The sequence below is a fragment of the Erpetoichthys calabaricus genome, chromosome 2 (genome assembly GCF_900747795.2).
Source record: "Erpetoichthys calabaricus chromosome 2, fErpCal1.3, whole genome shotgun sequence".
In the NCBI taxonomy this organism is placed as follows: Eukaryota; Metazoa; Chordata; class Cladistia; order Polypteriformes; family Polypteridae; genus Erpetoichthys; species Erpetoichthys calabaricus.
In genome coordinates this window covers 107,334,165-107,406,253 of record NC_041395.2, presented here as the reverse complement: position 1 = coordinate 107,406,253, position 72,089 = coordinate 107,334,165, and the positions used below count along the sequence as shown (strand labels likewise).

The following is a 72,089-nucleotide window of genomic DNA, read 5'->3' as shown; positions in this document are numbered from 1 at the left end:
AAAAAAGGAGTCAATGGTATAAAAAAATTAAAATCGTACTCAAATTTCACATTATTCCTATTGTTTAGCTGTTTTACTTCAACAGAATAAATTGTGTTTTGCAATGACTATCAACAAAAGCCAAGTGACTTGGAAAAACAAAAAAAGCTGGAACTGACCTAACGCAAGAATGTATTATTCATAGACAAATATGTATATAGCAATTGGCTCCAGCAGACCCCCGTGACCCTGTAGTTAGGATATAGCGGCTTGGATAATGAATGGATGGATGGATGTATATAGCATGTTCAAGAATAAGCAGTTCCAGTGACTTAATATTATTATTTGACTAACACCTTTATCCAAAGTGACTTGAAACATTTGAGATATAACTAGTTACATTTCTTTTTTCAGTCGGAGCACAGGCAGGGGAAGTTACTTTCTCAAGGTCACAGTGTCAGTAGCAGGATTTGAACCCACAATCTTAATATTTGAAATCCAAAGCCTTTACCACTATAACACACTGCCTACCAATAATATTTGCACCCGGTTTAAATATATATATATATATATATATATATATATATATATATATATATATATATATATATATATATTCTGACACACCTGATTGACACACGGCCGCTAACACAGGCGGTTCGTTAAAACAAATACCAAAGGAATTAACATGTACTGTATTCATAAAACGATAACGTCCACTTAGCAAGAGTGGAGTGCTACATAAAGTAGGCTAATTTACGTTTTGTTTTTTTTTACATTTCACAACAAGCCATCCAAATTGCACTGATCATTACTAAATGCATCGCCCATTATTGCTGCGACAGCGTTAGGTTTTTGATGGAAAGTTGCCTCTGAGAGTGCTTATTCAAAATGGGTTCAATAAAAATATCACTGCGTGACTGACTGAAATGGGAGTAACATTTGACGTATTTTGCAAATCAAATTTTAGTAAAGGAAATGCGTTGATTATTTAACCGGCTCACCCAGTGATTTTACGTCTTGTTACCGTCTCATGGACTTCCGGCAGTAATCGTCGTGACGTCATCAAGGCCGTGACTCGTTTCCTGTGTAAGATGGCGTCGTGCTTGTTAAGATTTGCTCGTCAGGGACTGAGTAGGACTGGCCATGGTGAGTTAGGATGTTTATTTTGCATCAAGTAATTTTAGCAGATGTTGGTTTTACTTAGAGAAGGGCAGACAATGCCTTTATTCGTCCGGGTTCAGTAGAGCCCAAGGATTACCTGGTAGTCTGTAGTACTGACACGGGACACGAATGACCTTTCGCCACTATAAAAAAATTTTTATACTTATTTTATACTATCCTACTGTATGAACGTGATTTAGATAGCCGACTCTTTACAGTATATGCCTCAATGTAGAGACGGTATGCAAATAAGGTATTTAATGAGCATGCAGGCAGCATTCAGCTTTCTCCAGTAAGGTTTTACGACACTGCTGACCTTTTCATTGTACAGATGCTCTTCATTATTTCAGACCTAACTGCTCAAAATTAAAAGCATCAACGACGCTAAATGTAGTTTAATTTTCTGTAGCTAGTGATTTGCTTGCGGACCTGTTTTAATTCATGTACCTTTAGTGGTAACATGCAGGTACAATCGTTTTAATGTTGTAAACTGATATGTGTACTTGATAAATTACACTTAAGGGTGATATTCCGTATATTAAATTACACTTAAGGGTGATATTCCGTATATTAGTTGCATTTTATTTTTATCCGCAGTGTGAATGCGCTTATGGAATTAACTACAAAACTTAACGATGATTTGGGCTTAAATAAGACTCTAAAGGGCATAAATTGTCCTGGGCAATTTGTGTCTTTAAACTTGTTTAATAATTCCACAGAGAAGTACCTCATATTTTCATCCCTTGGAGTTTTTCCGACTCCCTGTGGGTGCAACCGGCTGAAGTCACTATAAAACTGCTGCACAGAATGAAGTTAACAAGTCTACTATATTTTACTGGAACTACGGTCCACAGTTCCCCTATTTCCGAAAAGAGAATATTCCGTTATATTTCATGTAAGCTTTGCCGGGCGTAACTGCAACATTAATTCATGTATCACATTTTCAAATAAAACTTGTAGCTCAGAGTTCATTAAAAGAAGTTAAATAATTACAAAGAAAAATAATAAATGTACCGGTATACATACTACTGTATATAGTTTTAGGACTCTTCCACCTCTATTACATATTTAAGTAAAATTTAAATGACTATTTGCTAAACACAGTTTTTATGTCTCAAATTGTTATATGGGAAAATATGGTGTGATCCCAAAGTTAGAAGGCCAGGGATGAGAGGAAAAAATCCATCTGGTGGATGATGTAGAACATAAACCTTTAAAGATTGCAAGGCCAAAAGAATTTCCAGTCCCCTACTGGGCCTCCTACAAAACCTAAAGGTGGTAAAGTCCAAAAAGATTAGAAACAGTGGTTTTGAACAATCATTTGAGCATCCTAATGCATTCCATCTTCAAAGGCCACAGAGTACTCTGATTACGTGGCACAAGGCATCATCACAGAAAGTGGAAAATTCTATTACAATGGGGGGGGGGGGGGGGGGGTAATTGGGGAAGGTCAAATAGCCAAATTAAAGAAGTGGAAATTTGGAAGCTTTTAAAATGCTTCGTGATATTAGCCTGGTGTACAGAGAAATAGATTTTTGGTGGATACAGTTGCAATCAGAAATATTCAATCCCACAAAGATTGTATGGAATTACCAATTACATTTTTAATTTTTTTTTTTTTTCAAAGAGCTAGATTTTGTTTTGGATGACTTCTTTGACAGTTAAGTTATATGTAAAATCATCAAAGAAAGTGTATGGTCTAGTATTCATGAGTAACAGGATATTTTATTAATTCCTATAAGCATGTCAGTTATTCAACCTCCCTATAATATTGCTATTTTTAAGACCTCCTGCAAGTTTTTATGACCTAAAGTGGAGCTAAAACATAATTTAGCCTTTGGGAATTCAATAATGATCCTTGATTGGCTTTAACTGTGATGTATATATATACCCCACCCATAAAGTTGAATTGCAATCCTGGGTAAGACTAAGAAGTTTTCACAAAAGCTGAGAGGGGAAATTATTTCATTGCACTTGAAGGGCATTGGGTTTAAGATCTCCCAAAATTGAACATTTGAAGAGGCGCTATTGGGGGCATTATAAGGAAGTTTAAAAACTTATGGCACATCTGCAAACCTGCCTGGCTGAGGGAGAAAGCCGAGCCCTTCATCAAGAGCCCTTAACAACTTAGTCAGGACAACTAAGAAAACCCCCCGTATTACTGCAAAACCCCGGCGAGATGAGCTGGTGAAGGCCTAGACAAGTGCTTCAGTGGAAACTATAACACTGAATAAACAAGGACTTCATGGCCGCACTCCAAGCTATACTCCACTCTTGACCACATAGAACATCAAAAGTCAACTAGAATATGCTAGGAGGAATTTGGATAGGCTTGCAGAGTTTTGGGAAACAGTTTTGTGGATTGATTAAACTAAATTGGAACTATTTGGACACATGGACCAGGGGTATGTCTGGCATGAGAAACACCAGGTTTATGACCAAACAAATACCAGTTAACCAAAGCTTGGTTGAGAAAGAGATTCTGGAATGTCCTGGAGTGCCCTTCTCAGTCCCCAGATTTAAATCCCATTGAAAATCTTTGGTGGGATTTAAAGAAGGCAGTTGCAGCACGGATATAATCAAACGCCTATTAGCTGGAGGCCTTTGCTCGTAATGAATGGGCAAAGATACCAACAGAGAGATGTGAGGAGCCTGTCAGCACTTACTGAAAAGTTAGCAGAAGTTATGAAGCTAAAGGATGCTCCACAATGTACTGAAGCTGGGGGTTGAATAATAGTGCACATGCACATTTATGAAAAGAGTTACCTTTATTATTTGAACTCAAACTTAAGTCAATTTATAATCTCAAAATAACACTAAAATGTGTCAAATGTTTTTTGTTAATTAGGGTTTTTGTCATATTTTCATTAACCTTGATTCATATCGCTATAATATCTTTTGCAGTGAGGGAGTGGAATATTTCTGATTGCAATTGTACGTGCAAAAGGCCTCCTCGCTAATTCTTGTATGGTTTACTCTTGGAATAATAAGCAAAGATGTTTTTGAGCATTTGATATTAAATTGAGGGTGTAAGGGGTGAGACAGTCAAAAATATAAGAAGGGGTAAGATTATTGAGAGCATTAGGTTTAATTAAGAACATTTTAATATTCGTTCTGAAGGGCACAGGCAACAAGTGTAACAATACTAAGACCAGTGAAACGTTCTCAGATTTATTTTGTTCTAGCCGGGTACAATAATAAAAGCAATATTGACATACAGTCTGATCTGCTGAATTGGATAAGATGAACTGCAACATTTAATTGGCACTCTGAAGAGTTGTATTGTTTTGGGCCATGTGCATTTTCATTTGTTTGTAGCAAGTCTGTTTGAAACTGTATGATTTGCTCCCGTTCCCTACTCAGTGTAGGTACACTATGCAAACTCACTGGCAAAATTGGTATACTCTCACATTCAACCAGCAATGATGTTCAATGGGCACTATAAAAGGTTGAACTGTACTGGGTCTTTTTTGTTTTGAAGTTTAATGATACGTATCAGTGAATACCTTTTCTAAAATACTATCTCTTTGTTACTGCAGAGCTGCATAAATAAGCAACTAGCAGAAAAGTAGCTAAGCTTAGCCTCTTTAACATAAAGCAGCTGATTTCTCCTAATATTCTGGCAAAGAGCAACTAATTCTGTCATATGCTACTGACCTGTGAACTAGGAAAATTATGTTAATTTTTATAGTATAGATGCTAGATTCAGTTAATCTTAAACACTAGGTTTTTTAAGTTTAGTATGAACAAAATGAAAAAAATGTAATGCAAGTATAATTTAGCATTTTAAGTTTGACATTTTTCTCCAGTAACAAACACACATTTTGATGTGTTTAAAATACACAAATTGTTGAAATGTGAACCATTATTTAAACTGGGAAAGTATGAGTGGGTTCATTTGAATGTATTCATGTTGTAATATTTTGCTTAATGCACAATTTTAATATTCAGAAACTACCTAAACACATGCAGCATACAATATAGTCATTTGTATGTGTATTTACAATGTTTAATAATTCATTTATTTTAGGTATTTGCCAAAGATGCACTTTATTCTGGCAGTTTAAGAAATTTGTTCTTTAATAATTTTTACCGATTGCCTCAAATAGAAAGTAGTTAACCTGTTTTTGTCCTTTTTTTTTCTCTTCTCATATTAGTTTCTAGATGTTCTAAAGTACTGTTCCAGTCCCGATATGAGTGCACTGCAGCAGCAGAAACCAGGAGTTAGTACTTTCTTCTTTATTTTATCTATGGGTTTTATATTTTAAAAATGAGTTTTGACATTTATAATCACATGTCAGCCTTCCAGTATAATGCTGTGTGGTGGCATCTCAGTATTTTCATACTATTGAAAGTTTAGCCTTAAAGGCAGCGATCTAGATATAGGATACAGCAATGTGAGAAGTTAAATTTTTCCGGTTGTGCTTTTGTTTTATATCGCTTGCATGTCGCATTCCTTGCAAAATTTAGAAAAATTGCTAATAGTCTAATCCTAACCTTCACAGTTGAGATGCCCTTTACAGAGGTGCTTTGTGAGAGACAAAAGCAGTGAATGACAGAGGCTTTTTTCCAGGCAAGGCTATGTAATTTATTTAAGGATTTGAATGCAGCAAAATCTCATTTGAGTTTCCACACCTCAATAGCTTTATTATTATGTGTCCCTGAGCCAAGTTACCTCATCTATATCTCTGCTTTTAAGATGACAATATAATCCAGTGTGGTTTATCCAACTTTTTCTGGCAGTGTTACTTTCAAATTTAGTGCTCCTGTGGCTTATTTTGGTTCATAATGCTGTCATCTTGTTTTAGCCACGGTCAGACCCAGGGATGATGTAGCCCACAAACAGTTGTCTGCTTTTGGAGAGTACATAGCAGAGATACTCCCAAAATATGTTCAGCAAGTGCAGGTGAGTACAGATAATTTTAAGTGTACAAAATATCTAATCATTGAATGTGTGTATTCTTAAATACAGTATAGTCGTGGCCAAACGTTTTGAGAATGACACAAGTATTGGTTTTCACAAAGTTTGCTGCTTCAGCATGTTTAGAACCTTTTGTCAGATGTCTCTATGGTATACTGAAGTATAATTACAAGTGTTTCAAAGGCTTTTATTGACATTAATTAATTTTATTGACATTAAGTTTATGCAAAGAATCAATATTTCCAGTGTTGGCCCTTCTTTTTCAAGACCTCTGCAATGTGCCCTGGCATGCTGTCAATCAACTTCTGGGCTAAATCCTAACTGATGGCATGGAGTTTGTCAGGATTTGTGGGTTTTTGTTTGTCCACCCGCCTCTTGAGGATTGACCAAAAGTTCTCAATAGGATTAAGGTCTGGGGAGTTTCCTGGCCATGGACTCAAAATTTGATGTTTTGTTTCCCGGGCCTCTTAGTTATCACTTTTGCTTTATGGCACTGTGCTCCATAATGCTGGAAAAGGCATTGTTCGTCACCAAACTGTTCTTGGATGATTGGGAGAATTTGCTCTTGGAGATGGTTTTACGCATAAACCTAAACGTTTTTTGCCAAGATGTGCAAGACAAAACTTGGCTCATTCAAGTTCCTCTGTTTTAATTAATTAGTCTTTCAGTAGCTGAAAAGTTCTTACACGTGATGGTAAATCTTATCACAATTTTCCAATTAGTCACAGATGTGATTATGAATAACACATGGTTTAATTTTATACTGCTGTCTTTCAGCCTGCAGCTGCTCTAGTATTGTGTGCTTTAATTGGAATTAAAAATAAACAATTCAAGCTTATTTGGCTTTTTTTTTTTTAATTCATTGAACTATTTTTTTGTGTTTTGAGTTTAAAATGTCAGGTTTGTTTTCATTCTGCTCAGTAGTTGTCATGGCTGCAGCTCCACAGGATTGCTCATTGAGCTGATTTTTTTTTTTTTTTTTTTGCTGATTTTTCTATAATGAATATGGCAAGTCCAGTTCAATGTAGCATTTTAATAGTGTTTTGTAAGACTTGGCACCTTCTCGAAGAAAAGTCAGGGTGGTCTACCCATTTAATTGCATAAACAAAAACTGTTCAGAAACAAAAACGGGTGCTAGAGGCACAGCAACAGATACAGAGGCAATTACTTTGAAAAACGTTCTGGAATTGGTACGTTATTGAACAGGTTAGGCTTTAGAGAAACTCCACACACATCATTGCTCTGGTCCAAAAATCAACTCCATCTTTCAGGGATGTCCGCTTTTATACTGTCTCAGTGGGGCTTATCTGTCTCAGTTGCCCTCATTGGTTGTCTTCTTAGCACTGTGAGGGAAACAAAATGAGACCAGACTGTTAGCAACAGGGCCCCCTCTTGTCCTGACAGGGCACTGCATACCTCAGATGTGTCTGGAAGGTTATCCTCCAATGTGCATGTTTGAAAAACTATTTGTAGCTTTTCTTTTTGAAAATGCTTTAATTCTAAAATACTTAGATTATATAGATAGATACCAATTGCTACTTTCTAGTAGCAGTTCCAAATTACCATAGTCATAATTTTAGCAGATGTAGTTTAACTCTTTTGTTTGAAGTAAAACGTTTTTGCTGGTGCAAAAAGTCATTGTTTTTGGTGTTTTCCCCAATATCCAGTTTCTCTAAATAGAAATGGAATATGAACTACATGAGTACCTTATAGGTATGTAATTTGTTTTCACTTGAAAGGATTCTAAATAAAAGTATACATAACTTTATATACTAAATACTTCATGGGTACCATACCTTGTGAATGTATTCGTACGGTTAAAAGTATGCTAAAAATGTTTCAGGACTACAAATGATATTCAAAAATCTTGTTCCGGTCTGCATTTATATTATAAAGATTACTCAGTAATATATTCGGACCTTTTTGCTCTAGTAGTTTTTATATGTTAAGAAATTATTCCCGTGAAGATATTGTTTCCTTGACATTGAGTACTGGTAACTGTTCTTTTTAAACGTTACTGTCTATTTGTGAAATGCATCCTTCTTGTTTACTCTTGACTAAACTATTTTTGGAACCTGCAGTAGTAGGTTCTTGATACATCAGCTGAATCGATCAGCTTATTCTGACAGCAAGCAACAGAAGAGGAATAGCAGTAGTGTGTGTGTTGTTTTTTTTTTTTTGTTTTTTTTTGTTTTTTTTTTTTTGTTTTTTTTCTTTCAGAAGTCTTATTATTAGATGTCTTTCAAGTTAAAAAGTAGCTGTTTTCGTAAGTAATGTTGACTATAGTGCATTATTTTATAATCTCCTCGTATCTAGCTGGCTTGATATCTGCAGACTTTCAGGCATGAAATTATTAGGTATTAAAGATTTTACTTTAAGATTTCTTTTCAATGTGTGGTCTGGTCGCCTTAGGCAGTTTCAAAATGATTGAACTGTGGGACTCTAAACTTTTCATTTCAAAAAGATAAAAAAAATGCTGATGTGCAAGATTCATGCCAAGCAAGGAATTAGTACATCCCATTAATTTTCTCATTCTGTTTCATTTAGTATGGGTGCTGTAAAGTTCTTTTGTAAATCTGCTCTCTGTAAATCATTGACAAAATTATTGTTTCATTTGTTTTCATTGTAACCCTCTTAACTTTTGTATCAGATATATCCTTCAGTTCATACAAGTAAGCTTACCAGTTAAATATTCTTTATTTTGTGTTCAGGTGAGCTGTTTTAATGAGCTGGAAGTAATGATTCACCCTGATGGTATAATACCAGTTCTCACTTTTCTGTGTGACCACACAAATGCTCAGTTTAAAAACTTGACAGACCTAACTGCTGTTGACATCCCATTTCGCCAGAACAGGTTTGAGGTACTTTCTCTTTGCTGACTACTGTAAAATAATGGTTGCTTGTAGAGTCATTTATTTGGAAAAGATGGCTGTTGTCTCTGTTTCATTAAATGTTACAAAAGTAATGTCATTGTGCTAGGGGGAGATTAAGCAAGCAGTCGTTTCTTATCAGTTGCATATTATTTCAAGAACTTGTTACAGATGTATGTACAGCAAGTATGCACTTGAAATGTAGGATAGCAAAGGCTGAGAATTATGATACAAGTATGTGTATATTAGCTTTTGCTGTGTGCAGCCAGGGCCCCAAAATAATACATGCCCATTAAGACTCTGAATAGCAAATGTTTAGTAAAAGCACATGTCTAAAATGCAGTGGATTAAACATACAAATTATTAATTCATTTTCAAACCCACTTAATCAAAGTTAATTGCTTTGGGTGGTCCAGAGCTTGTCCTGGTAGCACTAGAGGGAAGAAGATAGGAAATGGCCTTGGAAGGAGCACCAGTCAATCGCATGTATAGAGATTGTTTGGAATTTGAAAGTTCATGTGAAACTAGTAAATTATGCGTTAACCACAACTGCATTTTTTAGCTGTTCACAACCCAAACTGGTTGCATTTTGTCCTTATTCTATTCAAAAGAGTGTAAAGAAGTAATTGTAATGTTCTCATCTTTAAAGTAAGCAAAAAAAACAACAACAAAAAAACAGTGATTCTTTTCTGTTGTCACACATGGCATTTTCCATTATATTTATATAAAAATTGCATTCCTTTTGCAGGTAAAATTGTCAATAAAGAGCTACTAAAAACGTATTTGTTTTATGTTTGTAGATTGTGTACAACCTTCTTTCTTTGCGTTACAACTCAAGAATTCGTGTGAAGACTTATACTGATGAACTGACTCCAGTGGACTCTTCTGTGTCGGTCTTTCAGGCTTCTAACTGGTATGAAAGAGAGGTAATCTGCAACTCAAGAAGCACTTACCAATGATACATAGACAAATATTGCTATTTTCTTTATACAATAGTTTGAGTAAAATAATAATAATAATAATAATAATACATTTTATTTATATAGCGCCTTTCCCATGCTCAAGGCACTTAAATAAGTCTTGTAGTTAAAACAATTTTAGTGTCTTCTGACTTGTTGCGATTTAACTTTAGTCCTGTTACTAGCTATTGTTGAGAGTATTTCTTTACACTAATTTAGATGCCTCTTTTTTTTTTTTTTTTTTTTTTTAACCTGTTTCTTGTCTGTATTCATGACTTTTGACAGGTATGGGACATGTATGGAGTTTTCTTTGCCAATCATCCTGACCTGAGAAGGATCCTCACAGACTATGGTTTTGAAGGGCATCCTTTCAGAAAAGACTTCCCATTGTCTGGATATGTTGAAGTAAGTTGTGCTAATCTTCTGGAACCTATGTTGTATGTTAAATATGTGTTGGGGGTAAGTAACTAACATGCATTAAGTTGTTTGGATGAGTATAGCTTTCAGCTTTTTTATATGCCACTATCAGCAAAATAGCCAAGTCAAGGTTTAAAGTGTGATTACAACGTTGTATTAGATATTGTATGGATATGTGACCTTGAATGATTTTTGAATTGTGACAGAAAGGCTTAGATTGTTTGCTCCAATTTTTGTGTATATTTTGCAATTGAAAATCGGGGTGTTTGCTGAAAGGCTATTTATAGTCACTAGTAAAGGAGGCATCTGCATTTAGTTGCTGACAGCTTCTACTTTTAGAAAAAGTAGTCTCTCTTTATTGCCATCCAAAATGCTTGGTTTGTTAGGAATTGCCAGTCAGACAAATGTTAACTGCTACCAATAGCTGATAGTGAGCTACTGTTCTGCAGACATACCTGTTGGTGCACAAAGTCCACATGTTCTTCCTGTATTTATTATATTCAGAAGAAACGAAAGAATTTTATATTAGCAAAAAAACCAAAACAAATGTGATTTCAGAATATAAAGAGTTCATAGACCTTCAATCATAATAACCTTTGGCAAGTGATGAGGGCCAGCTTGTATTTATTACTAGTTCTTCCTAAATGGAAAGATTAAATGGTTCTTGGTCAATAATTAAAATAAACATTCAAGTGGCATTCTTTTTGATAATTCTGACTGTACTTGCATTTATCATATTAGGCATGAATACTTTGTACTAGCAAACTTAAAGTACACAAGTCTGAAAGTTACAGAACAGTTGTGAAGGATTAGTATTTAACTATTTTCGGTATTAAAATTAAATGCAGTGATTATCTGTTTTGAAATTGAATAATTTTCTGTAGCCTCAAACTAAATGACATAGTTAAATTTGTATGCCATGGGCAGTGCTTACGAGAAGCACCACAGTGTATCTCCTTGGCATGTGTACAAAGAGTTTTGGCTAAGCTAGCTTACTTTGAAAGCCATGCTGTATGCAAAATGCAGCAGTTAATAGGATTAAAATGGTTGCTACCAATAAAACAGTTTGTCTTAATAGTTAGTTTCTTTTTGATTTCTTTGATTGTGGCAAAACACATTTAGAAAGAATTTATTGATAAATAGGAGGATCTGTATCATTCTGTAGACAATGGGACAGAGTTTTGTGTGTTAGAAGGTGAACTTACTGATGTGGGGATGCAGTAAATATACTAAAGATGAATGTAGCAGTGTGGAGCTGCTAGGCAGTTAAATTGTTGTATTACAGCTGGGGCATTTGGATATAGTCCTGGAGGGCTACATTGGCCGCACGTTTTTATTCTTTGCTAATATGAAATCAGGAAGCACATCTTTACACAGAGAGTTGAACAAACTACTGAGGCATGTAATTGAAGCAGAAACCTTGATAAACCTTTAAGAAGTGTCTGGATGTGGTATAGGGACAGCCTAGCTGCATGGTGGTCTCTTCGGTGTCTAATTTCTAATTTTCTTATATGATAGTACTGTTCATCCAAGACGCATCTTTATCACATGGTAGATTTTTGTTTTTTGGGAACATTTATCATATGTTTTGTGGACCGGAACAGATTTGTACTTCTGGGTCTTTCCACTTTTCTTTGTACATTTTACTAACAGATATGTCATGGTGCATATATGCAGTTTTTAAAGGAACCAATTTAGGATGTGAGCTGGTGGTGCCTTTGTACTGTACATCTCATTATTAACTGGTGAATAAGAAACAATACCTAAATGCAGGTGTTTAAAGTAAACACATAAGGGTTCTACATTGTAATGTGTGTTAACTAAACTTAAGCCAAGAATACTTGTTACTTTATCATCAAATAAATGGATTCTAATTAATAAATTGGTTGAGGCAAAACCTGCAGCCACTATAACTCTGTAGGACCTGATTTGAGGACTTTTGTATTAGTTTCTTGAGAGTCAAGATGAAAGGTTACAGTAAAATTGCATGAAATAGGTTCAGCTAGGGAATTGTTTTTTCTCCTTTGAAAATGTGTGAAGATTTTCAGAATGAATTCTTAAATGCCTTTAATGTACTGATCACTGTTTTAATGCTATTAGAAGGACTGTTTATAGCAGAAATGCATTTAGCAACCATAAGAGAGCTTCAGAAGGTTGATGTTTTATAAGTCCAGTCCTGGTGCAAGTTGTTTATGCCATCTGTTTGTTGTAGCTTTTAGTAAAATGCTCGGTTACAGAGACTGTTCTGTATCTGCCTTTCTTTTGCCTTTAGGTGCGCTACGATGATGAGGTAAAGCGAGTAGTAGCAGAACCAGTGGAACTATCACAGGAGTTCCGCAAGTTTGATCTGAACAGTCCTTGGGAGGCCTTTCCAGCATACAGAGAAACAAAAGACACAGCCAGGTTGGAATCTGGTGACAAAAAACCTGAAGCCAAGTAAAAGTAAATGCTCTTATAGTGCTCTGGTACTGAAATCATCTGTTTTGAGTGACTCTTAGACTCCTATTTATGTAAATAAAATATAAAATTCTAAAAATCAAACTACATGAATAGTTTTTTATTGCTGCATTGGTTTCAATAGAAAAAACAAATTGATATTGAAAGATGTAGTATACCTGGTTCTATCTCTAGGTTAATGTATCCATCCATCCATTATCCAACCCGCTATATCCTAACTACAGGGTCACGGGGGGTCTGCTGGAGCTAATCCCAGCCAACACAGGGCGCAGGGCAGGAAACAAACCCCGGGCAGGGCGCCATCCCACCGCAGGGTGCACACACTAGGGACAATTTAGGATCGCCAGTGCACCTAACCAGCATGTCTTTGGACTGTGGGAGGAAACCCACGCAGACATGGGGAGAACATGCAAACTAGGTTAATATGTATACTTTAAAAGTTAGTTAGATGTAATTAATATATATTTTAAATGCATGCCATGCAATACCCAAAAAACAAGTACGTTAGAAATTCTCAGAAGTTATAAACTTTTGCAGAGTTGGAAACTCCAGACATCCATCCATCCATCCATCCATTTTCCAACCCGCTGAATCCGAACACAGGGTCACGGGGGTCTGCTGGAGCCAATCCCAGCCAACACAGGGCACAAGGCAGGAAACAATCCTGGGCAGGGTGCCAACCCACCGCAGGACACACACAAACACACCCACACACCAAGCACACACTAGGGCCAATTTAGAATCGCCAATATACCTAACCTGCATGTCTTTGGACTGTGGGAGGAAACCGGAGCGCCCGGAGGAAACCCACGCAGACACGGGGAGAACATGCAAACTAGGTTAATATGTATACTTTAAAAGTTAGTTAGATGTAATTAATATATATTTTAAATGCATGCCATGCAATACCCAAAAAACAAGTACGTTAGAAATTCTCAGAAGTTATAAACTTTTGCAGAGTTGGAAACTCCAGACAACTTTCAATAAATTGTAACATAATAGCAGAAAATCCCAAAACACCAAATTTATGATATCCTTGGTATGGTCGTTTTGCTACAGTTGTTAGAATTTCTAACTATTGTAGAGAGTAGCATGTCTGCTTTCTCTTTGACCTCAGTGGCCCTCCTTGCCTTTCTGTGTTTTCTTAGTTTTTCTCTGGTCCTGTCTTGGGTTTGAAGTACTTGCTGTGGAATTACAGAGCTCCGCTACCTCCCATTTCTGCCTTGTTACCTGGGACTATCCCTTAACCTTCATTAGCAGGTAAATAAAAGATCCAGTTTTTCCCCTAGATATAGGGGATATAGAATTCCAGGCTCCCTGATGATGCCTCCTATGATGTCTTCCTACACAGTGTAAAGCTGTTATTCTTCATTAGCACCTCTCTCCGGCCAAATGCTCACGCCACCTTCTTTTGACCAGTTTATTTACAATGTCTTCCTGAATTGACCTCTCTTTGGTGCTGGCCCTTGATGATTATCTTTTGGTGATATTTAGAAGGGCAAGAACACCAGTCTAGTAGACTGTTCCTTTACCCTCATAAGCCAAATTGCTCTTTTATTTTTCACCCCCCCCCCCCAAAAGAGAAGGTTAGGAATCATGGGTTTGGTGTAACAAATTATAACCTAATATTGTAAAGTTGTGAAATCCTGATTTGAAAAATTCTAATTAAATAACTAAGCATTGTAAATATTTCTGTGAACATTAAGTACTGAAAATGTAAATTTTCCACAGGTTTTCACTACCATTCTTTTTCTGGGTTTGTTATTTGTATGTGTGTTAGAAGTGAGTAGGCTTTTAATTTATACAGAAAGGGTGCTTCTTGGGGTGACTGTTACATAAAAGCCTGCAAGTGAAAGTGGACCCCAGCACTATTCCACTTTAGTTACTGTCAAGAATTTTCTCCTCCTACAACACAGTGTTTACTAAAATCCATTTAGAACTGGAAGGAAGCATAATTCAGGCTGCCTATTTATAAACATCTCATTTGAGATGAAGTAGCACCACCAACAGGTCAGAATCTAGAAGAATAACTTTAACATTACAAAAGCAAAGCAGCATGCATTGCATCTGGAGAAGTGTATGGAACTCTTGGCAGTCAAGAGTTTGGCTCCGTCAGGATGTTTCCATTATCTCTTCCTGGATACTTCTCAGGAATGTAGGTCATAAACAGAAACATATGTACGTGGCAAAATATGACCGGGGAATACCATTGATCAAGAGAATGGCAGCCACCAGTGTATTTCTTTCTATATGTCTAGGACTTGGCGTAGTTTTTGGCGGCTTCACGGTGATCAACATGGATACAGGTGAGTGTTACCAAGTGAAAAGGGTATCTTGGATGGACATGGTAGTCAGTGAGGACAGTCTGTAATGTTTTCAGTTCCTTAGACATCCACTTGTTTACTTGGACAGTAGAGTTTCACATCTGCTAACTGTCTTTCTGTAGCTATTTTTTAATGCAACTACATAAACATGTTTTTATGCTTGTAGGTAAACTTGATATTTAAGCACATTATGTGCATACCCAGAAATCTTCAATAGGTAAGCTGAGGCATCAAGAAAACTAGTGCAATTATTTTAGGTTGTAAGATCATTACAAGATATGACACAGTTCATCAAGATTTTATTTTTTGAAAGCTTTGTTTTATGGATTAGGATTCATAAGGAATTGACTATCATTTGTGAAGCATTTTGTGTCATTATAAAACTAAAGCCAAATGAGTTTGTAAATGATCACCTGCTCTTAAAAAGTGAATTTGTACGATTCTGTCCATTCTTCAATAGTCTTGTATATTTTGAAAAATATTGATCATGTTTGCAGTGTTAAAACTGTAGAGGGTGATGGAGAATAAGCACTAAAAAAGTTTAGAGTCTGGAGCCCCACCAGGTTAAGTAGATTTATTTTTTTTTTTAGCCTAGTAAATTAAGTCACTAGGCTTATTTTTCTCCCTAGGGGAAAACTAAGAATTGTAACTTTGTTTTGAACCCAGAGGGACATCAATTGTAATGCTATTCATGCTTAACTGGCTTGTACTGAAAGTGATTTCTCAATATTATAATGGTTGGGAATCTGTATGAATCTAAATTAAATTCTGGCTAATATACATATATGTAACAGACATGGATGGCAGAGAATTCATGCTTAGAAATTTAGTTAGCTCCTAGTATGAGTACTTGTAAGCTTACAATGGCAGGGGACTTAATTGTGTATTTAAATTCAGACTTGCGTTACCAGCAGCTGAAACTATAACCTCTAAAACTGTGGTAGTAATTACACAATTTATTAACGACCATAATGTCTCTGAATCATAGATTTCTATAAAAAATTTTAATACATTTTCTTTCTTTTCATCAGAGCATCATAGTTATTGAAGAATTGGCTATTTTTTTTTTTCCGTAGTAACTTATTTCCCTCTATCAAAAGTTACAAATACAAGTCAGTTACCTCCCAACCTTGCTCCTCATATGTCAGAGCTAAATCATTATTGCCCAAAAGCTCATGTTACAACCGGTAGCTAAACTAACTAATGCTAGATGATGAGGGCTTTATTATTTCCATACAATAATATCCATCTTACTAACTGAAGGTTGTAAACCGGATATGGACGCAGGGCGCTGGGCACATCGAGGCGCACGCGCACTGCTGCCCACCACAGAGCAAAAAAAGAAACGAGAGGATTCGAAGGTTGTATTACAGTACGGAAACCCAAGAGGTCCTTGCGAAAGGAGTCACGGCTCAAACCAACTGTGACAACACGCGTGCCTACAACGCGCTTGCGAAAGGAGTCACGGCCCAAACCAAAGAAAACACAGAAACGAGACTACGACCTGTGAACTACACCTGGGGTAAAGCGTGCACGCCAGGTTGTACAGCCGCCCGGACGCGACTGCCCACACCACCGCATATACCTTCCATGATATGTCTTCACGCAGCGGCTTCCCACCGAGGCGCATATTGCTCTGTGGCGCTCGCCCCACAGTCAGACGCAGCGGCTTCTCGGAGTCAGTAGGTGGCCCCCAAACAACACAACCTGTTCAAGCAGTCGGTGTCAGCGAAGGCAACAGACTCACGTCTCCACAAATCAAAACCGCTTTAGTACAGATATGCTTATTGGATCAAATGACATTTCCCCAGACGCACCCGCCCTCCATGATATGTCATCCATCCACATATCGGACAGCACAGAAACTGATTGCCATTCTAGGATTTCCGATTCGCTGGCGAATCGCGGGGTTACTAGTTTTCATATAGGCCGATACTTACCCAGTGATTCTTAGTAAATGATTTAATGTGGAACAATGAATATAGCTTTAAAAGGATCTTGATTGTTGCATATTTCACAAAAAAATAAATTGCAGACTAGAAGGCATTCAGAGCTGATTGATGAGATATGTAGAAGTGAGCAAAAGAATGGGCAAGATCTTCAAATGAGGCACTCCATAGAAAAAGATTACCTCTTCAGTCAGAATTGAATCTTTTGACTACAAAAGAAACAGCAACATATTTTAAAATATCATCTTAACAGAAAACACACAAAAACAGATTTAAAAAATACTTCCAAGTCTTTATATTCCACACAAAGTAGGGAAGGCAAGGTTCAAGTTAAGGACAAATTTGATAAAATATCAATATCACAACTTTGAGGCTCTGTGCATGATCAGTAAACATGTGAGACTCCTTGAAATTTCAGATACCATTAACTTGTAAAGCAGAATACCTGCAGACCTGGAATGCTATTCAGTGGAATTTTGTAAAGTACATTCACCTCAGTTAATGTCATAATGAAAATAAAGTTCTACTAAAAACATTGCGCCAACTGTCAATTACTGTTTTTCCAAAGAAAAATAACTACTTGTTTCAGTGTGCATCATATAGAAAAGTTTCACTTCTGATTAATATTTTAGCTAAGAAAATAGAGGATGTGCTTCCCTGTGTTATACCAAGTGATCAAACGGTTTATTAAAGACAAACCCTTTGTATCCAACCTTCAGTGCTTGTGAAATATACAGTGCCTAACAATGTGTGGACAAAGACACATTTTTTTTGTTGATTTAATCCTCTGCTTTACAGTTTAAAATTACCAATCAAACAATTCAGACATGATTAAAGTACACATTACAGACTTCAACTTAAGCTTAGTGACTCCATTCACAGTGATTAACGCCATAAGTCATGACCATACCAGTCACCGCCCCTCAACCCAAATATATATACCTGTATACAGTGCCTTCCATAATTTCTGGGACCAAGATTAATTTTTCCTTGATTTACACCTCTGCTGCACAGTTTAAAATTAGAAATCAAAGAATTCAGATGGGATTAAAGTGCGCATTGCATACTTTAAGATTATTTGCATACATTTAGGTCAAACCATGTAGAAATGATAACCTGTTTTATGCATGGTCTCAAACTGTCAGTGCACCATAATGTTTGGGACAATGTACTATATATGTATATTTGGGTTGAGGGGTGATAAATGGGATAGCCATAGCTTATGGTGTACATCACTGACATGCTCTTCACTCTGTTCACTGACCCCTTGCACCCTGTAAATGGAGTCACTGGTCCTGGGGGGATTTCACTGTGACTAGCCTAAAAATGCTTATTAATGTAATTGGTAATACAATTGTGGGGCATAAAGAGATAAGTGATACATTCAAAGAGTACTATATCCCCTTATATTCCTCTCAGAGCAAAGAAGAAGAAACACAAACTAAGTAATTCTATGATAAAATACAAATACCACAGCTCAATATTTCTAAGTGCAGCAGAACTCGAAACACCACTGACGTTTAAAGGCACAGTGTGCTATAAACTTGCTCCAAAGCGGAAAAGCAGCAGGCCATGATGGCTACTCAGTTGAGGTTTATAAAAAAAAATTCAATCTAGTTGGCCCCTTTGTTAACGTTTATAAAAGCTAAAGAAAGCAAAATCTTACCCCAAACATTCTGCAACGCGTTGATAACTTTTTGCAAAGAAAAAAATAAGACTTACTACAATGTGCTTCATATAGACCAATTTCACTCCTGAATATCAATGTTAAGTTACTAGCAAAAGTCCTAGCTAGAAGGATTGAGAAAGTTCTTCCCTCAGTAAAATCGAAAGATCACACTGGATTTATTAAAGGCAGACACTTGGCCTCAAACCTTTGGTGTCTATTTAATGTAATATGCTTTCCCACAAATTCTGATATCTTTAGATACAGAAAAAGCTTTCGATAGAGTTGAATGGGATTATCTATACACCACACTGCACAGGTTCAGTTTTGGCCCTGAAATATCTTCATGGATCAAATTGATCTATACTTGTCCAGATGCCTCGTCCACACAAACTGCAAATACCCTAGCATAAAACAAGGTACTGGAATGGGGTGCCCAATATCACCTCTGCTTTTTGTGTTAGCCATTGAACCATTGGCTAGTCACATCCAGAAGAAACCAGAGATAAAGAGGACTGTCAGGGAAGAACTTGAATATAAAATATGACTATTTGCAGACAATTTGGTGCTCTATGTACCAAACACACAGTCATCTATACCATTAGTCTAGTCTATGAATTATTATTATTATTATTATTATTATAGTCTGAAAGGAGAATTTCATAAGACTTCTGGATTGAAAATTAAAATAAATAAACGTGTGCTCTTCCCAGGGAGCTCCCTAGCACATCATACTAGATTAGATTGCTATTTGTTTCTAATATCAAAACAGTTTAAATATCCAGGGATAACAGTCACAAGTAAATACAAAGATCTCTTCCAATTCAATTTTGTAAAAACCATTGATAAGATTAAACAAGATGTTAACAGAAGGCCCATCCTCCATCTCACCTCACCATGTTAGATTAATTTGGTTAAAAACACCCTCCCTAAGATGTTATATCTATTTCAGAGAATCCCATATACATATGTTGTTTTTTAAATAATTAGATTCAATTATAAAATCATTCATCTGGTATTTAAAATGGCTCACATTTAAAAGATGATTCTAGAAAGATCTAAAGCAGAAGGCATCCTGGCACTACTTAACTTTCAGTTTTACTATTGGGCAGCAAATATACACACAATAAAATCCTCAAAGTTTGCAGAAATTCATGAATCCACATTGGCCTGACTTGCGATGGAAATTAAATCCGACTCTAAATCTTCCTTATTACTGTTGATTAGTGAATTTCACCAAAACATTTTTCACAGCAAATATATTTTAAAGATCCTAAGAAATGGTAGGAAAATGGAATGCAGTTATCCCAGCCTGTGAGCATTGCCATTGGGGAATACACTAAATTAACAACATTTTGCATAAAAATCTTAACATACTACTCAGTTATCCAAAGAATATGCACTCTTAATTCTATATGCACCAAGTATTCCAGATTTAAATCAAGACTCAAGAGTCAAGACTCATTCTGTGTCATTCTGAGGGTTAAGACTAATTGAATACTCTGTGACTTATCTGCACTTGTGTGTGATTTAATAATCCAAGACCCTCTATTAAATACCACCACACTTTCGACCATGAGTATCACTCTTGTTCTTTGGTTATTTTTTCCTTTGCTGTAATTACAGGCTGACTAATCCTTAATGACTTTTAATGTAGTCTTGAATACCCAAGAAGTCCTTCATATTCACCAACTGCAGCTACTGCTTTAAGAATTGCCCCTAATTTTTGTTTCAATATGATGGCAAGGGAGCCTAAAGTGGGGTATAAGGTGGTGAAACCTATACAGATGCAGGAAGAAGACTCACTGTCATGCTGCCTTTAAAATTATTATAGCACTTTCAGGTCATTTTCAGTACACATACAACTAAACTGATATACAGGAACATAACAAGATATCAGCATATTAGCAATAATTATGGGATTTGGCTGCCTTTTTAAAGCAATTCCAGTCATATTCTGGCTCCCAGTGCACTTCCACCCAACACTGATTTCAGCTAACTGAGTTCATCCATCCATCCATCCATTTTCCAACCCGCTGAATCCGAACACAGGGTCACGGGGGTCTGCTGGAGCCAATCCCAGCCAACACAGGGCACAAGGCAGGGAACCAATCCCAGGCAGGGTGCCAACCCACCGCAGCTAACTGAGTTCATGAATAGTGAAATTATTTTTTGACACTTTAGTAGGAATTCTAATCTTAAGAGAAATTATTTTCCATTCGGCTGCTTTGGTATAAAGGGAAATGTAAGAGGGACAAATTTAGAAGTGAGTTCAATTAAAGGAGTCTCAATTAAAAGTGTCGCTGAAAATGTGATACCATCTTGTGTGCTGAAATGCTTTTCCACATTTTAAGATGTTGGGAATAAAAAGCACAATGCATGGACATTCTGAAGATTTAGTCTTTATTTTTTTTTTTTGTTCTTTATTTCGCCTTATACAATTTCTTGTATTAGGAATTTGTTAGTTTTCACATACCCCTTGGGGTCAGAGCGCAGGGTCAGCCATTGTACAGCGCCCCGGAGCAATTACAGGTCAAGGGCCCAGCAGAGTAGGATCTCTTTTGGCAGTGACGGGGATTCGAACCGGCAACCTTCGGGATACCAGCGCAGATCCTTAGCCTCAGAGCCACCACTCCGCCCCATGATGAAGTGAATCAAAAGAAATCGAGTAATTTGCAGGAAATTCTCATGAGGAATTGAGAACAACAAAACCTTTTAAAAGTTGTGGTTCTTAAAGATCAAATGGGCACCTTCATGTGGCCAAAGCATGTTGGACTGTGACCCCCATCACTAGGTGACCTCAGCATGGATCTTAACCTGGCAGATCAATGAACCTTTATGGCTTGTAAATGTCTTTGGGTAAATAAATAAATGAAGGAGCCCCCTTGCTGGGGCGAATTGCTCTGTTCTTTCTCTGTGGAAGTCCACCCTTATTTTGAACAGCACTTTATAGCATCAGAGAATGCTCTAATGCTTTACATATATTTTTTAAAAGTGCAGTACGAGCAGGTAAAGTGACCTGCTTAGGATCACTCAGCGAGTCAAAGGAAAGGATTGAAGTTTATAGTCCAGTGCTTTGACATGTAGACCACTCTCGGTAATAATGGCCACAATTCTGTTCACAGGGCCCACTGAAATCTTCTCTCTCGGGAAAAGCAGAGACATTGAGAGCACCTTGGTGTTTCACAAAGATGCAAGTGACGCCCGCTTGATGTTTGAGGTACTGCTCTGTGTGTATGAGAAGCTGCTGTTGTCCGTGCTCTGCATAGTGCATATTCACCTATCCATCCATTTACTAATCCTGGTTAGTCCAGATTTAGGGTCATGGAGGGGAGGTACCCTAACCCAAAAATAAACCACCTGCCTCCTTATTTTTCTCTGCCTCCCCCTCTACTATCACTGTTTATCACAGAAGGGGGCTCATTTCCATGATTAAGTTATTTTCATTTGCACATACAGAACTATTAACCTCTGGCAACCTGTCTGAAGTTGTGAATATAAATACAGTACTGATGTCAAGCATGGACTTCTTGAAATCACCGTGAAGTTATCAGAATAAGGCTGATCTGATTGCTGATATTAAATCAATGGCCGCATTATAAACAATCCTAGCGTTGCCTCCCGGGTTTGACTCCCCTGCCTGGTCATTGACTTCACTTGACACTGAGCCCATGGCTGGTTCCTTCTTTCTGCTGCTGTTGAGACACAAAACATGTCCAAGTAAGGTAAAATAAAAAAGAAACCACAGAAATGAAATTTTGATGTGAAAAGAAAAAGCATAAAAATATGTGTGAATGTGACAGCTGCCACATCCACCTGCATAAACTGGATTAAAAGGGTACTGAAAATGGATGGATCTTCTAAAGAAAATGTGCTTATGTATGTTCCCTATGATCACAGCCCAAAGTAGTGATGAGTGAAACAACAGAGCTTTGTATTGTGTACAGCTTTGCTAAATTGATTGCAATTGCAAAATTGTAAACACGGTATAAATAATTTTTTATGCTTTTTAAAGTTTTATTTGAGTTGGAAAGAAAGTACTGCGGTGGGTTGGCACCCTGCCCGGGATTGGTTCCTGCCTTGTGCCCTGTGTTGGCTGGGATTGCCTCCGGTAGACCCCCATGACCCTGTGTTCGGATTCAGCGGGTTGGAAAATGGATGGGTGTAAGTAAGGAGTAGTTAGCTGGTGTGGACAGTAGGGGGCGCTCCAGCTCCACAGACACAAGTTAAAAGGGCAAAGAGGTTTTTAATTCGTGTCCACCCTGGGACTGCTTCCGCTCTTCCACCCTCGTAGTCTGCAAGAACTTCCAGGTGAGGTGGAATTCCCAAGACGTAGGAATTCCTCAATCCTGCAGCTCCCTCTGGTGGCCCCCACAGAACCCAAAAGGGCTGTCCTCTGAGACTACAATACCCGGCATGCCCTGCGGGCACCCATGTAGGAATCTGAGACTGGGCCATCTAGCGTCCTGGGGGGTGATAAAGTTCTGTATATATTGTCTTCTGCTGTCCTTCCATCCTGAAGTTTCTTTCACACTGGGTAATGAAGGCAACCTACAGCACAACAGAAAACCTCATTATAGTCTGTGGTTCCTGTTCTGTGTTTTGTGAAAGTTTGACTTGCTGCATATTTTAGGTAAACCACCAAATGAGAAGAGTTCCACTAGCCGTTATATAGCAACTTTCCTGTTTCTTAATTGCTGCAGATCAGGCTGAGTGTTTGCCTGCTCCAAGTGCCATGAAAGAATTTACCAAGTATCTCTTTGGGATGTCTACCACCAAGATTGTCAATTTAGTTGTGGAAGCAAGCATTGTAGTACCAGAAAAACTACAACACACATTTAATGGCTCTTAATGAAAATCTTTACACATGACAGGAAATGACACAGGTGATTTCTTTACTAAAGAAATAAATATTAACACTAAATGAGGGGTAGACACATAAATAATTCATGCTCCCAGAAAGGGAATAAACACATTCCTGTGTCAATGGCGTGAATGTTGCTGGTTGCAAGGTGCTATAGTATCCTCAACCTTAGCCAAGGTCATGCACCATCTAACAGTCCAAAGTTGGCACTGGCGCGTCACAGTAAAAACAGATACAATAATTTTCCGACTGCCAATGTGTTTAATAAACAATTCTAATTTACCATTCCACAATCATTACATGTGCTCAATGACTTCATTCAGGGGTGTCATCAGGATTTGCAAATATCATTGTATTAGCCCCCTCTCTGATTTTCCCACACAGTCGGATTACTTAGAGAAAAAAATCGAAGAGCTTCCCTCTTGAAGTACTGCGATCGTCTGTCCAATATGTAAAATCAAAGATTGCAAGGAGTGGTGTGACCCCTTTTTTTGATCATCTAAGTAATATATATAATCAATGTGTGGTGAGGGAAATTAGTGCTTTGTGCTTCGCAGCAGTCTATCTATCCATCCATTATCCAACCCGCTGAATCAGAACACAGGGTCACGGGGGTCTGCTGGAGCCAATCCCAGCCAACACAGGGCACAAGGCAGGAAACAAACCCCGGGCAGGGTGCCAGCCCACCGCAGGGCACACACACCAAGCACACACTAGGGACAATTTACAATCGCCAAAGCACCTAACCTGCATGTCTTTGGACTGTGGGAGGAAACCGGAGTACCCGGAGGAAACCCACGCAGACACGGGAAGAACATGCAAACTCCATGCAGGGAGGACCCGGGAAGCGAACCCGGGTCTCCTAACTGAGAGGCAGCAGCGATATCACTGCGCCACCCCGCATCTAATACAAAAATCGAAGAGCAGGTTGGTTTATCATTCCTTGAAGTTTTGCGATTGTCTATCCGATATATTAAATTGATGTCCGGGTTGGGAATCCCCCTTGAATTTTTGCGGTCATCTATCCAATTTATAAAATCCATGTGCAAGGCCCTCATTTATAAAACTGTGTTATTTTGACTGTGAAAATACACGTACGCCAAAAAGCAGGAAATTGCGTACACCAAAAATATCTGATGTATAAAACGTGCACATTTCCAAGCAATTCAACCTTTATAAATCACAATCATCTTGTAAATGTGTGTTTGTGAAGGCACCTCAAACCCCGCTCAGTTCCACCCTGAAACAACAATGCTAGTCAACCTCGTACATATGCAATCAGGATGCTACAGACCCTCATTGGCTGGATGAGCACCCTCCCACATGACCCATCCACTAGTGTGAGACAGACGTTCTTGTCTCTAAATTAGAGGAATGCAAAGAAACTTTATTTGGCGGCCTAAGTGTGGGTGTCGGCAACAAGTGCAAATATGTTAAATGGCATCATGTTACTCCTGCTGTAAATGTTGTCAGCTTCTTTCGTACCATGCCTGAAATAAATAAATAAATCTCTCTATTATAATAGAAAATTCCTGGGATGAGACATGACTTTTTCAGATAGATACTTTCATGTCCCATGAGACAAGACTTTTTGTCAAGAGATTTAACCATGCTCGGGGCCGGAAAAAAAAGACAAAGAGTAGATGACAAAGTAGAATGTTGTAAAGAATTCAAAAATGTTGGCGCAATACACATGCAGAGCGGGTTAGAGATAATGAAAGTACTAAAATTCGAAAGTCTCAAAAAATGATAGTAAAGATCGCATTAGCGCAGAAAACTGAAATTATTACTCGGTGAAATAACGTGACCTGTTAGCCTGTTCTCTGAGAAGGGACAACAGGTAGTCTAAACTGACGGAAAAAAAACGTTCTTTAGTGCAAATACTTAGCATTGGTCCATTTAAAGGGAACTAAAATACTGTCTGTGCATCATATTCATTGCATTTGAGCTTTAATATGTTAGTCATGTCAATGTAAAGTATAACAACAGCTCAGTGATAGGAATTATAATGTGTGCGAGTCATCATTTACTTTTAATGTAGGCCTTCAAGAATGTCACTTTTAGGTTGATGTTTGTTCTGCTGTTGTCCCAACTGACAGTTCCTGCTGGGCGGCCTCAAGATTGATGCCAATCACGTCATCTCGCTGCAGGATGAGGAGCTGGCATCTATGGAGCGTGGTCGATCCTTCACTGCACTCATGAATGACTACGTGCCAAAGAGCCAAGCTGCCCTCCAGGATTTGGGGATGGAGGTGAGTCTCGAGGTGTTCCCCCTGAATATGCACAAATTTGAGCAGCTGCTACTGGGAACTGTCTACTCTGCCTACCAGCTACACTTGAGCCACACGGAGGAGGAGAAGCAGGCCTGGGTGGGCATCTTTGTCCAACTGGCGAATGCAACTCTTCTGGACTTAAAAAGGAAATCTCCACACTGAGCTGGAGAATAATGGCAGAATCCTTAGCATTGCGCCATTTATTGTCCTTTAGCTTGCCTATAGCAGGGTTATGAGTTTCTTCCTGGATGTCTGTCAAAAAATTGTCAACTCAGACTGGAGCCTCATTGCAATCATATTAATTTTCTCCTTTCACTAATAGATTAGTGAACTGCCCCTTGGACCAAGATGCAATGTGGTGGATGATTTTGTATCGGGTGCCATTTACCAAAGGGTGTACTCTGTTTATCTTATTTCAATTGTTATTTTGTCTATATTTTTAAGATGCCAAATGTAAAAACACTATATTTACAGAATGTAACAATGTCTTTTTTCAGATGTTTGTTTTTTTGCCTGCCAGAATGGTAAAGATCAAGCGTATGTGAAAAATCACACACTTAAATAGCCAATAGGCAAATAACTAGCTTATACAACAAATACTTGCTTATATGTCAAATATCTATTTTATATAATAAATGTCACACTTTATGTGACCAATTGTATCTCAAATGCGTAAGTTGTCTTGGATAAAGGAGTCAGCCAATTAAATATTAATAATAGGGATGTCATCAGATATCCAGGTTACCTTCAGTCGACACGGCAAATATCAACCTTAAATGTAAAAAAAAGTCTGAATTAGCATAAGCGAACCTAATTTGGGATATTCATAAGAAATGTAACAATTTATTTCATGAGGTAGAAATACATAATAAACAAGAATGGTTTCATCAAATATTTGACATATTAATGTGTTTTTCAATTTAAATGTTTAAAGTCTAAGTATTCTCAATTCTAATAGATTTTGTCAGATTTCACCCTCCAATAGAAGTCTATAGAGCAATAGATCCCTAGTAAAGGATAAAAAAAAAATTCATAATCACAGACATTAATAATTTAAAATGATCCCCCACATGCTTATATTTGAAAATTGTCATTATTAACCTTCTGGGAGTGGCTCTTAGAGGGCTGGGACCACCGGTAAAGAATATCAGAAATATTATATTCATGATCAGCAACCTCAAAATAGCATAAAACGGCACTCCACGTGCCTATATTATTGATTACCATTTTTTCAATTATTTTGTGAAAAGGAATAACTTTGTGCCCTCGTATTTTATCGAGCCCCTGGGGTACATTAATGGGGCATGCACAACTTCAAGTCCATCTGGTCAGTTTTGCTGAAGAAAACTATTGGCTTACTCTTCATCATAAGGGTGTAATTTTCTGCACAGAATATGGCCTAAAATGGCCTAAAATATTAGGAGTTTTCGGGTCTAGAGGGCAAAAATGGAGGGAACCCTAAAAAGCTTGACCGGTTACATAATTAGTCATTGAGGCAAGTTGAACAGTATATATGTGTGAGGGTTTTCTTTACTGGTGAGTCTGGAGGTGCCAGACAAAAGAACTGCAGGGATTTCAAAGCATTCAAAAGTAATTCTTGTAATCACAATACAGGTTAAATCCTGTTATAGTGAATACCAAAGTAATAAAATTTTCAGAATAACGAATACTTTTTGTGGGCCCAGACAAACATTCAAAGAGCATCATGTTAAACAAATCTTGTTTTAACGAAATGTAAATCTCAGTATTATGAAAGTTTTTCCGAACAAAAATGGCCATCAAAGATAATAATGCGATGCAAAAAATACTTAATCCTGCTCCTATACTTTCTGCTCCGTGTCTCGGTAGCCCTGCACCAGGTTGTCTCAAAGAGAGAGACAGTCTGTTGTGAAATTTCCAGTCTCCAGCAGTCTGGGGCAGGCTCAGCGATCCTATCATACACATAGCCGAATTCTGAGTAAGTGCTGCACCGATCATCCTCGTGGGTAGTATCGTGTGTGGACACCATACTGTTCGAGTTTCATAGAACTTCTCAAAGTTTTCTTTGAAACGGTGTCAATTTATGCTGAAAGAAAAACTAACAATCCTGGAAAAAGTAGATTCTGGAATGAAGAAAAATGATGTGGCAAAAGCATTTTGGAATTGCACCTTCATCTTCATCTAACACCTCGTTTTTGTTCTGTATTTACATGCCAATATTTCTATTAAAAAAAGTTACACCTAACGTCGTTTTCATTCTGTGTTCATAACCGTATTTCTTTAAAAAAAATACATCTATTGTCTCGTTTTCATTCTGTATTCATACCGGTATTTCTATTAAAAAAAGTTACATGTAATGTCTCATTTTCAAATATAATATTTTTTGCAGTTTAAGAAGCTCTGTTTTTATATATTTTTATTGATTTTAATGTCACCGAGGCTCTGCCTTCTTCCCATCCCTGCAACTTGTCCTGTCTAACCTCTTCCTGCTATATCATCTGTGAATTTCAAAAATGGTCTTCCCTTGGCACCTTTATCGACCAAAGCAAAGGAACTTTCAAAAAAGTAGCACACGACTGCAAATATTCATGGTTTTGTTGAGCGAGAGGCCTACTCAAGGTCAGAAACTTATGGGCTGCATGTTCCTCGCAGTAAAGCTGAGATCATTTCAACAACAGGTTCCTAGTCACATATTTTTGACATTTAGGTGCAATATTTGACTGGGAGACTTTTGTCATATAAACTGGATATTTGCCATTTTTCACATCGCAATACACACATTTAAATAAAGAAAGCATTTTTACATTCAGCAACCACTAAATGTAGAATGAAATGACACTACAAAAAAGAGTGTGATTTTTTCTTACAAAGAGCATCCCATAATTCTGAACCTTCTTTTCATTTGTCACTGAAACGCCCATGAAAGAATTATTGTCATGTTCCAGGCTAGACGACAGGCATATTGTTTAATAACACCTGTATTTCTGTATATGCTCTTTAATTGCTAACATTCTGCCTTTTGCAATAAACATTTTAAGATCTGCTCGCGTAGGGCCATGTTTCATAGTGGGCATCTCCTGCAGGGATGGATTATTGCTGGCATAGAGCACAACTGAGATTTAGTGGTCACACAATCTGGTTGCATGAGACTGCACTAGTCAGTGGATCCTCAGGATGACCTGCTTACTCAGCTCTAAAACCTGTGTATCTCTCAGCTGCTGTAGACAACCCCACATCAGTCTTAACCAGTCCGATTCCTACAGACTGGCTTGTCCAGGATGCTGTTGTGCTCCCCCTGTTCTTCAGTTGTTGTGTTAAATCTCAAGCTGCTTGGTAGGTGGCTGCTGGCCTTCCAGTGGCCCCAGGACAGAAATTAAAGTGAGGCCATCTGACGGTGATGACCTGGGCGGCTTAAAGTGGGTGAGTGTCATGCCAAAGCAAGAAACACAGCAAACCACTCATTTTCCAGGTTTTTTATTAGAAACAAGACATTAAATTACACAAAGGCAGTATGAGTTGGAATGAGAACGAGGTGGGCATTTTCACTCCACAAGCAATGGAGGATCTAAGGAAATAGTTTCCAGTTTCCTCAAATGTTGTACCACATTTACTGAGTGACATACAGTGTGTCTTCTGCAATATACGAAAACATTATCAATGAGGTATCACGTGCCTGGTAGCTCTACAACAGGGCTAACAAACTGCCAATGAAGCCTTGGGAAGGCTGACACTGTGCCTCCGAGTCACTTATTTTAAATGCAAACAGTATTTACACTCTCCACTGCATCTGGTTCAAGTTTTCAGCAAGTATCTCGATACTTTTTAAACCCCTCACATGAGAACAGACTTTAGAAGGCCTGAACCACCAAAATGATGCTGTTTTGGAGAAAACAAGCAAATGAGCTGTTTGTGTGAAGGATTTGAGCAAATCCCAAGTGTGTAAACTCTTTGCAGATGACCAAGTGTAACAATGCTGGTGGAATGTTTGGGTAAGTGAGACCATGCATTCAGGGGCCATGTACTCCCAAAAACTGGACTTGTCATCTGGCTCCACTTTCTCCGCTCAGTTTCCTTTTTTAGGTTTCTTCACAAGCTGCTGCACTTATTCTTTACTGGACACTCTGGTGTGCTCTGCAGGCAGAAATGTCACTTAGAGATTTTCCATTTTTATTACCGATAGGATATCCTCCTTTGCCAGGTTGGACAGCACTTAAATGGTGTTTGGCAGCATCAAATCTCTATCAATGCAGCACATACAGTGCAAACAGAGACATAACAAATTTTCATTTAAGTCAGTTGAATTAGATTAAATAAACTGAAATCAGAAAGAAAGTTAACATAACGAGGAAATTGGGTAAAGTGCAATTAGTCTGGAAAAATTGGCACCGGACCTCTGCTTTATACCATCACATCTTTCCAAAACTACCCATCCATTTATGAAAAAAATAATTTTAATTACTGTGTGGTGGGAAGAATTGTCAACCTACTCCAGGACTGCTCAGTCATGGTCAGAAAGGCCACAGAGATTGCAAGTCGTCATTTCAGCCAAGTCATGCTTTAAATTGTGCTTCTTTTTCTGTTAGACATTGTTGTTATTTCACAGTTTATGCCTTTATTGTACTAATCCAAATATGTAACATATGGGATTACTCATATTTTATCAGAATTTAGCTGTCTTGTTTGAAACTTTGAAGAAAACAGGATGATGGTAGAGTTACAGTTCATCATGACTGACTGATATTCTCCATCTTCCCTGAACATTAGCTCATTCCAACAATCTGTAGGATGCTGTCCTGCCATCATTCCCATTCTCACTCCTGCCAGTGAGAATGGATACATTGGCATAGGTGCAATATTCCTTTAATGATATTTAATTATTAAAAATACATTGGGGAAATAGTATGTACAATTCTGTATTTTGGACTTGTAAAAATATATAGTTTTTTATTGCTTTGCCTATGACTTTATGTTTTGTGTTGCTACAGGGGCAAGATAAGTTCCACCTTAGTGATCTATCTATCTATGTATCTATCTATCTATCTATCTATCTATCTATCTATCTATCTATCTATCTATCTATCTATCTATCTATCTATCTATCTATCTATCTATCTATCTATCTATCTATCTATCTATCTTATAGTGCCTTATCTATCTATCTATCTATCTATCTATCTATCTATCTATCTATCTATCTATCTATCTATCTATCTATCTATCTATCTATCTATCTATCTATCTATCTTATAGTGCCTTATCTATCTATCTATCTATCTATCTATCTATCTATCTATCTATCTATCTATCTATCTATCTATCTATCTTATAGTGCCTTATCTATCTATCTATCTATCTATCTATCTATCTATCTATCTATCTATCTATCTATCTATCTATCTATCTATCTATCTATCTATCTTATAGTACCTTTCAGCACTATCAGTCTATCAGGTTTTCATAATTTGATCATATTTGCGCTGAGGAGCCTTGCTTGTTTAGGCTGCTGCTGCCACTTATACCACAAGTGACACTGACAGTGAAGTACAGTAGCTACCTCTGGCCCGTATTCATTGTTATTTGCCCCCTGCGTCTATTGGCTGCCCATTTTTGGATACCTTTATAATTAATACCTCTAATTAATGTCTTGCTTGATAATCCAAATTTCTTCTGTTCTTGTCCTGTAATCATAAAGACAATATATGACATTTTGTGTCATTAATATGAGATTATAATTCGTTAATGTCTTTTTGTTTCCATTTTCAACTTCATATTTTTTTTGCTATGCATTTTGCCCTCTTAATTGTAATTAAATTATGGCTGTTGACAAAAGTAGGACCAGTGCAAATGACAATGAATGAATACTAAAGAGAGGCAACAACTTTCATGCTGTGTCCAATTGTTTGATTGTTAGTAAGTCACCTTTTAAATATTTGAGACAATCTGAAATGAATGAGAGCAATGTTTAGGCCTACTTATTAAATTCCTCTAGAAGTGACTAAACCCAGATGCAAATTAGGGAGGCATGATAGTACAGTGATTAGCACTTTTGCCTCATGGGTTAAAGTTCTACACCTATCTGGATCGCCTGTTGTCATCATGTCTGGATGGTTTTTGTTCCTGGTATTCTGTTGTTCCTCTTATATCACAAAAGACATGCATGTAAGTAATTAGAGTTTTAAAAATTGGTTTCATGTCTGAGTGGGCCCTGTGGTGGACTATGGGGCACTGTGGCCAGGGTTGGTTTCTGACTTTTGCCAGTTGCTGCCAGGTTAGGCTTCAGCCTCCTGGAATCCTGAACTAGATTAGCTAAATTTATGGATGTTATGTAAAAGACTAAACTGTGAAGCAGCCAGCCGCATGTTTAATTGAAATACAATAGATTTTCACATAAGATCTGGAATTGGTTGGATGAAACCTGCCACCACCATAGCCCCCCATGGGGAGGAATAAGCAGTCCTTCTGTAGTCAAAGGTGGCTTTGGTGACATCTGTTTCATGTTTATAGTGAAATAAAACTAAAAAGTATTTTTTGGGATTCTATGGAAAAGTAAAATTTCCATCATTAGGTAAGGATTATTTTTAACAGTTCCTATTAAATTGATTAAACAGCTCAAATAGCAGGTTTGAGAATGTTGTATTAGGCTAAGATAATAATTCAGTCTGTTCACATCTTTATGAAATGTTTATCCATTTTTAGTACTTGCTTTTTCTATTACAGCGTGGCAGCACTGGGTACTGTTGAAGGGGCACACCCGCTCCTGCTAAGAGAGGCCAGTTTGGAGTCGCCAGTCACCCTAATGCACACATCTTGTCTACACAGTGTCGCCTTCTTCCTGTTTTGTTTTTTTTTCAATAAGACATGACTTTGACTTTAGAAGGCTTCTGTGATAATGGTTAGATCTCTCAGTTCTCATGATTTATGTCAACTCACGCTGGTATTGTAGTTAGCGTGGTCACACACAAACACAAAGCACAAGTGCATAAAGTATGACTGCTTTTTAGGCTTTGCATGTGCTGTTCATTTTTATCAAAGCCAGCCAAGTTTTGTTTCCAGCTGTAGTACAATATGGTTTGGCCTTATAAAGTCCACAGTAGTGCACTTCTGTCACTAGATGGAACAGCATGAATACCTAACATCCACAACATACCACATCATTCTCAATAACCTGCTTGATTCTATTCAGGGTCTCAGGTGCCAGAGCCTGTACTGGCAGTAATGGGTGCAGCTTACCAACAGGGTTCTGCTTAAAATTAGAGCAGCACATGTCTTCAGCCAAGACAGCTTAATAGGGAGAGCAAGTTTACACATCTCTACAAGTAATTACTGGCCGCCAATTTAATTTACTCAGAAACATGAACAGATTATATAGTGGTCAATGTGTACACTTCTGATTTTAGCACTTCATCAGTCTAACTGCTAGTCAAGCAGATGCAACAGTAGAAGGAAAGTGACCGCATTGTAGGGAAGCCCAAGGATGAGCCCAGTTTATTGTCGGAACTTCAGATGACTTCCTGGTGAAGATGAACTCAAAGCATTAGAAAATGTAATGAAATGTTGCTGCTCCACCTAGAAGTGCTGAATCAAACCCAACCATAAGTAAGTAAGGTCATTTAATAACTTGAAATTGGTTTCTTCTGATAGGCTTTGTGATGACACTTTGGTGATTCACCAAGGAGATGAGTGCATTATGGTTAATCAAAACTATAATACATACAGAGAGCCATTTAAAATGTTCAACATAGTGGCTTGTTGTAGTGTGTGAATAGATTCTGGAGGTCCTCCATTAGGTGATAAACATATTATGGTTAATCAAGATGTACTGTAGACACATAGATGACCATGTCATGTATAAAATTTAATATAATGCTTGTGGTTAATCACGACTTGAAGCCTCAGTAGTCCTGTTGGAGTTCGGGAATGCTTTGTAGTAAATGAAGACTTGCAGTATACATAAACCATAAATTCATTATAGTGTTTCAGAGCATGTGCTCAATCCCTTGGAAGGACACTGTGGTGAATAAATCCTAAACATCCATACAGAGGCTATTGTAAGTTCATTAGGGTGCCTTATGGTAAAGAACGTGATAACATAAGGCAATGAAGTCTTCAAATCAGTGCCACCTTCTACTGCGTTGTAATGAGGGTTTAGAGGCCGTTCTTTAGACATTAAACATATTTCCGTGAATCAAGATCTAGCTTGCACATAGGGGACCATGTTTGTGTAATAACCAATGGATCGTCACTGTAGAACATGAGGTGAAGATTCAGTGGTCATGCACAATACGTTTGTGGTAAAAGAAGACTTGCAATACATATACAGTACCAATCCATGCATTATGTTCATTATAGTGCTACAACACACGATGAAGCTTTGGAGGTAAAATAGTCTTGAACACAATATGGTGAATTTAGACCTACCCTAAACACAGAGGGCGGTGTAATAAGTTCAGAATGGTGCCTTCGTAAAGAGCATATAGTAGAATTTTGGTGGGGCGCCTAGAACTACTGGTGGTTGATGCATTGTGAACCAAGACTTGCAATACATTTACAGGTCAATGCACTATCAGTATAATCCTTATTGTGTTGGAACATGTGATGAAGCCTCAGAGGTTCCTCCTAAAGATTTTGAACAGGTTTTGGTGTTTCTAGACTGAATGTGAACAAAGAATAGGTTCATTGTAGGACCTTGCAGAAAACGTGTGATCAATTAAGGTGATTAACATGTTGTGGTGAATCAAGGTGTATTGTGCAAGCAGTGAGCTGTGTAATAAGTTAATTATAGTGCCTAGTTTTAGAACATGTGGTAGAGTTCCTTCTTAAGATAACAAATGCATTTAGCTGAGTCAAGGTCTACTGGACACACAGTGGGCTGAGTAATAAGTTCAGAATGGTGCCTTCTGATAAAAAATATGTGATGAAGTTTTGGAGTCCACCTATAGGTGTTGAACATATGTTGAGTTGAATGAAACCTACCATACTCGCAGGGGAATATGTGATAAATTCAAAATGGTGCCTTCTTGTAAAACATATAAGGAAGTTTCAGAGGTCCTCCTGGAGGTTTTGAACATTCTGTAGTTGATCTAGACCAACCATGCGCACAGAGGGCCATGTAGTAAGTTCATTAGTGTGCCCTGTAGTAAAGCAAATGATAATTTAAGGCAATGAATACGCTGTGGAGAATGAAGATCTACCACACACAGCTGGCTATGTAATAAGTTAATTATAATGTCTTGTGCTAGAGCATATAATGAAGTTTATGAGCCCCTTCCTAGTGGAGATGTTCAGAGAAGGAATATCTGGTGAGTACATTTCCTCATAGTAGACCACCCAATGAAGCTTCAGCGCTCCTCCTTGTGATGGAACACCTACTGAGCATTAAGAGGTGCAGTTCTGTGTTGGAGCCTGTAATGATGCCTTTGCAATTCAGTATGAATGATGATCTCCATGTGGTGAAACTTGTGTTGACCTTCCTGTTGCAGAGCCACACACTATGAGTGCATTGATGTGCTGCATGTGAGGATCTCCATCTGCTGTACAAAGTGATCTAAGTCATGAAGCTGTCTGTTAGAAAATGGCTGAAGTGAAGGTTCAGTAGTCATCTCCAGAGCCTAGGAGAGTCTGCCACAGGTGCTTTTTGCTAATACTCCATTGAACAAACTGCTTGTTCCCAGAAAGCAGGATGGATAGAACATTCAAATCTTTGTCATGCGTCTCACTTTTGAAAACGAAAGTTCCTCACAACTTAGACAATGTACTCAAGAAGAAAAAAATTCAGACACTCGGAATGTCTTCAAGCCCCACAACTTTTCAGAGCTGCCCATTGGCAGTTGGTGGGTTGTGTGGAGCCGGCTGCTGGTACACCAGAAATCCGGTGAAGGTGATGTACTTGCCATGGTTGCTATAGGCCCCGTAGCCATCGTGTTGGTGGCTATATAGCCAGATGGTGTCCCCTCGGTTCAGCGACAGCATCAAGCTCTGACTCTGCATCTCTCTTCTTTTAGAGTGGCTGTCATCATAGATCATTGCCTGAACTTCTAGGTGGTTCTTCATAAGCTTCACTGACATCATCTTGTGTGGAAGCTTTCCAACAGTAAACGAGAAGTAATAGGCGCCTGGAATGCGGCACGTAAACACACCAGTGGAAGTGTTGAAGTCATTGCCAATGTTAACAAATTCTGAGTCAAAGGTGATGGGCTCGTGCTTTAACTTCTCCTGGTCCTGTCCCACTATGCTCTGGGTCCGAGCCGCTGAGAACGCAGACCGGGGGTCCTCCTCTTCTTCCTCCTCTGAGGGCTCATCCTCTGGCTGGTCAGACAACACATTCTGGCAGCCGCTGTCCTGCCGTAAGCAGGATGATTGGAGGCTGGACAAATGTGGTTCAAGAACCTCCTTGGAGCTCAGGCTGTTCGTGAAACTCGAGTAGGTATTGGGGTAAATCAGGTAGCCATTGAAGGTGGTGTATGGTCCCGTGTTGCTGTACAGGGCATATTTTGGATCTCCATGCAGGCGCAACCACACTGTGTCACCAAAGTCAAGCTGAAGCATGGCACTTTGACTTTGAACCTTCCTGTCTTTTCCATTATGCTCATCATACACAATAACTTGAACCTCATTCTTGTTTTTCATCAGCATTACTGACAGATTTTTTCTGGGAAACTTGCCCACTGTAAAGGAAAAGTAGTAGGCCCCAGGAATACGGCACCGGAACACCCCTGTTTTGGCATCAAAGTCGTTGCCAATGTTTACATAAACCTTGTCGAAGGTCACCACCATTTTGGGGCCTCCCTCCATGCTGTTGGTCCTAGCCACTGAAAAGGCTGACCTTGCCTCGGGGATCCCATCTGGTATGTGACTTGACACTAGAGGGCACAGTAAGTGGCAGAAAAAGCCAATCAGGAGATGGGCAGTTGATGACATCATGCCTGCAAAAACAAACAACAATTTTGTTGTTACATTGAGAAGAAGACATCGGGCAGCAGAGAGGTCAAAATATTGCTGGAAAGGGCTGTTTGCAGAGGGACACTGGTAAAGTAAGATATGGCACTGCCTGTCTACACAAGAAAGCTCAAGCTGATGTGTTTTGGGCTCTGAGATCTGTGACAGATACCTACTTGCTGTCCTGGCCTATGGTTAACACTAGAGGGCACCAACAGGATATCTGTGGCTGCACTGCAACCCAAAACCCGACTATACACAAGCAGGAAAACTCTTGAAATAAAATTAAAACTCTTGTCTCTTTAATCAGTTTAGACTGCCCCTTCATGAAAAAGAGAACAATGCTGGGATCTCCTGAAATAATGCAATACATGGTTGCAGGCAAACATCCCTTATTTATTATACTGCTGTTGAAGAGTTCACTTGTTTACGTATTGTTTTTTTCTTTTCTGTTGGGCAGGATAAGTAATTTTCTTGGGATCACACAGACTCTGACCCTTCACTTTCCTATCACACCTACCTCCACCACAGACCACCACAGTGTCCCTGGTTATTCAACTTGATTGTTTCCCACCTAGAGAAACTCTGTCTTTAATACAAAGGACAATGCACAATGGCCTCCCTCATCCCCACAGTCAGTCCAGGATGGACAGGTTCTCCTGCACGCATACAAACTCACCATTTCACGGTGCAAGTGGTGGTGCAGAGATTTGTGCTGCTGCCTGTCAATTTCAAGAGACCTGGGGCATCATTTACAAAGCCTCTTTACGCAACTTCCCATGAATAAGAAAACTTGAAGGGGCAACGTGTGCATATTTACAGAAACTCTGACCCACACATACATAACTTTGTCTGTGAAGTTGAGTATTGACAACAGCCTTGATCAAGCAGAGAAAGGCTGTAAAACCAGCTAAAGGAAGATTTGCAAGCACAATAAATCTTGTCACTGAGCCATTATAATTGTAGCAAATTATCTTTTCTAAGATGGATGCAATCCTCAGGAATAAAAAGACTGGATGGAGGCAGATTTTTGTTTCAAAATAGCTGTATCTCTGGAGATGCTTGCACATGGCAAGTCAAAACAACATCAATGATCTTGAATGCTTAACTTTATAAACACTACTTTCTGACTTACTAGGGTAATGAGCATTGCAAGCCTGGGCGGCTGTGACACCTTTTATAGGGCACCCAGAAGCACACCAGGAGAACAATGAGCTTCTTCTGGCAGCAGTTCTGGGTGTGGAGAAGTGCTGCCAAACAGGGCTCGGCAAATGTCCAGGTGCCCTCTGGCAGTGGCCATGGGCCCCAGCAGGTTTGAGCTTCTATGGTCCAAACCAGTGACCCCCCCACTGCAAGCCAGGGAGGCTGCCTGCTAGCATTCCGGGGAAGATAGTGTCCAAAATAAGCTCTCTCCCCCAGTCCTTCCATTATTGAAGTGTCCCAGGTGGGTTAGAGCCTGGCAGTCTGCCACAATATATATATATATATCTCCATCCATCCATCCATCCATTTTCCAACCCACTGAATCCGAACACAGGGTCACAGGGGTCTGCTGGAGCCAATCCCAGCCAACACAGGGCACAAGGCAGGAACCAATCCCGGGCAGGGTGCCAACCCACTGCAGGACACACACAAACACACCCACACACACATCAAGCATACACTAGGGCCAATTTAGAATCACCAATCCACCTAACCAGCATGTCTTTGGACTGTGGGAGGAAACCGGAGCGCCCGGAGGAAACCCACGCAGACACGGGGAGAACATGTAAACTCCTCGCAGGTAGTACCCGGGAAGCGAACCCAGGTCCCCAGGTCTCCAGGTCTCCCAACTGCGAGGCAGCAGCGTTACCCACTGCGCCACCATGCCGCCCTATATATATATACAGTATATATATACATTTTAATATATTGACTATTTACTCCTCTAATTTAACCCCTAAGTGACAACATAACTTTAAATTATTACCTGCGTTGATGTAACAAACATATCACACCTCAAACACGATGATGCGCTGACCTCATTTTAGCTCCTTTTTAAATGGGGTCAATGCTACATGTTGGACTTTTTTTCCCAGTTTATTTCAGCTAGCTGTTGTCACTTCTCAGAGAACTGGCTGTCAGGTCAGGGATATCTCGGCCAAGCCTTACTTTGCCATGCCTGCTGTGCTAAAAGCCATTAACCGACCAACAAGGTACTATATTCAGTTTTTGTATGGTGTACAGACACATACATAAAATATACATGCTTTTGTCAACATAAAAATGAAGTTAGCAGCAGTGACTGTTTATCCATCCATCCATCCATCCTCTTCTGCTTATCCGAGGTCGGGTCGCGGGGGCAGCAGCTTGAGCAGAGATACCCAGACTTCCCTCTCCCCGGCCACTTCTTCTAGCTCTTCCGGGAGAATCCCGAGGCGTTCCCAGGCCAGCCGGGAGATATAGTCCCTCCAGCGTGTCCTGGATCTTCCCTGAGGCCTCCTCCCGGTTAGACATGCCCGGAACACCTCACCAGGGAGGCGTCCAGGAGGCATCCTAATCAGATGCCCGAGCCACCTCATCTGACTCCTCTCGATGCGGAGGAGCAGCGGCTCTACTCTGAGCCCCTCCCGGATGACTGAGCTTCTCACCCTATCTTTAAGGGAAAGCCCAGACACCCTGCGGAGGAAACTCATTTCAGCTGCTTGTATTCACGATCTCGTTCTTTCGGTCACTACCCATTAGTGATGTGTCGGTCGCGAACGAAACGGCTCTTGGAGCCGACTCTTTGAAGTGAACGATCGGAGCCGGCTCCTGTCTGTGAGCCGGAGTCGGAGCCGCTTTTTTTATCCCTCTATTTTTTTTTCCAAGCTGCATGGGATTGGTCAACTAGAAAATGCGTGTCTGCACTGAGCAGGAGCAGGAGGGGGAGGGGCGGTGCTACAGACAAACACGGCACACACACGCTCAGAGAGAGAAATAGGAGGGAAGGACACGCGCGCGACAAAATGAGTGACCGTAGGAAACGGAGTAAAATTTGGATACATTTCAATTACATTGATAATACAAAGGCAGAGTGTAAAGCGTGCAAGGTTAAAATCTCATATCGAACAAGCTCTACAAATAATCTGCACCGGCACATGAGAACTGTACATCCATCAGTGCAGTTCAAAGAAAAATGAAAAGCAAGTGAACCTGCTACTAATGAAAGTGACAGTTTGTCTACTGCAACTGTTGAAAGTGCCAGTTCGTCAATGTCTACACCGTCATCCAGACCTACACCTAGACCTACAACCCAGAGCTCTATGAGACAGTTTGTGCAAAAAGCCATAACTCCAGTTAAACAGAACACAATTGATGAGGAATTGGCTAAAATGATTGCACATGATTTCCAACCATTTTCAATCGTGGAAGACAAAGGATTCAGGACCTTTACTCATGCTCTCAATCCATTTTATGTAATTCCAAGCAGGAAAACTCTCTCCCACAAAATTATCCCAAACCTATATGACAGAAAACGTGCTTCACTGCAAGAGAGAGTTAAAAAAGCCCCAGGAGTTTGCCTGACAACTGACTGTTGGACATCCCGCACCACCACATCCAACATGTCAGTTACTTGCCACTTTATTGAAAATTACAAAATGGTGACCTGTCTTCTGGATTGTTTTGAGTTCAGTGACAGACATACTTCTAATAACTTAGCAGAGGAGCTGCTCAAAGTGGCAAAAGAGTGGGATGTGGAAAACAAAGTGGTTTGCTGTGTCAGTGACAATGCATCTAACATAATTAAAGCAATTAAAATCCTGAAATGGACCCACCACCCATGTCTTGCACACACAATTAACCTGTTTGTGAGAGATGCTCTGAAGGTGATGAAACCCACTGTGGACAAAGTGAAGGCAATAGTGGAATTCTTCCACAGGAGCACAACAGCCACAGAGAAGCTCAAATCTACCCAACGACAGATGGGCATGCCTGAACTCAAGCTCAAACAGGAGTGCATTACAAGGTGGAACTCAACCTTTCATATGCTAAAACGGATTCTGGAGTCCAAGGATGCAGTCATCTCTACTCTGGCTGTTATCAGTGCACCAGTTGATCCTCTGAGCCAAGAGGAATGGGAGGTGCTGCAGGAGACATGCATGGTTCTGGAGCCATTTGAGCAGGTCACTGTGGAGATCAGTGCAGACAGGTACAGTGTACAAATGCTACTACATTATTATTATTGTTATTAATATCATTATTATTCAATTATTATTATCATTTTTATTAGTTGTTGTTGCATTATTGGTATGAAAAGTAGATTAGACATGAATGGGAATAATATATACTGCTAAATAAAACAAAGCATAATTTTAACAGTTATTCTTTACTCATTTTCAGCTATGTTACAGCATCCAAAATGCTGATCCTGTGCAAGGGTCTGCAGAGAGTATCAACTGAGCACCAGACCAGAGTAACCACAGGGAAAGTGGCAGAGTTAGTGGCTGCTCTCTGTGCATCCATGGACAGAAAGTTTCACAGAATAGAATACAACAGTATTCTTTCAGAAACCACCATGCTTGACCCAAGATTCAAAAGGTTGGCCTTTAATGAAAACAGAGCGGCTGATGAAGCTCTTCAGAGAATAAGTGCAGCAGCAAAATACTTCCAGCCAGCTCCAATGCCAGTGGGCCAAGAGGGAGAAAAGGGAACAGAGGATGAACAAGAGGAGCCACAAGCATCTGCTGTTTGGAGGTTCTTTGAAGAACGAGCAACTGGTCCTGGAGACACTCAGAAAAGAAGGAATCCCTCAGCAGATGCAATACCGGAAGTGAGATCGTATCTTGAGAAGCCTCTTTTCCAAAGAAGCGCAGACCTGCTGAGCTGGTGGGAGACCAAGGCTTCAGTTTACCCACGTCTTACGCATGTAATGGCACAGAGACTGTGCATTGTAGCAACATCAGTCCCCTCAGAGAGAATCTTCTCCAAAACCAGGCAGATAATAACAGAGAGAAGAAACAGTATCAACCCCTCAAAGCTGAGGCACTTGGTTTTTCTTAATGCCAACCTTCTTTAAAGACTAGCTAAAACTGTTTCCTGGATGCTACTTTTTTGTTTTACACATTATTTATATTTTGTTTTGTGATTCTCTAAGCTTATGTTGTTTCACTGTAAATAATTAAAAATATTGGATCTTTCTCAAATTGAGATGGTTTGTTTTTGTACCTTAAAATTTATTATTCTGCACCATGTTATAAGACATATAAATAATACACATTTCACATAATGTATGTTTTGTACGTTAGTAATTCATTTCACTTATAATTTTACATTATTTTTGGTAATAAATTAATTTTAGCACCAAAAAAATCTGAAGAGCCACTTGGGAGCTGAAAGAGCCGGCTCTTTTAAGTGAGCTGAGCCATAAGAGCCGGCTCTCTTAAAAGAGCCGGAATTCCCATCACTACTACCCATAGCTCATGACCATAGGTGAGGGTAGGAACATAGATCGACTGGTAAATCGAGAGCTTCGCCTTACGGCTCAGCTCCTTTTTCACCACGACAGACCGATGCAGAGCCTGCATTACTGCAGACGCCGCACCGATCCGCCTGTCGATCTCACGCTCCATTCTTCCCTCACTCGTGAACAAGACCCCGAGATACTTGAACTCCTCCACTTGAGGCAGGATCTCGCTCCCAACCCTGAGAGGGCACTCCACCGTTTTCCGGCTGAGGACCATGGTCTTGGATTTGGAGGTGCTGATTCTCATCCCAGCCGCTTCACACTCGGCTGCGAACCAATCCAGAGAGAGCTGAAGATCACGGCCTGATGAAGCAAACAGGACAACATCATCTGCAAAAAGCAGTGATCCAATCCTGAGTCCACCAAGCCGGACCCCCTCAACACCCTGGCTGCGCCTTGAAATTCTGTCCATAAAAGTTATGAACAGAATTGGTAACAAAGGGCAGCCCTGGCGGAGTCCAACTCTCACTCGAAATGGGTTCGACTTACTGCCGGCAATGCGGACCAAGCTCTGACACCGGTTGTGCAGGGGACCAAACAGCCCTTATCAGGGGGTCCGGTACCCCATACTCCCGGAGCACCCCCCACAGGATCCCCCATGGGACACGGTTGAACGTCTTTTCCAAGTCCACAAAACACATGTAGACTGGTTGGGCAAACTCCCATGCACCCTCCAGGACTCTGCTAAGGGTGTAAAGCTGGTCCACTGTTCCGCGACCAGGACGAAAACCACACTGTTCCTCCTGAATCCGAGGTTCGACTATCCGATGGACCCTTATCTCCAGAACTCCCGAATAGACTTTTCCAGGGAGGCTGAGGAGTGTGATCCCTCTGTAGTTAGAACACACCCTCCGGTCCCCCTTCTTAAAGAGGGGGACCACCACCCCAGTCTGCCAATCCAGAGGCACTGTCCCTGAAGTCCATGCGATGTTGCAGAGACGTGTCAACCAAGACAGTCCTACAACATCCAGAGCCTTGAGGAACTCCGGGAGTATCTCATCCACCCCCGGGACCCTGCCACCAAGGAGTTTTTTGACCACCTCGGTGACCTCAGTCCCAGAGATGGGGGAGCCCACCTCCGAGTCCACAGGCTCTCCTTCCACATTGGAAGGCATGTTAGTGGGATTGAGGAGGTCTTCGAAGTACTCCCCTCACCGACACACAACGTCCTGAGTCGAGGTCAGCAGCGCACCATCCCCACCATATACAGTGTTGACACTGCACTGCTTCCCCCTCCTGAGACGCCGGACGGTGGACCAGAATCTCCTCGAAGCCGTCCGAAAGTCGTTCTCCATGGCCTCCCCAAACTCCTCCCATGCCCGAGTTTTTGCCTCAGCAACCACCGAAGCCACATTCCGCTTGGCCTGCCGGTACCTATTAGCTGCCTCCAGACCCCCACAGGACAAAAGGGACCGGCAGGACTCCTTCTTCAGCTTGACAGCCTCCCTCACCGCCGGTGTCCACCAATGGGTTCGGGGATTGCCGCCATGACAGGCACCGACCACCTTACAGCCACAGCTCTGGTCATCCGCCTCAACAATAGAGGCACGGAACATGGCCCATTCGGACTCAATGTCCCCCACCTCCCTCGGGACGTGGTCGAAGTTCTGCTGGAGGTGAGAGTTGAAGCTACTTCTGACAGGGGACTCTGCCAGACATTCCCAGCAGACCCTCACAACATGTTTGGGCCTACCGGGCCTGACCGGCATCCTACCCCACCATCGAAGCCAACTCACCACCAGGTGGTGATCAGTTGACAGCTCCGCCCCTCTCTTCACCCGAGTGTCCAAGACATGTGGCCGCAAGTCCGACGACACGACCACAAAGTCGATCATCGAACTGAGGCCTAGGGTGTCCTGGTGCCAAGTGCACATATGAACACCCCTATGCTTGAACATGGTGTTCGTTATGGACAATCCGTGATGAGCACAGAAGTCCAATAACAAAACACTACTCGGGTTCAGATCAGGGGGGGCATTCCTCCCAATCATGCCCTTCCAGGTCTCACTGTCATTGTCCACGTGAGCATTGAAGTCTCCCAGCAGTACGAGGGAGTCTCCAGAAGGTATGCCCTCTAGCACCCCCTCCAGGGACTCCAAAAAGGGTGGGTACTCCAGACTGCTGTTCGGCGCATACGCACAAACAATAGTTAGTACCTGTCCCCCGAGCCGAAGGCGGAGGGAGGCTACTCTCTCGTGTACCGGGGTAAACCCCAATGAACAGGCTCCAAGTCGGGGGGCAATAAGTATGCCCACACCCGCTTGGCGCCTCTCACCGAGGGAGATTGGTTCCAGAGTCCAAGCTGTGCGTCGAGGTGAGCCCGATTATATCTAGCCAGAACCTCATGACCTCGCGCACTAGCTCAGACTCCTTCCCCTTCAGAGAGGTGACATTCCACGTCCCAAGAGCCAGCTTCTGTAGCCGAGGATCGGACCGCCAAGGTCCCTGCCTTCGGCCACCACTCAACTCACACTGCACCCGACCTCCTTGGCCCCTCCCATAGGTGGTGAGCCCATGGGAAGGGGGCAGTGACTGTTTAATCTAACGTAATCAGAAATCTCATATTGCAATAAGAGCACCAAGCGAGAATGAAGCTTTTTGTTAACGTAACAGTTACACTGTTGCAATTAATGCACAAATCATCTGTGATGCCATGAGGTGACTGCAGCCTGGGTGAGGCTGTGGTTCATTTATTTTGAGGCAAAGCAGCTTTGACAGACATGATGGTGCTATACGTAGTGGTTGGCTTGTTGGTTTGAACCCTTACTGTTTCAAATGGCTTTTGCTATTCATTGTAACAGCAATCATGTCTTTACATGTGCCAGGTGGTAGTGGCTGCCCGCTCAGATGCTGGCACCTTACACATTTCCCTGACCCTCAGAGTGCAATGTCACACATGATCTTGTGCTCTCAGTTGTGGTGCACAACCAGATACTCAGGTCTTGATGCATCAAGAGCAAGGCAGCTCTGTCAGCCAATGAAGATCTTTGGTATCATAATTGCATATGTATGAGGTTTATTAACATGCTCTATATATGGATGTTTTGGAATTTACAAGGTGATTGCGATTTATAAAAAATACATTGCGTAGAAATGTATTTTTGGTATACGTTTTCCTTTTTTTTGGGTGTATGCATATGTTCATGCTTAAATTCATGCAGTTTATAAATTTGGCACCAGATCTGAATTGTAGCTTTGCATGAGACATGAAGATGTTACAGCACAGTACAGACAAGCAAACTTTTATATATATATAATTTTTTATAGCATCTTGCAAATCGCTTTACAATTAGACTTGAATTGTGTACTTTTTGCACTGGCAGCGGGTTATGTGACCTGCTCAGAGTGTCGTAGACAGGCAGAGGTCAGGTGATGGCTGAACCAGCAGCTTTGGGCTTTACGCTCTAATAGCTCAGCAGATAGGTCACATCTCCTTATGACTGCTCGAGTTTTCCTTTTGTACTCCGTGTTACTTTCCACATTGCAAATAAAACAGGTTATTCTTCAACTGCTGTACTAATAAGGTAGATATAATTTTAATATACTGTACATTTTATTAACTTCAGAGTATTCATATCATACAAATGTTAAAAGATACATTTTTCAAGGCAAAGTTATTTTTTCTCAATCATTGTGTCCACTAATTTGCCACTAGAAACCGTGTTCTAAAATAAAGCATTTTTTCTTCTTTCCTAACTACAGAGGTCACGGGGGTCTGCTGGAGCCAATCCCAGCCAACACAGGGCACAAGGCAGGAACCAATCCTGGGCAGGGTGCTAACCCACCGCAGAAGCATTTTTTATAAATTTCAAAATATACATAGCTTGTGTTTGCAGTTTCAAATAGAGTCCATACCAAATCCCTCAGTATTTCAAGCCAAGAGTATTCTCAATAAACTACTCACTGTTGTTGTTCACTGTTTGATATGACATTGTTCTGCAATGCTAACACTTGTTTGCCTGCCTGTGAGTTAGTAATTCACTTGTACTTAAGTCATTGATCATTTTATTGTTTATAATGTCACAAAACCTCACTGTTTTTCTCAGCTTTTTGTTTTTTAACAAGGTTTCAGGAACTTGGAGTGAAACTGAACAAGCAGTATTTAAAGAGAGATGAGGAGCACATCGGGTAAGATGATTGGACTTTTCATCTCTTAACGGATTTAGATTGGGTTTATTTCTATAATTTGCTTGAACATTCCGGTTGATTTTGTGACTTCTATCATCACGCTAAGTATCATAGTTCGCTTGCGGTACCGATTTATTTGCGCGAATCTGAGAGAGATGCAGCGGACCGAGGGGAGGGGAGCAGGGCCCTCCTCACTCATGCGCCAGCCTTGGGGTGTGTCTTACATCCACTTAGCTAGTGAATGAGAGAACTACTTAACAGATTTTGCAACTTCTCTCATCGCGCTAAGAGTCATAGTTCGCTTGCAGGAGCGATACATTCGTGCTAATCTGAGATAGACTGTGGGTCGAGGGGAGGAGGAAGCATGACGTCAGGAGTCAGGGGCCGGGCAGGGCCCTCCTCGCTGTCCTGTTTCACATCTATGCAGGCGAAGCCACAGGGGATGACTAGTATGAGAAAAAGGAAGTTCTGTATCTGATTTCATTCCTTTTTACCCTGACAATGTGATGTATTTTGGTTGGACATGCAAATAAGAATTTGTACACTTGTTAATGTTACTACCACTGCTCCAACACTTGTACAGTTCCTGTCTCATGCCCAGTGTTGCTGGAATGAACACTGGCCACTATTCACCTGAATTGGGTTGGGTGGGTTCAATAATAGATGGTTAGAGGGGAGGGTGGTTGTGACACTTGAGTTGTGCAACATTTCAAAAGGCAGCTAATGTTAATTCAATTGTGGGTGCTGTAAAAGATAAGAGGAAGGGTTCAAAGAGACATTGAACAGTGGGGTTTTGCTGCTACCGAAGAGAGATGGATGGATGTGCTTTCGAGGGTTGGGAGAGTGAACAAAATGTGATGTTTATATGCAAGAAACTGTTTTCCTGCAGTGATGTAATTTGCATATAGTTTTTTCTACAGGTTTGTATTTTGAAATAAAATGTACTTAAAAAAACCCAGTTGGTCCTAGACAGGGAAGGCCAGGTGGGAACCTAATTCAAAGATATAGAAAGATCTGATTCTATAGACAGATTATTTAGCTCAGCTACAGAGTGAGTGGTCACAGTGCATGCTTAGGTCTTCAGGACTTCACCAGGCCTACTGCCAGTCAAGCAGAAGCAACAGAAGAAGGCAAATGTCTGCATTACAGTGTAACCCATGGACATCTTTGAAGGACGATGTACACAACCAGCTCATTGTGTCAAAACTCCAGAGGACCACCTGGGGTCAGATTTATAAATATTGCATACGCGCAAAAAGAGGCCTGAAATGTGCATACACAGCTTTCTGTGGAAAAGTATATGAAAGAAAGCTTAAGGGGAGAACTTATGTTTATGCAACATTTTGGAAAAAATGGAAAATGATGACACCCTTGATCAAGTAGGGAAATGCAACCAAACTGACTAAACCACAAATCACTGAGATGTTAATATAATGTGCATAAACATGCCAAACATATTAAACCTCAAAAGTGATTAATGTGATGTTCAGAGTGTATTTTAGCTCCCTTTTAAGAGGGCCAATGCTGCGTAGTTGCACTGAAGAACTTTTTAGTTTTTTTCTTATTTTATATCAGTTACCTGTTGTCATTTCTCAGAATTAGAAATCAATGGAGTCACTTGTGGTCAATAACTGCACTAAATAAAAACCAAAGTGTGATTGATTCATTCCCTACGTGCAGAAGGCTCTAAATATCACGTCTACGGCCTATTCATAGCCTCGTGGTTTGACACAACATGGATTGTTTGGCCCTTCATGAAGACTATGCAACTGGTCACATGCAAAGGGAATGAGATTTTAGGGACAGACAGGATTTGTTACCCATAATGATAACTGGATTATGATAAACTGATTGATTGATTGATTGATTATGATAACTGACTGATAACTGGATTATGAGCAATTCTCTTGGAACTATGTACTAAGTTGGGCCAAACATTAGATAAACAGACTGTCTGAAACTGAGCTCCACCTGTTCATATTGGGGTTTGAACAATGGCTAGCTTTCTGGCAGCAGAGGGAACTGGTTGTTAGGTCAGGAATATCTCAATCAAGGCTTCATCATGCCTGCTCTGCTGGAAACCATAAAGCAACTGACAAGGCGCTCCATTCAATTTCTGTATGGTATGGGTGTACAGTCCAACATTAAAAAGAAATTTGCGACAGTGTCAGTTTCTCCTGATGAAACTGGAGCTGATTGCACTCATATTGCAATATGGGCACCTAGTGAGAATGATGCTGCTTTTGTTAACCATAGACAGTAACATTTCATCAACATGCAAGTCATTTGTGATGCCAAGATAAGTGTTACAAATGCCTTGGCTTGTTGGCCTGGGCCAACCCATGATTAATTTATTTTGAAGCAAAGACGCATTAGCAGATGACTTACTGATGGTGCTGTACGTAGTGGCTGGCTTATTGGTAAGGTAATTGGCTGAACCCTCAGTTTTTCATATGGCCTGTGCTATTCATTGTAACAGCAATCATGTCATTACATGTGCCAGGTGATAGTGGATACCAACTCACACGTTGGCGCCTTCCGTTATTCCCTGACTCCCAGAGGTGCTACAATGTCATGCATGTTCTTGGTGCACTCAGTGGTGGAGTACACCACAGGACTCCTCAAATGCAGGTGGAGGGGTCTCAGTACCTCAGGTGGGAGGCTGTTCTACCAGCCTACGAAGGTCTGCAGCATCGTGATTGCATATGTATGAGGCTAATTAGCATAGTCCACATGCAATCAGTTGGGGTTCAAGGTGTGTAAAATACTTATATTTTCAAGGTGATTATGTTTTTTACATGGTAAATTGCATATAAATGTTCATATACCCGGTTTTAAAAATACAATTTTCACTCTCATATCCACACAGTTTTATAAATGGGAATCCTTATGAGAATGAACTCAGTGTGTTAGAAAATCCAACAGTATACGGTAGGGTACATTTGTCTCTAGGTGGAGCAGCACCAGTGCTTGGCATCCTTGACACACTTCAACATTCTCAAACTTGCCTGATCCAATTCAGGGTCTCAGGTGCTGGAGCCTATAATGGTAGCACTGGGTGCAACTTACCAACAGGGTTCTGCCTAAAATTAGAGGAGAGCATCTACAGTATGGGTAAGAAGGCTTGCTATGGAGAGCAGGTGCACACATTCCTATTAAAGAGTTTCGCAAGTAACTACTGGCTGACAACTAAATATGCTCAGAAGCAATGACCGATCAGATATGGGGTTTAAAGTCATCATCAGGTCTTCTGAAGTTAAACAGAAGCAACAGTAGAAGGAAAGTGACTGCGTTATAATGGAGTTTATGGATTTATTTAGAGGATGATGTACACATCCAGCTCATAGTCATGGAACTGCAAAGGACCTTCAGCTAAGGATGCAATGTAGAACATTGGATGAAGTATTTGGGTCCACCTGAATCAGGACCAACCATACACATGGAGTACTATGTAATTTGTTTAAAATGATGTGTTCTGGTAGAATGTGTTGTAGTGGGGCTACATAATAATAGTATGTTCTATGTTTGTGCTGAATGCGTTTTGTTTTCATCGTTCCCTTTACTGTCCATTATATGTGTGTCAGTAAATGTTGTCCCCGTAAGTGCAGAGGGGAAGGATAATGGAGAGAGTCCGCCGCCCCGAGACGGAAATCACCTGTTGGATCCACCTGTTACATCCAGGACATTTTGTATTTAAAAAAGAGGAACGAAGGCAAGAAGAGAGAGAGAGGAGAAAGGAGACAATTTACCCAATCATTTTCAAACTCATCACTGCCATTTATTGCATCATTCCACTGCTTGCTTTTTCTACAGCCAATTCAACATCATGACAGCCAGAGTCAAGAAACCCCAGGGTTCGAATTCATTCCAGTCATTGCCATGATTTTTCACAGTGAGGTCGTTTTGTTTATGGGAAAGAGCACAATATCACTAAAGCCAGTTTCGATACCACTGAACTTTATTTTGGACTCATTTTTCACCATATTTTTCAATTGCCGTGTTTAACTAATCAGTGTTTGTATTTGTGTTACATGTTTTTGTTTATTGTATAGGGGCAAGAGTGGGTTCAATGTAAATATCTGTATTCTTATATAGTAATTAGTCACTGGTGTTTTGGGATAGTGGTGTTTTGCGCGCACATATCTATATTATTGAATATTTGTCAGTCTTTTCAAGTTACAATATATCTATGTTTGATTTTACATTTCTGTTTACTTTTTTCTGATTATTTCATTGTGTTGGGAAAAATAAGACAACTTGTAAGGAGTATGGCTTGTTATTAGAGCAAGAAACCAAGGAACCCAAGGAATCCAAGGAATAAATCTTGGTAGTGTAGTGGCTGGTCTGGGTAAGGAGTCGGCCGTTACAGTGTGGTCCACCAGAGTTGGGAATGTATTGTGATAAGTCAAAATTACAGTACACACAGAGGGCTATTTAAACAAAGTTCATTAAAGTGCTTTGTGGTAGAGTGTGTGAGGAGGCTTTGGAGGTCCACCTTTGGTTGATCAATATGTTATGGTCAATCAAGATATACTGTACAAATGGAGGGCTGTATCAGGTATTACATTTAATGCAGTGCCTATGGTAGAGGATGACCTGAAGCTTCAGTAGTCCAGCTGGAGGTCATGAATACTTTGTGGTAAATGTAGACTGCAGTACACATACAGGGTCATGTAGTACATTCATTTAAGCATTAGAACATGTGCTCAAGCCTCAGAAGGACCCTGTGGTGAACTAAGGTCTGAACATTCATGCAGAGGGCATTGTAGTTAATTCCTTTGAGTGCATTTTTGCAAAGCTTGTGATAAAGTATGGAAATTAAGTCTTTCAGTTGTGTAGTGAATCGCATACTTGAGAACACTTTTGGTAGCTAGGACAAAGTGCATTTAAGATGGAATCTGGGAATCTCAAACAAGCTACTAACTGAAGTGGAAACTGATAGCTTTTGAAAAGTACGGGATGAGATATGCCAGCATATACACTACTCAAAAAAATAATGGAATACTTAATCATCACAGTCTAACACCAAGTCATTTAAGCTTCAGGGTTATCAATCTGTCCAGTTAGGAAACATTAGTGATTGTGAATCAACTTCACCTGCTTTGATGGAAATGAAAGTGACAGCAGGTGCACTGGGAAAGCAACAGCAAGATGATCCCCAAAAAGAGAATGGTTTTGAAGGTGGTGAGCACAGACAACTGCTCTCTCCTTATCCTTCTGTTCTAGTTTTGCATTTTGCTAGTGTCCTTGACACTACTGGCAACATAAAGCGGTACCTGCAGTCAATTCAGGTTGCACAGGCAGTGCAGCTCTTCCAGGATGGCACATCTGTATGTGCTGTCACAAGAAGGTTTGCTGTGTCTCTTAAGCACAGTCTCAAGAGCATGGAGGAGATACCAGGAGATGGGGCTGTCACACAAAGAGAGCTGGAAAAGGCCATAGAAGGCCATCAACCCAGTAGCAGGACTGGTGTCTGCTCCTTTGTGTGAGGAAGAACAGGAGGAGCACTGCCAGAGCCCTACAAAATGACCGCCAGCTGACTACTGGTGTGTATGTTTCTGACCAAACTGTCAGAAACATACTCCTTGAGGATGGCATGAGGGCCCGATGTCCTCTAGTGGGACCTGTGCACACAACCCATCACCCTGTAGCTCAAATGGCATTCGCCGGAGAATACCACAATTGGCAGCTCCATCAATGATGGCCAGTTCTCTTCATAGATGAGAGCAAGTTCACATTGAGCACATGTGACAGACGTGAAGAGTCTGGAGATGCCATGGTAAACTTCATGCAGCCCGCAACATCATCCAGCTTGAACGGTCTGGCGGTGGGTCAGTGATGGTCTGGGGAGGCATATTCTTGGAGAGTCCCTGTGCTAGGCTATGGTACCCTGACTGCTGTTAGGTAATGGGTTGAAATCCTCAAAGCCTTTGTCAGACCTTATGCTGATGCAGTGGGCCATGCGTTCCTCCTCCTTGAGCAGGACAATATCCGGACTCATGTGGCCAGAGTGTCTAGGCAGTTCCTGGATGACGAAGGCATTGATGCCATTGACTGGCTCACACATTCTTCAGACCTGAATCCAATTGAGAAGCTCTGAGACATTATGTATTGGTGCATCTGACTCTGCCAATTAGTGCCACAGAGTGTCCAGGATCTCACTGATTCCCCATCCAGGTTAGGAAGGAGATCCTCCAGGACACCATCCACCATCAGTCATGGTCAGGAGTGCAAACAGGCACTTGGGGGCCATACTCATTACTGAGTCAAATTGTGAGTTACTATGATGATCAGCCTGTGATTTAAATTTTTGAGTCTGATTTTCAGTGTGATGTTGAATCCAGCCCTCAGTGAACGGGTTGGTGATTTTGGTTTTCAGTGACTGTTGTTACATCATTTTGTTCTCTACAAATTACACAGTATTACTCAGTAAAGATTTTCCACTTAAATATTTCATTCATCAAGATCCAATGTGTGATTTAAGGGTTCCCTTAATTTTTTGAGCAGTGTAGTCACTGGGCATCCTGATGGGCTTGATGGACTAAATTGTCTCCTCTGGTTTTTCAAACCTTAAAGAAGCAAACCTTCAGTCTACTAAGTCAGTGCTAACATTCAGGAGTTTAAATAAGTTGTCATGTAGAAAGATGGGCTCACTGCTGCCTGCCTGCTGCATGGACAGGGTGACATACAGGGACTTTTCCTCAAATAAATCATGAATGGCGACCCAAGGACATTGGTGTTTGATCTCACCTCGGTTTTGTCCACAGAATGCCCATTTTATTCAAGACATAGGTTTCACCTCTTTTTAAGTTTTTGCAGTGGTAGGCAGCAATGGAGAGTGACAGCCTCTAACACATTAGTCGCCCATTGGTCATCTACTTGAAAAGGCTGGCACAAACAGAGCTACTTAGTGCTCTGACTGGAATGTGAATTTCTTGTTGTCAGTCCCGTGAGAGCATCACAAAAAAATGAACACATCCTGGGGTTTGTAAACGACAGATGAAGTTTGGTAATGAGCTCCCCAGAGAGGCGTCTCTTCTAATGTGAGCAGCAAGCGTAAGGAGGGCACTGAACATTCAGAAGTGGCCATTCAGTCTCCAACCCAAATCATAAAAGATCTCTGGCAGTCACCCAGGATGTGAAAGTTTACCCTGCAAGAGTCGCTGTGGCCACATTGTTTGGATGTCAAAGCAGTCAAGGTCCAGGTGGAGAGACACAAACAGTGCCTGAATGACCAAGTGAATATAAAACCAGGCTTAAGGCAGCCATGCAGCTGAATGTGTAGTTGAACAGTGATTGGTACCCCTGCACATCTATCCATCCTTTCGTTTCAGAGCCTGTTTAACTAAATGCAATTTAAAGTCATTTGAGCTGGAAATTATCTTGGCAACATCAGAAGCAATGCAGGAACTAATCCTGGATGGGGTCCCAGTCCATCACAAGCCATAGTCTTACACACTAATTTAAGTACCTGATCTATCTAAACCAGTTTTGGGATGTAGGAAAAAAAAACAAAGACATGGAGAGAACATGCAAACTCTACACAGGCAGTGGTTAATCCAGGATTTGAACCCACTCTGCTGGAGAACTGAGGGAACCATGCTAATTACTGTGTAAACAAAGACTTTTAAAAGTGAATAATGTATTGCCTTTTTATAGGGTATATCATTCCAGTGCACTTCACAAGTACATGGCTGTTTAATGTTCATTTATTTTTTCTTAAGCTCCCTTGATTCATTTCAGAATTGGGGCGGCTGGAGCCCATCCTGGTACCAGTGAGTGCTAAGGCAGTATGCCAGTCCAAGGCATGATTCACTCACACACAGGGTCCAGTTCAGAGCTTCCAGGATGAAAAAATATCTATACAAATATTTACTGAATATTTTTATATAATCACATACTGGATAATTTAGCACAGTATTTAGAATATAATATGCAGAGAAATTTGAATTTATAATAACATAATAATTAAGGGGCGGCATGGTAATGCAGTGGGTAGTGCTGCTGCCTCGCAGTTAGGAGACCCAGGTTCGCTTTCCGGGTCCTCCCTGCTTGGAGTTTGCATGTTCTCCCTGTGTCTGTGTGGGTTTCCTCCGGGTACTCCAGTTTACTCCCACAGTCCAAAGACATGCAGGTTAGGTGCATTGGCGATTCTAAATTGTGCTTGGTGTGTGTGTGTGTGTATGTGTGCTCCCTGCGGTGGGCTGGCACCCTGCTCGGGGTTTGTTTCCTGCCTTGCGCCACGTGTTGGCTGGGATTGGCTCCAGCAGACCCCTGTGACCCTGTAGTTAGGATACAGCAGGTTGGATGGTGGATGGATAATAATTAAGCATGTATTTTAATTGGGCACTTATTTTACTATGTATATTACTATGTATATTGTATGTATATTGTAATCTCACCGCCAATATGGTTTAAGCACTGTTAAGTATCGAATTGAACTGAACATTAAATAGATTAAACACTGGAATGGACTGATATACACTGAGTCTTACATGTAACTACTCCACCAGTGTAAAATGACACCCTGAAAGCCAATGCCAAAGACTGGGTGAGACAAAATGAATAATGGCTATGGATGAGCATAACTTAATGTAAAATGGGCGTAACTAATAAATTAGCAGACAATAGTGACAAAATGCCATTAGGTGTTGTCCATTAGCATAAGCAGGAGTAAGTCTAAGTATCTTACGTTTTGTATAATGATGTCTCCATGCCCAGGAGTAGCAACTTTCTCCACAGACCAAACACGGCTCTATTATCTTTGAATAAAGTCTGACTGGAATTAGAAGGCTTCGGACTCCACATGACTCTCTGGCTTGGCAGAATACTCTGTGACACCAGTCAACCTAACCAACACATCTTTGGGGTTGTAGGAGGAAAACACACAAGTACATGGGTAGAACATGCAAACTCCACACAGACAGCAACTCAGCCTGGGATTCAAACCCAGAACACAGAATCTTTAAAGTCGCCACACTAACTACAGTGCCTCCCCCAAGGCCACACTACATCTGTTCACCATGATTTTTTACACTTGGATCTTAGAAGATTTTAAAGTTTCAGACGTTTGGTTTGAAGCAGCAGCCTTAGGATTCACCATCCAGTGCTCTTAATCACTAAGCCTGACACATGGCACTGGGGATTAAACCACAAAGATGTAGCATTCTTATCTCCTGGGGTGAACACTAAAGCAGCCAGGAGAACTATTTCAAAGTGTTCAAGCAGAAATGCATTTGGTCAATGGACCAATCTTAATTTTATCAGCATTATTAATTTTTTAACAGCAGTAACAACATACAGCATCACTTGGCACTTTTTAGGGCTACCAAGACTACTGTGGCACAAGCTGTATGAGTGCAGAAGTGATTTGACAGTTAGCAGGTGGGGTCTTTTCTAGGCTATTTGGAGGTCTAACATGTTTACCTACTTGCTGGCACTCACTCCACTTTTCTGTGTGAGTTGGGGCTCACTAAGTAGTCCTTTAGTTAACTTAGAACAGCAAATAGCCCAGATGGCATGACAAATGTGACAGTTTGAACTTAATCAGACCCCCTCTTTCCTGCTGGGGTACCCTCTCAAACTACAAAAATGGTATTTGAACCTCTGAGGTCACCACCTGTCTAGTAAGGACTTTTAAATGCAATGAGGAGACACTCTGACAGTCGGGGGCTTGAGCAGCCACTTGAATTGAGAGAGTTCACCTTTGGCTCGACTGGTGAAGATGATTGCTTTTCACACTTCTTAAGTTTAATGGTTGGAGTCCAGTGGGGATGAACTCTGTAGGCAGTGCAGTCCTGACTGAAGAAGACTCGATTACACTAAGACTAACTGCTACAAGGATTATAAGCATTCAAACTCTGGCACTAACCAGTATTCTCATTGCAATGCTGAGACTTAGAAATGTGACATTATGGATATGGCAGCAACCAGTAAAGGTGCCATTTTATGAGTGGATATCGAAGGTGTTGCATGGTTTAGTAGTTGATCTCTTTCCACTGTTTAATAGAGAAAGGCTCCATCAGTGATTACACTGAAGTTAGCAGAGCCACAGAAGGGGCTGCCATACTGCTCATCAGTGCTTCATAAGCTGCCACAAGCACCTGCACACTCCACTGTACGATTGAGAGCTGCGGAGAAACATTAACTTGGCACGCCTTTTGGAGAAGTGAAGTATTCCCCTGAAAGCTATTGATTTTTTTTTTGTGCAGTCTTTGAATTTTAATGCTGTCTTTTCAGTTATGTTGGCTGACAGGAAAAAGCTTTCATTGGAGCGTGCCAGAAATGTGGTGTGTGCAGGGTCCGGCTGTGTAGCAGTCAACGAGGCTTTGTGAGCTGGCATCTGGCTCACAAATTGCCTTGCATCATGGTTGCTGGCGTGGAGGTACGCGTGTGGAGTATCTCCGCCAAGCCCCGGCCGGCAGCACAAGGCGTATGCTGCTGATTTGCCACCCGAATGAATGGCCTTCATGTGCCAGTGTAACAGAGGCCGCATTCTTCTGCTCCGCAGGCAGGAAATAGGAATGGAGAGGGGAAAAAGGGAGCAGCCGAGAGAACAGAGCAAAAATATGGGATTGGAAGAAAAGGAGAGTGAGATGAATGGGAAGTAAGTAGCCACCATTCCTGCTGGGGTAGGGTGACCTCTGTTGACACCTCCCCAACTTCTCAGATATATGCATGTTAAGGATTCTGAGAATTGGGGGACAAAGGTTCAAGTGGAATATTGTACAGAGCAAAACCAGAGGGGACATGTGTTTAAACAAACATTCACAAGCGAGATGCCGTTGTGTAATGTGTACCTACCAGCTCTGCCCACTGCTGCCCACTAGCTCAATAGTGCCCTGTGCCGCTACGTTTCTACATTTTACAATCCCTGACAAATCTTGAACTGTTACTGGGTCTGCTGCACTGACAAACTGTCCACAAAAAGGGGAGAATTCAGAACACCACTACCCACTACTGTGGTCTGTACCTGCCATTAATCAACAACAGCATCCTGAGGGAAGCCCCTGTAACACAAGCAAAGATGTCCTATAGAGATGAATTTGAAAAATGTACTGGCAAGTGGGTGGTAGAGGTGTGGAGATCATTTGTATGTCAGTCATACTGCTGGCTTAGAGGCCGAGATGCAGTTGGAATGAAAGCACATAGCTGGGTTTGTCGATGATCAGGTTTGCTTGTCTGTTATGCTCACAGCCTCCACTAGAGGCCTTCGCATCAGTTGCTTAATGTACACAATGCTTGGTTGTTATCTGTGTGGAGTTTACATGTTCTCCCCCTATATCTCTAAGGGATTTCCTCTCAGAAAGGACTCTCTATACTGGCTCCATGTAATTGTTGTTATTGGTGCTTCATGGTGGACTTACACCTTGTCTAGAGCTGCTTCTTGCATTGCACCTATCAAAAGGTTATAGGCTTACTGGGTCATTATTGTCACATGTACTGTACAGAATGCAGATGCTAATCAATGTGCAACATGTCACCACTCTCTGGTGCCATGATTACCTCTGAAGTTCTGACTTCCTTTATAACTGCTGCTATAGGACACCAAGAAGGTGTCAATTCCATGTTTGCCGATGAAGAAACACTGAGCAGATGAAAGGGCATTAAATCCAGGGTCTTTGTGAGGATGGCTGCTCAGCTTAAGATAGCATGACACATGTTGGCCATATGCATATGACCAAGCTGGTAAAGGATTTGAGTGATCATTGGGAAGGATCTGAGAAACCCAGAAAAAACTCATGAGCCCACCATGAGTTGTCTGGTAGTGGAAAGAACTTGAAGAGGTGGGTCTCCAATCATAACCCCCATTACGACAAGTGATTCCATGCTATTGTACTTCCTTTTTTAGCAAAGCTTCAGTTCTTCCCTGGGCAAGATAACTACAAGCATTCCAGAGCACGCCTAGACACCGTCACACAATATACCCACCCGTGTAAGTATAACTGCACCTACATGCCGGGTCAAGGGTGGCAGATTATTTAATGCTAATTTATCAATAGGCATGGGTTGGTCTTAGTTGGAGTTGTTGGGCTTTTGATATCTTTATAAGAAAGCAGGGTTTTTTTAGGATTTAAGAAATTGTAAAATTTACTTTGTTTCTCAGGTTGTGTCTCCATCCATGACATCCATTATGCTCACTCTGTTTCAATTGAGTGTGTTTGGATGGCCATCTTCAGCCCCTTGTGTGCAGGCTACAGTGTATCCAGTACATATCCAGTGTATATCCACACTTTGAGGGTTTCTGATTATCTCTTGACGAGCAGTTTGTTTTTCAAATTCCTAGCCAGATCATTTATGTCTATTACCAGATTTAAACAGAGTCTGCTTTTTCCACAGCTCTTTAAGTAATGGGAGCATAGAAATGAAAGAGTATAACAGATAAACATATTTTTCATTAAATGAAACAGAGCTCTGTATTTCAAAACATTCTTGTTTACCAAGGCGCTATGTTGTAGTGGCATGTTGCATGTTGCTTGTCGGGTGGACCTGCAAGTAAGAATTGCACTGCACTTTTATTACTGGATAGATAGATAGATAGATAGATAGATAGATAGATAGATAGATAGATAGATAGATAGATAGATAGATAGATAGATAGATAGATAGATACTTTATTAATCACAAGGGGAAATTCACAAATACTACTATAGTCTACTATTACTGGAGACATGGTGGACAGCATCCACAAGCGCAGAACAGCTGCGATCTTCAAGTGAGATGTCACCATACATACTGTAGTAGCTGGCTGCCTCTTGTGGAGGTTATCTTGTCACATACTATACTAAATTTCATGGCAGGCCTGGCTAGTATGGTTTTCTAAAAGACCCCCCTGATGTCCGTATATATTTTGGTCAGCCATGTCCCTGACACAGCCTGTGTGTTACATTTCAATGTATTTATTTTTGAATAGTGCTCTTCACTAAGTGCAGGCGAAGAGCACTAAGTTAAGTTCTTATATAAAATACAAGTGTAGATTATATAAATTACTAGATGCAGAATTAGTGTATATAAAGACAGATTTGTTAAAACACACAGAAATCAAAGTAAAAACTGAATAACAAATGGAAACCAACAATATCTGACATTTCGGTCCACTCCTCTCCTCCCTAGAGGAGCACCTGGACTCTGCTTTGCTGGATTTGCCACACACCACCATGTGACTCTCCTACATGACTCCATGATACAAAGTTTCATGACCCCCACTATGAGGTTTTTCCTGATTCTAATGACCCACCTTCTACACCAATCAGGCCTTCAGTTTTGCTCTTATTACTTATTGACATATCGTCTGTCCTGGGCAGTGCTTTTTTTGGATCACACCTTGTGGGTGTTAACTTATGTTGTCACGTTGTGTACATGGGTGAGTGCAACACAAAGTGGCAAACCGAAAGAAAGTGCATCTGGAAAAAAGACTGAATTAGCATAGGCTGCCCTAATTCGGTGTGTTAATAGAAAATGTAATGATTTGCTTCATGAGGTAAAAGTACACAATAAATAAGAATAGCTGCTTCAAATATTTTAAATGTTAAAATTTGTGCTTCAATTCAAATGCTTGAATTTTAAATATTCTCAATTGTAATAAAAATCTGTCATTTTTCTAAAATCTGGCAGAGGTTCACGGGGGCCAGATTCTTAGTAAAGGATCAAAAATCCAAAATAACATCATATTCACAACCAATTCCCTTGAAATACAGTACTCAAAACGATACTCTGCACGCTTATGTTTGGAATGCATCATTTGTAACTTTCTGGGAGTGACTCTTGGAGGGTTATGACTGCTAGTAAATAATCAAATGTTAAAAATATTATCATATTTGTGATCAGCATACTTGAAATAGCATAAAACAACACTCCACATGCCAATTCCCATTATCTGACATTTTGTGAAAAGGATCAACTTTGACCCTTTGTATTCCATTAGGGGGGTTGGTTGATATGATGTGCACACGTTCGAGTTCTTCTGATCCTTTTTAATCAAGACAGCTATTTGTTTAGTCTTTATCATAAGGGCGTACTTTTCTGTAAAAAATACAGTTCAAAAATGGCCTAAAAATTAGTTTTGTTTAGCTTGAGAGGGCCAAAAAATAAGGGAGAACCTCAAAAAGCTCAACATCTTACATAAGCAGACATCAAGATTAGTTGAACAATATATCATATGCAGGGGTTTTCTCATAGCGTTCATTCATATGAACACAACATCAAAATGAAGAGTTTATGCAGTAGTGGTCAGCATGGTAACACAGTGCTTAGCGTTACTGCTTTATAGGTCTGGCATCCTGGATTTGAATTTCACACCCACATGTTGTCTAGCTGCTGCCCCCGCGACCCGACCTCGGATAAGCGGGAGACAATGGATGGATGGATGGATGGATGGATGTTGTCTGTGTAAAGTTTCTGTGTTCTCCCTCTGTCTCTGAGTTTCAAACTGTTTTCTGCCTTGCATCATTTTTAAAGGGATAGGCTTCGTCTCCCATGCCCCTGCTTTGGATTAAGTAGGCTTGACAATGACTGACCGGTAGAGTTGTATTTGTATTAAGGAGAGACGCCCAATTTAAAAACAGAAGCAAGTGTCAATAGCAAATCCTCATGGACACTCAAGCAAGACATTGAGAGGGGCAATGCATCAGATTTTCTTCTGGTAAATAGTGAAACTTTCACTCAAGGACACGTAAAGAGGAGGTAAATCAAGGTGGATACCCTACGGTACACACTGTGCAATGGTCTGGAGTGAACCAAGCAGTGTCAACGGTGCTATTACAGTGGGATCAGAAGTGAATAGAGAGGACAAATGTCTGTCTGCTTACTTTTTAGATCTAACGTCACCGACTCTAAAGATGACCACTGACCTCTCCCTCAAGTGGGTCCCACCTCTGGATTCTAAAAGGATCATCAGAGTGGGTGGTTTCCATCTGTAATGACCCATGAGAAGACATCTCTATCAGTGTGCTTAAGGGTAACACTAGCAGTGTCCTTGCAACCTTGCTAACCTTTACCTGCACCAATGTCCTGCCTTAAACGGGGCATTTCCCTTCTGGGACCTTTTCACTTTACATTTTATCGTTACACCGATTGATGTAGAATAAGGCTATGATATCAGATGGCTGGTTTCCCGACTGGGGTGGGTTCCTGCCTTGTCTCTAATATACTCTCAATCGGAGGAGCATATTAGAAAATGGATGGATGGACTAATTGAAGAAAATAATAGTGGAAAATGGTGCTCAAAAGTTTCTGCTCTTACATGCCTATGTGTCTGAGTATAAGTGAGTGTGCATTCATCTGCCTTTGTACGCTCTCAGACGTGCACACAGCACCCAGACACTCCACAACTAGACCATGTCACACGCTAGAGCACTTATGCAAGCCCACAGATGTGCATATTCACTAGGAGGCCCACATGCACTCCATTGTCTGTTGACCATGTTAATTTATCAGCTAGCACCGATTGTCCAATTTCCAATGCCCTTTGTGCTAACAGTAGTCATCATTTTTTGGCATTTTCTTTAATTTGGAGGCCAATGGACAACACCTTATACATTTGCATCTTTTTAATATAAACCATTTAGGGGGCCTTTCAGTAAAGCTGCGACAGTGCACATACACACATGCCGTGTTTCTCTTCCAGCCACATACGCACAAATTAACTTCCTGACTCACAGTTTAGTCAGACTGGCGGGTGTGAAGGCCTGCGCGTGTGTCAGCCCCGAGGCGAATGCAATATGAAAGTGTTCATCTGCGCCAGTTCATGTGATGTTGATCTAGGCGGCATGCCTACAGTCCTCTCATCTCCTTAAACCAGCCCATCATGTTAAGAAAACGGGATAAGCCTGATGAGAAACATTTGAGTTAATGCATGGCGACACTCCAAAGGCATCTGGGACCTTCTTCTCTCTCAAAGCCTGTGCCTTTCAGATGCCATGCTGAACTGCACATGTGCCTACCTAACCTCTGAGCTGTTGAATGTTGCCAGGGTAACATTTAATATCCAAGAGGCACATATAATATCCTGTTGCCAGGATTTCAGGTTAAATTTTGAGGAATGCTGGTCCTGCTGAGTGCACACTTGAGCAGTTGATTAAAGTGACGGATATCACTTCCAAGATTAAACAATCCATAGAATCAGAGAGGGGACATACACCTTCCTGCTTCTGCCTGCCTTTGAGTTTAACACAAATCTCAATAAAATGTGAGTCACATCACAGCCCACCCACCATATATCAGGCATCTCCTATCCTCAACATAGGCATCTCAGTTAAAAACCTTGGCAGTCATTGTGTCCCTCCTGCTCCACTTCTGTGTGGCACAGTGAGACATCTCCTCATTACTGGTTTATAGTGTCATTATTGTGACAAATACCCAACCCATGTTGTGCATCTGCTAATCACCATGCAACACGTGATTACTGAGTAGAATTACCCCACCTCAAAACTTCTGTCTTCCTTACTTAAAACATCTGAGAACACAGTTTCCTAAACTATCTACCATATGATTTTCATTCAGATGCTGAAGACACTACTGCTTTTCATTGTCAGACTGTCTCACCACCAATAGAAGTAACAACTATATGTGTCTGTTATGCAACATGCCAGGATGTCAAGCCACACTGTAGAGGTCGCCCCTGGATATCTTGCCTTGTTCTTTGTAGCCTCCAAAAAAGAACTGAAGTCCATCCACTTCCTATAATCTACTCAGGATCACAAGGGCTTGGGCCTAACCTGGCAGAACAGGGCACAAGGCAGCTAGACTCTCTAGATGACTCTCTAGATGGTCTCTAGACCACTCTAGATGAAAATGGGTCAACCTAAAGACATCTGGGCAGTAAGCAATACAAGAGCTTTATGCCAATGGGGGCATCAGGAGTCATCAGTGACCATTGACGAGTCCTTACTTACTCTGATAGCATTATACAGAAGGGAGTTTGAAGGTACAGCATTAGATTCTTGCATTCCAGGGTGTCCTGTGCAATTGATGTGAGAAACATAGGTGGTCCATCAGGTTAAACTAGAACACCTGCTCTTTAATCTCACCTTTCCAACTTTTCTCCTGACTTGGTTATACAGTCATCCATTTTCAAACCTGGCCACTCAAACTTGAGATCAAAAAAGTGCAAAAGCCTAAGAGGTCAGCCATCAGCACCAAGAATGTCTCAATGAGGATGAGAAACAGTGTGCACAGTAAGAGACTGACGACAGTACTGTAGTGCTGTGTCCACCGGTCAGAATACCAGAAAGTGAGCCCTGCCAGGGTCTTTATTGTTTGAAGAAGTCTAGCATCCAAAAACCCACGAATGTTGTCAGCAGTGCAACTACTCAGCTAAGTTAAAGACAGCATATTCTAGAGTAATATGCAAGTGAGGGTAAATTTTGGGCAGAACATCCCGATTTTGAAGATCAGACAGACTGGAATCTTTACTGTCAAGGACATCTTCATCACCCAATCAGTGCCTATCTCGTGATGATCACTTGTTTTACAATGGAATTCACCTGGTCATCCTTGCCCTTGCTCTCCTTCTCTGTTAGTAGGTTTCTACCCTTAACACCCAAGACCTGGTCACATGTCATTCACTGTAGTTGACCTGCTTGCCTCCATCAGTCTTTGTCACCAGTTAATAAACTAATCAAGTCCAGCATCCTCAGTGCAGTCCCCACCAGAAGTGGATATTCCTCCCACTGTGAAGTCCTACTGTACTCCTGCCTTCACGTTACCAGTTGCTCAAAATTTACTAATACCAGTATGCATTGGTCACTTACGTAAACAGTGAAGCCACTTCTCCCAGGCTGTTATTAGCCCATTACTGAACTGAGTGCAGTTAGCTCCATCCATAAGTGATCCCTCACCCCACAGAAAAGCCCACTTGCTCAGCTTGTCCACAGCTGGCAGACATTTACACATATTGAGCACCGGATAGCCCCCAAACTTAGATGCTGACTTGGTCATTTCATTCTTCCTGTGCCTTCTCTTTTGTCACTTACTACTTAAAAAAGCAACATAAGCAACCACCCAGCACTGGCTCCTTGCATCACAATGAAGCTCATCCACTATGCCGTTTTTGACTAGCTGGACATTTCTTGCCAGTGTCAGCACACTCAACACCCTCAGTAGTGAGTGCTCATACCATAATGGAGCCCACATCTCCTGGCACCAGATGGTAGTCACCTCAGCAGTGGCTATTCACTTCACTTATTTAAATGCAGCTTCCTTTCTGACCAGTTGGATATTCAGGACTAATATCAGAACATGTAGCAGCCCAGGCAGTGGTCATTCATACAACAGTGTGGTGCCATGTTCTCTGTGACCATTTGGAAGTTTCTTAATAACAGCACTCCTCCGCAATGGTCATTGTTACCACAACACAGTGCCTTCGCACAGCCCCACATCTGTTGGCACCAGATGGCCTTTACTTGACTGATGCCAGCATTAGCCACTCATACACCATACTGGAGCACATTTGTGACCAGCTGGATATTTCTTACTAATGTCAGGATATTTGGAACTCCAGTGCTGGTCATTCAGGCCACAAAGATGTCCATTTTTATGATGATTTGAATATTCATTACTAATATAAGGACACCTAGCAGCCCTAGTGATGGTCATGCATGCCACAATGAAGTCCATATCTTAGAACTTCAGGACAACCTGCACATTTTCTGGCACTCGATAGTCATTACTTTCAGGATGCCAACACATGTCCACACCACTGGCCATTCTTCAAAGTTCAGTTGGATATTCAGGACTCATATAAAGATACGTAGAAGCTCCAATGCTGGTCGCTAATGTCACAGTGAAGTGTCTTTGTTCAATGCCTTGCCTAATTGACCAGTTGGGAGTTTCCCACTTATGTCAGTGAACTGAGCACCTCCCAGCACTGGCCACTCAAACCACAGTGGCGCTTATCTACTGACCCTTAACATCCCTGGGCACTAGCCGATATATATTTTACCACTGCTTGCACTGGACAATCATCCCAAACTGAGACTCAGCTTCTTTTATGAACAGTTGATCACTCCATACACAACAAAATGACTAGTGTTAATTTACCATTTAAGTGTGCTGCACAGTATATATTGAAATCCTCTGTCCTTACCTATTGTATCTCTACATTCTATACGTTTAAGAGTTAATTTAGCATTGGTGCTGTTGCTATAAATTAATGGCAGCCCCCTGCTCTACTGGTCACTCATATAAGGTAATCCCTTTATTGATGCCAGCACCCGCCTCTAGTCCCACATTGAAGCGCGGCTCCTTTTGTGACCGTTTTTCATGCTTATTACTAATGTCAGCACACTCAGCACCACCAGCACTAGTCATTCATGCCACAGTGAATCCCACTTGCCCACAATTTTCCTCTTGTCCTCTGTCTCCATTCAGCAGATAGCTGTGGAAAGCAGCGCAGTCGTGCCCCTCCAACACTGCCTACCCTGTCTGTTCACTTTGTTCAGCCTTCCATCCCCCATCACCAGTCAGGATTTAAGCAATGACCGCTTGTCCATCAATGAAACCTGACTTCCTTGTGTAACCAGAAGAAAGTGTATTCCTAACGTCAGCACTCTTTAACCCAATAACACTGGTAACTCATACTACAATGGAAGCTCACTGGTGGTGCCCACCCAGAGTTCTAATTACTGGTTACCTGGCCCACAGTCAGGATCACTTTCTCACTTCCACACCTTCACCAGTCAGTGGCCACAAGTGACACTAACACACATGGTAGCTTATTCTTTGTCACCACCTGAAAGTTCCTTTCTGATACCCACAATCACAGCACTGGTCACTTGTTCCCTTCACCTCTTCTTGAGTGTTACCCAACAACAGCCAGTTACTAAAACCAACACACTCAGTACCCCTCCGTCACTGCCTGCCTTGCAAATCCCACCTGCTTAATCCCACACTCTTTGTCACCAGCCAGGCTCACGCGCCAGCACTGCCTACTCACACATACTGAAGCTAACCTGTTCAGCTCCATTGGTCCCTTAACACCGGTCACTCGGCCCACAGTAAAGCCCACTTGCTCCCTCTCTCCTCGAGTGCCACCAGTCAAGTGCCGATCGGCGAAGCCAACACAGCCGGTCCCCTCCCACACTGCCTGCCTTCCTGCTGTAGAGTGAATCCCACCTGCTTAGCCCCACATTCCCTGTCACAGGTCAATAAACCCTTAGTGATGCCAGCACATTCGACACGGCTCATGGCACTAGCCATTCATTCCTACTTACCCCCCTCTGTCAGCTGTCAGTTAATGAAGGCAGCACACGTAGCACCCCACCTGAAAGGCTCATCCCTTGTTCCTTATTGACACCCTTAGTTTGTAGTCTGTTATTAAAGCCCACCCAGGTGCCAAGTGGTCACAAATAGAGGCTTGTACAGTACCTGGTGATTCCAGCTCAGTCCCCGTAGCTCTGATGTGTGGGACCGCAAGCGGCGGGCTGCTCTGTGATGCTGCGCAGCGATCTCTCACACACACTCGCTCTCTCTCTCTCTCTCTCTTTCTCTCGCTTGCTCTCTCGCTCTACCCCCCAACACCCCCCCCCCCCCCCAACGCGCGCCATCCCTCTCTCTCCCTTTTTTTTTTTTTGCACACACACATGCCAGACACGGGCAGGCGCACTGAAATGAGAAGAGGGCCTTACTTTCATGGCAGGAAGGGTGTGGGAGGATCATGTTAAAATGCAGTCCCATGAAGCTGATGATGGCTGGAGGCCTTAAGCAGCATGTGTTCTGTTCTGCTTCTCCCTGCTGCATGAGCCGCTGTGTGTATCAGGTGACCTCCAGTCCCGTCAGCAGACCCCTGGGATCCAACATTACCTCTAAATGTTTCTCTCTGTGAGTTTATCTGGGATAATTACTTGTAATCACTCAGCCGTGTGCTAATAAGAAAAGTCTACAGAAAAGAAACCCTGCACGGAGGAGGGGGGCAGCGGGATGAAGTCTTTGCTGCTGTCTAGTAATGTGGCCTCTCCTCCTGTCCTGTCAGGTCTGCTTATGTGGCCCCTGATCATAAAGAGATCAGCTTCGAGTGCACAGTCCTGATTGTGCAATCTCCCTCATACTGACCAGCTTCCTCTCTTTGTCCACAAGTTGGACAGCAGTGCTATCATAACAGATTGGGCTTGAGAATGTAAACCAGCAGGAGCAGATGGAGATACCGAGTTGCCACGAGTGTCCATGCCAAGAAGTGTGTGGGAGAGACTTTGTGCTCTCTGCCAAGTCCAGTCGGTGAGACCTGCTGTTCCGCCTGTCATCATTGCAGTGAAGGAAGGAGGAAGGCTTTCGCATGTCTGATTCTCTTTTCTTTGCTCCATTTTTTTGTATGGATCCTGACAGATGAGAGGTTTTCAGAAGCATGGCACATGCAGTAAGTCATTTGGTTCAACTCGATTTATTTCAATAATTTTCAGCTAGGCACACATTTGTGGTTTAAGTGTACACTATATCAGTCAAACTTTATTTTGTAAAGTGTGTTTACCAGTGTGAACTGTTGAAAAGCACTTTACAGGACTATTATAATAACTGTGAGGCCTTCCCATTGACGGTTTGATAAAATTAAACAAATGAAAACAGATGAAGGATTGGGGAACCTCCCCGTATACTGGTTGTAGGTTCCAGGTACTGTCAGCAAGGTCAAAAGCACAAAAAAGTCTGATACATTTGACAAAACACAATGGGGTCAGAAAGCTTTTATAGAGGGACAAATCAAAATAACAGATGTGACGAAGATGGAGGGAGCTGGAGAGGGATGGAACTGAAGTCATCAGAATGGGACCGGAAGTCAGGTAATTTCATGGGGCAGGAATGGAACATTTTCTTTGTGGGGATCGGAACATTTGTTGAGGTACGGGCTTTTTATTTAGGCATCTTTCTGTAGATGAAAAGGAGAGAAGAGTATTAATACCATGTTCCATTTCTTGTAGTTTCATGCACGATAGAGCCTACGAACTGTCTCCTAATTGTATGTGTGTGACAACGGATAATTGAACTGTACTGCAGCCATGAGAGAAGGCAGATTCTGTGACCTCTTCACGCCCCCTTTAGGACACCATGGCTGAATTTCTTTGTTACTGCTAGGAAACGGTGCCAAGTGCCACAGATGAGGCAATGGACCATCAGTTAATCTTCTAGAATTAATAATGGCAACATGAGTAATTGAATTGACCACTGGGAACCGGAGGCCTCTAAAGAGTCCGGCATACAGATCCAGCTTTGATGACCATCACCATATAGAATCCCAAGGGGCTAATCAATGGTGCAGTTTTTATAAGAGGCCAAAGATTATCTCCTGTTTACTAAAAGTTAATGTTACAGTCAATGTTTCTTGTTTCAGTACCAAGTTAACATGGATAACAAAAAACATCACATCATTTAGCCAACAATATGCTGTGGGAGATTCGTGCCCACCTAGTCAACATATACCAGGACCAGTGCCCTTCATATATTACAGTCAAATGAAGGACTGCAGAATTCTATCATAGCAGGACATTGATCAAAGATGAGCAAAGGTCTGGCTGGTCCTTTGCACTTTGCTTATTGGCCTACCCTGTTGTGTAGCTTAGCTTTTTAATTATTTTATTTTTTCACAAATGAAAATTAGCTTCTATTGCATACATACACTTTAATGCTTGGGTTACCAACTCCAGTCCTTAAGGACCACCGTGGCTGCAAGTTTTCATTCTAACCCTTTTCTTAATGAGTGACCTGTTTTTGCTGCTAATTAACTTCTTATGAACTAATTTTAATTGACTTGCTCTTGAAGACTCAGACCCCTTATTTGTTTCTTTTTCCTTAATTAGCAGCAAAACAATAATGAGATACAAAATGAGCCAAAACAACTGGTGTCCATCATACAATATCTGAAAATAAAGAAAGATACGTGTAAAGGTCTCGGGAATGTCGATATGCTCAGGTCCCCAAAACATTTTAACCGAGCTCTTACAAAAGAGAAATCAATAATTTTGTAAATGTCTGGTAATGCACCATGAGGGCAGCAACAAGCCACGGAATTAAAGAACAAGAATTAACACCTCATTAAGCAGCTTTTTGGAGTAAAATTGGTTGGAGTTTGATGCCCTGACTTAGTTGGTCTTTTGCTGGCTCATTCACTTCACATTTCATTTCTTTTTGGGGGCCATTTAAGGAAAGAAATTCAGGGGAACAAATCTTAAAGAAGCAATTCAATTAAAATGAATTCACAAGAAGTTAATTAGCAGCACAAACAGGGCTCTCATTAAAAAAAAGGGTTAAAATGAAAACCTGAAGCCACGGTGGTTCTCCAGGACTAGAGCTGGCGACCCCTGCTTTAATGAATATCTGTCCCTTTGAAAATATTAAAAATGCACAGCAAAATTACCAGTGCTAAGTTAAATCTTCAAGTAGCTATTACAAGTACGTGCAAGCGTATACTGTATATGGATGGTGATTTTCCACTGTATGTCTGCCAAACAAGTTTTAGAAAGTAACAAATAGATTTTAAATTTTACCAGTCATGATCGCTCAGCACATTTGATTTTACGGAAGCTATTGACTTGTACCTTATTGAATTTACTGCTTATGTAGGTATATCTTGTTGGAGAGAAATGTGAACAAGGCAAGATAAGCATGAATGATGTCAACCCATAAGGTTTTATACTAACAAGGAAATGAACATAAATGAAAAATGTTTGAGAATCTAAGATCGAAAATTTTAGAAAATGTCAGTGATGCTCTAACAGCGAGGGAAAAACCCACTGCTAGCTGTGCTAACTTTATTGAAAGGATTGCAACAAGCACTCCTGGAGAGTGCTGGAAAATCTACAAACTCAACTTTTACTTTACGTAGCAGGTAAGGTGAGCAGCTTGGCAGGTTATTTTTACAACAGATAATAGTGTGTGACTGGAACACAGTAGGTCGAAAGATGCACACATGTTTCAGGGCGCAGCACAGCTGTGAAACTGCTCTGCTTCAGATAAACCAATGATTTGCTTATGGCAGCAGACTCTGGACAAACCAGCATATTAATTCTGTTAGACCTCAGTGCAGCATTTGACACGGTCAGACATGCTGGGTATCTTTGGCACTGCCCTCCAGTGGTTCAAGTCCTATCTGACTGATAGGCAAGAGTTTGTTAGTCTTGGCAACAGCAGATCCAGCTCAGTGCCAGTCACACAAGGAGTTCCTCAGGGCTCTGTCCTCGGCTCTCTTCTCTTCTGTGTTTATATGCTTCCCCTTGGCCATATTATTCGTAGCTTTGGACTGGGTTATCATTTTTATGCAGACGACACTCACCTCTATTTCAATGTCAAAAGTGCAACTTCATTTTTCAACGTTTTCTCAGCTCACAACTTGCCTCAGAGAAATTAAAACCTGGATGGAGCAGAACTCTTTAAAATTAAATTGCAACAAAACTGAACTCCTGCAAATTGGCACTACAGGGCTCCTTTTCAGTCACTCTTGACGGTGATCTCATCAGACCTTCTTCTGATGCAAGGAATCTTGGTGTCATTTTTGATTCCTCCCTTTCTTATTCCGCCCACATAAACCACATTAAGAAACTTTCTTACTTTCACCTCTGTAACATATCCTGTGTTCGCTCCTTCCTCTCCTTTTTTAATGCTGAGAAACTTGTCCATGCTTTTATCACATCCTGCATTGGTTATTGTAACTCGCTGCTGGCAGGTGCCCCTTTAAATCTTATATCACAGCTCCAGTTGATTCAAAATTCTGCTGCAAGAGTCCTTACTCGAACCAGCAACAGCGAGCACATCACACCCATCCTACTTCGCCTTCACTGGCTCCCTGTGTCTTACAGGATTGAACATAAAATTCTATTATTAACCTACAAAGCTTTAAATGGCCTTGCAGCGGACTACATCAGTGACCTTCTAAATCACTATGCTCCTGTTCGCCTACTAAGGTCCTCTGATTCTGGTAATCTTGTTGTGCCTCACACTAACATGCACTTCATGGGTGACAGGGCCTTCAGCTGTATAGCACCCAGACTTTGGAATGACCTACCGAAATTAATTAGGTCAGCTGACTCCATTCATTCTTTTAAAAAACAACTCAAAACTCATCTATTTAGGACGGCTTTTAACTTAACTTACCTCTCTGTCGAGGTGCTCAGGATAATTTGTACATCTGTTATATCACAAATTAGGTTATTTGTTAGGTTTTTCTTTTAGTATTGAATTTAGTATTTTACTCTGGTTTATTGTCCTTTATTCTATTTAATGCTTTGTTATCTGTTTCACTGTTCTGTTCAGGAAAACATTTGTATCCAATGTTACATACACCCTGCTGTTTTTTTTCTAAGACTCTGTGAAGTGCCTTGAGCAAGGGAAAGGCACTATATAAATAAAATGTATTATTATTATTACTATTATTTACATACATACACACACACATACATTGACTTTTATGTATATAGATAAATTAATGTTCCTAGGGACCATGTTAAAAACTAAAACAGGTTTGGCTTTATTGGCTCAAATAGGATCAAAACATTTTGATCGCCCTTTGTAAATATCTCAGAACAATCTATGGGTGGAACACAATAAAATGAACTGATACATTATAAAGTACTGAGGCATATTCTTTCAATGTTAAGGGCATCACTCCAGTTAGAAAGGCAGATGATGCTGGTTATCATGAGACAAGGCATGAGATCAAAGACCACAGCTTCAGTCTTTTGGGTTTCCATCCCAGGACTTGGCCACTTAAAATTCACCAAGGTGCTCCCAAAATGACAACTT

General features: G+C 40.9%; 3 protein-coding genes across 7 annotated transcripts; 2 read left to right on the top strand and 1 right to left on the bottom strand.

Annotated features, from left to right (window-relative positions):
- Positions 1-1,010: 1,010 nt before the first annotated feature.
- Positions 1,011-12,851, top strand: ndufs3 (NADH:ubiquinone oxidoreductase core subunit S3). Its single transcript, XM_028794284.2, has 7 exons — positions 1,011-1,128; positions 5,301-5,366; positions 5,952-6,049; positions 8,776-8,925; positions 9,735-9,860; positions 10,179-10,298; positions 12,583-12,851. Exons 1-7 carry the CDS (start codon positions 1,074-1,076, stop codon positions 12,748-12,750), a joined length of 783 nt encoding a protein of 260 aa, XP_028650117.1. The 5' UTR covers positions 1,011-1,073; the 3' UTR covers positions 12,751-12,851.
- Positions 12,852-14,869: 2,018 nt separating this feature from the next.
- On the top strand, positions 14,870-27,766 carry LOC114645321 (protein FAM180A). The gene is made up of 3 exons (XM_028793187.2): positions 14,870-15,073; positions 21,832-21,926; positions 25,670-27,766. Exons 1-3 carry the CDS (start codon positions 14,944-14,946, stop codon positions 26,003-26,005), a joined length of 561 nt encoding a protein of 186 aa, XP_028649020.2. The 5' UTR covers positions 14,870-14,943; the 3' UTR covers positions 26,006-27,766.
- A 1,498-nt stretch (positions 27,767-29,264) lies between these two features.
- Positions 29,265-66,822, bottom strand: c1qtnf4 (C1q and TNF related 4). Of its 5 annotated transcripts, none has more exons than XM_051923534.1 (3): positions 66,735-66,822; positions 31,250-36,744; positions 29,265-31,037 (listed from the first exon to the last, which is right to left on the bottom strand). In XM_051923534.1, exon 2 carries the CDS (start codon positions 36,740-36,742, stop codon positions 35,630-35,632), a length of 1,113 nt encoding a protein of 370 aa, XP_051779494.1. In that variant the 5' UTR covers positions 36,743-36,744; positions 66,735-66,822; the 3' UTR covers positions 29,265-31,037; positions 31,250-35,629. The 5 variants fall into 5 exon arrangements, with proteins under 5 accessions (XP_051779494.1, XP_051779491.1, XP_051779492.1 ...); XM_051923531.1 differs by having other exon boundaries at positions 29,265-31,033; XM_051923532.1 differs by lacking the exon at positions 29,265-31,037 and adding an exon at positions 31,056-31,140.
- Positions 66,823-72,089: the final 5,267 nt, after the last annotated feature.

What these genes read in the sequence shown, in the direction of transcription:
- ndufs3 (XM_028794284.2), top strand. Translation starts at nt 1,074, where the DNA reads ATGGCGTCGTGCTTGTTAAGATTTGCTCGTCAGGGACTGAGTAGGACT. An exon ending in TGCAGCAGCAGAAACCAGGA is followed by an intron (nt 5,367 to 5,951) that starts GTTAGTACTTTC and finishes ATCTTGTTTTAG; the next exon opens with CCACGGTCAGACCCAGGGAT. An exon ending in CTAACTGGTATGAAAGAGAG is followed by an intron (nt 9,861 to 10,178) that starts GTAATCTGCAAC and finishes GACTTTTGACAG; the next exon opens with GTATGGGACATGTATGGAGT.
- LOC114645321 (XM_028793187.2), top strand. Translation starts at nt 14,944, where the DNA reads ATGTACGTGGCAAAATATGACCGGGGAATACCATTGATCAAGAGAATG. An exon ending in GGTGATCAACATGGATACAG is followed by an intron (nt 15,074 to 21,831) that starts GTGAGTGTTACC and finishes TTCTGTTCACAG; the next exon opens with GGCCCACTGAAATCTTCTCT. An exon ending in ACGCCCGCTTGATGTTTGAG is followed by an intron (nt 21,927 to 25,669) that starts GTACTGCTCTGT and finishes CCCAACTGACAG; the next exon opens with TTCCTGCTGGGCGGCCTCAA.
- c1qtnf4 (XM_051923534.1), bottom strand. Translation starts at nt 36,742, where the DNA reads ATGATGTCATCAACTGCCCATCTCCTGATTGGCTTTTTCTGCCACTTA.